Genomic DNA, 71,666 nt, shown 5'->3' on the forward strand with positions numbered 1-71,666 from the left:
TGCTTTGATTCTTATTTTATCATTATTTTATAATTAAAAATAAAAATAAATGTGAAGTGAAAGCAAATATTATTTTATTTAGTGAGCTTGGATAGAAGAAAATTGCATATCCATTTTATCGTTGTTTTATATTCTTTGTATATTGTTTATACAATGACATGAATTGATAGTCATCACATTTAATGACCTTTGAAAATATCCAAGAGTATGTCAGTTAAGTAAGAGTTAAGTTTGGTTTCAATAAGTTAAGATTAAACCAGTGTCAAAGTGTTTGTATTTGGGAAGTCACAGTTTGGTACACTGCGGGATGAAAGGCAGGGACCATGGTGGGGTCTAAGGAAGTTTTACCAAGTAGGTGAATATCTGGATAGTTCAGAATAGCGCCCTGGACTAGGATATTCATAGGCCAAACTTGGGACTATCCGATACCTGCTCGGCATCGCCAAGGTTAGGTAGTGAGTATATATCTCTTTTGTGAACCGATGAATGGCTAATATTCTCGAGAAAGAAATAATTATGATTGTACCAATGTTTTATGAGAAATACTCAACTACCTAATCACTTCCCAAAGTAACTTTTGATGTTCAGATTGGATCATCAGAAGTGAAATATGGATCCATATGTCTGGTAAAACAAGATTAAGTTTTGTGGTTGTAGGTCCAAATCTAGGCCCCCGGTGTCTGCATTGTTTGTTGAGTTTATTAAGATTGATATTTAAGGCTTATAAAGACCTCACTCCTTTCATATTTTTCTTTCATATGTACCTGTTGCATGAGCAGAAGAGGAACCTGCTCAGTGAGAGTTGTTCGGGATATTATTGGTGGATCCTCTGAAGATTGACTCATGGATAATTTCTATTAATATCTTTAGGAGATGTTAAAAATATAGAAAATCTTCTATTCTGATGTAGGACTCTTAATATTAACAAATATATATTTTTGTAATATTTCATGAACAATTACATAGATGCAAACTACATATATGAATATGAAGTTATGTTATTATTAATGTTCTCTCAAGGATAATCGTAAAAAAAAAAAATTGATTCCATATCTTTTTATCAAATAATAATTATTTAGTATAGTAGTCGGGGCGTCACACTAACTTGACACATGACATTTTTTTTGTAAATTAAAAAAATAAAAAACCAACATAGGATACACATCTAACATTGCGTACTAACAAAAAGAGTCTGATTGCATCAAATTTCTTAAAATTAAAAACAATTTGAGACCTATTAAAATAAATGGACCTATTTGAAATTTTCCTACAAAAATAATATAATAACGAAAAACATCATTTATCCTTTTATTTATAAGTATGTCAAATATACTAAAATAAAAAATAATATTTTCATTTATATACAAATTTGTATATATATAAAAACAAAATTTAGAGGAGTGACAACTAAAATCTCCGATGATTAGAGATTGAATTAATTTTTTTTATACAAATTTTGCATTTTCTATATAATTATGATAATAACCATGTAAATATTAACATAAGCTAAACTTTTACCCATATTTTATACATGTTATAATGATTTAAAGTTTTAATGTCATCTCTGATTCATATTGATTATAAAAATTTCTATCTATAATACTAATACCTCTTATAATATGATGTAATTCTGAATTATCTATTCGTGTAGTTAATACTGAATTTTTTTATCAAGTATAAATAAAGTTTGTCATAATTAAAAATAAATCTCTTATTAGAGTTTCACACGTTTAAAAAGTATTCTCAAATTCAACTAATCACATGCCTTATACTTATATATATATATATATATATATATATATATATATATTTATATTTATATAATATTTTTTTATAAAGATTAGTGTCATTTTTAAATATACCATTCAATACAAGTTTTTATTTTCTCTTATTTTGTCTTACTACACAATCATAAGAAAACGATTTCTTTTACTTTTTTTTAAATTTTTAATATGCTTTGTGCATGTGAACCTATAAATTCTCACCATAACGAGACCTAACTTTAAATATACAGTGCATAAACCAACAACAATAGAAATAAAAGAATCGGAATTGTGTCGTCATCTAAGATCTGTCCTTTACTCTCTGATGTAAAAAAAAAAGTATATATGATGTAAAAAATGAATTATTCCGAACACTGAATATAAATATAAAATACCACTATTTTAGTTGTTAATTGAAATATTGAAATATATCATAAATACAGTTAAAGAATTGTATTTAGAATTTAAGTATCAAACTAACTTCTCTGTCAAGAATAATTACAAAAGATAAAAACATTAAACCATTAACTAATGCTAATAACATGGGTAGGAAAAGAGTAAGAACAAATTTAAGTTTGAGAAAGAAAAATTGAGTTAAACGAAAGAAATAAAATACATATTTAAAAGATAAAACAAAAGAGTCGGGTAAACCGAAAATATATCGTAAATATTTATTTGAGTTCTTAAAAGTTTTATAATACTAATTGGGATGTAAATTTATAAAATTTTAATAATCATAATAAAACATGAAATATTATAAGTTATATAATTACACTCTAAAATATTATGAGTATTGTTGAAAATTTATAAGGACTGTGAAAATATAAGTGATATGATAGATATAAAAAATATGTTACATGACAAACTTGTTATTTTATTCATATATTCTCTCTCAATATATAAAAATAACAGAATATAAAATATAAGTAATTGATCGGTACGAAATTATCAACACAATGTTATCTTTAAATTATTAAAAAATATTATCAAGGTGATACTAATGTGAATGAGTTGAAAAATTCTCTTTATCTATATTGATTTAACTCAAGTTAAGATACGGTATTTACCCTTAGTAATATCTTACAAAATGGTTGAATGAATAAATCGAAAATAGTCGTCAAATAACTTTATGTGTTTTTTTTTTAAAATAAAATTATAAAACTATTAATTTGAGAAATTTTCCTTTCCAAATATAGAATCCAGACTTAAATGAGTACGAATTTAAATAAATGTGTGGTTAAAAAACTAAAAACTAAATAAAGATAAAAATTAATTTAAGATATTTGAGAAATATTTTTATTAGATTAATTCTTAAACTATTAATTGAAAAAAGATTTGAAAATTAATAAGAAATAGATTTTTTTTTTCATTACTCCACTCCACGTGAGAAAACGATGTCCGAAGTTTTGAAAATACCGAAATTGTCCTCCGTAGATGTTGAGCAAAGGGTTTTGTTTGTTCTCTCATCGGATAAAATAAACCACTGACCCATCGATTCAAAATCGCACGGAATTTGATAACAAGAAAAATTCAAATTCACCCATCTCAACACAACGTAACACTTGTTCATCGATTCAATTCCATTCAATCCAATTCTCCTTCTTCTTTGTTATTGTTCCAGTTCTTGAACTGACCCAGCTCAACTTCTCACCTAATTCTTGGAATTCCGAAAAAGCCCTTTTTCTAGTCACCAAATGTTCCACCCTTTTTCCTCCGTTTAGCCGTCACCAGCACCCACCACCCGCCGCCGATCTCAGCCAAAGATGATCGTGCGCACCTACGGACGCCGCAACAGACCCCTCTCGGGAACGTGCTCGGGATCCTCCTCGCTCAACGACGACGTTTCGGAGCCCTTCTCGCAGGAGACCGGCGACCCTCTCTGCGCCTTCGCTTTCTCTTCGCAGGACTCCTCGTCGCAGCATTGGCCCCTCTTCGATTCGGAGATCGACGATTTGTGCCCGGAGAGGGAGTCCAAGCGGGCGCGGCGAGGGGCGGAAAAACGCTCGGCGGGGGCTGAGGGGATTCCGGCGACGTCCACGCTCATGGAGGCGCAGGAGTTCGGTGAGATGATGGAGCACGTCGACGAGGTCAATTTCGCCCTCGATGGCCTCCGCAAGGGACAACCTCTGCGGATCAGAAGGTCGAGTTTGGTTTCGCTGTTGACAATTTGCTCCACTACGCACCAGAGAAGGCTTCTCAGGACTCAAGGGTGTGTCAATTTCTCTCCAACTTTATTCTTTCTTGCGAATCTGAAATGGGTCTTTTTGCCTTGCACTTGTTCTTAGAGTGTGTGTGTTTATTCAATTTATTAATTTTTCTCTCTCTCTCTCTCTTTTTTTTTTAAAGTTTTGTTGGTTTTGTTTTAAAATTTTAAATTTGGAACGGGAGGAGTGAGGGGCTGGTTTTAGGTTCGTGGATGTGTGGGGTTTTTGAATTTGTTGGCGCTTCGAATGTTGGGGACGAGTCAGGAGCTGTAAATTTTGTGTGGATTTGACTAATTATTGCTTATTTACTTCTACCTGAGATGAAGAATTGAAAGGGTTGATGTTTTTTTTCAGTTTTTGCTTTTGGTATTAACATTGCTGTTAAGGTAGATTTGATCGTGAGATCTTTGGCTACTCTTTAAGTGGGAATGCGAGTTGAAGGGAGATTAGATATTTTACCATTTTCAAGGATTGCGCTTGTTTATTTCACTTAATGGACTGTGTTGCCGTTTATTTGTTTACGAGGTAATCCTGGGCCCCTTTTAGCTTGTGATATTAATCACGGCCCGATGTATTGATCCTCCTTTGCCAGTGCTTTCTTCTGTGGTCGAACCCAACCCAACCCGGATGTGCTGAACCCTAAGTTTACTTCTCACTCTGGCCACCCGATGTGGGTGCCTTTCTTGGTATTTGATACAGTAATAGTAGTGCTGTAGAATCCTCCATATCAAGGTTAATGAGATTCTAAAGATTCATAATATTGTTGTTATAATTGCCTCAATTGCTATGTAATTGTCAGTGAGTGAGGCAGAGTAGTATTTTCTCGAAAAATATTCTCAATCAGGTCCTCGAAAATTTTAGTTGTCGAATCAGTTCATCAAAATGTTATTTTTTTTTTTGTCAAAACTTAGTTTCTCAAAAATGTCTTTTTTTTTTTGGTAATCGCTCAGTCCTTTGAAGATTTATTCCTATCATGTGTCACAACTTTTGTCTTCCACAGTGATGAACACGTGCTGACATTTTAGATCTTTGAAATATAATTTTTAAATGACTAATTTGGTTCCAAAACCTTTGGAGGACTAATGGGGTGTTTGGTGACTAACTGAAATGCTCTTTGTATGTCCATAAATGTTCATTTAGACGGAACTTCAAACTGAGTGCATGGATTGAACTCACTTTTATATTAGAAATATACTTCCTGTATGAATGTTTAGCTGATGAACCCTGATTTTTATGCTTTATAGGATGGCAAAGACAATAACCAATGCCATTTTGGGTCTCAGTCTTGATGATTCTCCCAGCAATCTTGCAGCTGCAACCCTTTTGTACATTTTGACCAGTGATGTAAGTCTTCTTTTGTCTATGGAAATGCAGATATTGGATTTTGAGTAATGAAAGAAGCTATGAGTGATACGAGCATTACTGTTGCTTATTTTACTCAATACCTTTTTGTTTCAGGGCCAAGATGATCACCTCCTTGAATCACCTGGTTGTATTCAATTTCTAATCAAGTTTTTAAGACCAATTGTCACCACAGCCATTAAAGACAAAACACCAAAATTTGGCTATAAACTTTTATCATTGCGTCAGAATGATGACATGCTAAAAAATACAACGGGAAGATTGGATTCTAGTTCTTCTGAAGTTTTTTCCAGAGTACAAGAAATTCTAGTAAATTGCAAACAGCTAAAAGCATGTCAGATTGACAATGGGGTGGAGAGACCGGAATTATGCCCGAAGTGGTTAGCATTGCTGACAATGGAGAAGGCTTGTTTGTCTGCAATTTCTCTTGATGGTATGTAAAGAACATTCGTGTCCACAGTTTGTATTATTGGCTGAAGTTCTTTTCATTCTATTATGATATTAGGTTCTTTTCAATTTCAATGCCATTATTTTATGCACAAAAATAATTATAGATAATGAAATTTGTTTATGTATACGGGTATTTAGTGTTTAGGATGCATTGATATCTACTTTATATACCTGTCTTGTTCATTTTATTTCTTCCCAATTTCTGAAGGTGCATGCATTGATATCTACTTTATATACCTACCTGTCTTGTTCATTTTATTTCTTCCCAGTTTCTGAAGGTGCCATCCTGATTCTGAAATACACGATAAAATTAATTAGTTCTCAGCACAGTGGTGCTTAACTTGATGGAATTTGGTTTTTTATATACACATTCTAGGATGGTGATATATTCTCATTTGCATTTTAGTGGTATTTGTCTTATGTGGATTTCTATCCCAATTTTTTCAAGATTTTACAGTTTTCACTTGTAAATTATGATTTATGCGGTATTCTTTCTCTACAAGTTATAATTCCTGTAAGCAGTTTATGCGGCCTCTAGTTGATCAAGAGCTCACTTCAATCAGCTTTGTAATGCTCCTGTGGTCCTGTTGAGTGTGGGTGTGTGCATATATATATATTCTTTTGTGGAACCTTTATATTGAAACATATTCTGAGTATTTTTATATATTTTTTATATTCAGAAACCTCAGGCGCTGTACGGAAGACTGGTGGAAATTTCAAGGAAAAATTAAGGGAGCATGGAGGACTGGATGCGGTCTTTGAAGTCACCATGGATTGTCATTCAGATTTGGAGGTGTGAGCTTGTATGTTAGTTCATATACATGCTTTACCATATTTTTAGTAGACATGACTTTGACTAAAAGAAACTGACAGAGTCAGTCAAACAGTATTTTCTTGATCTTATATGAGATATTTATTTTGCTGTTAATAACCGTTTCATTTATTAGCCTCTTTGGAAAGCTCTCTAAATCACATTTTTTTGGTAAAACATATTGTATAGCAATAGGAGTATTTTGGTAACATTTTAGAAGTCCAATTAATTCTGCTGTGAATGAAATTGGTTTTGACGAAAAGAAATTATTTACTTTTCTGTTAAATAGGTTCTTGTTGTGGGATTCAATTATGGAGCGATTTCATATTTTTATATAAAAACATCATTTGCTCTAAATTCACTTAGAAAATATTCTTAAACATTTTTTTTTAACCTTAATGCTTTCGAAAATCAATTCTTTAAACATTACTTCTAACTGAATTATAATCAAATGCACCTATATTTGCTTCCCCAAAGAATTATGGTAGCAATTACATGAAAACTCTGGATTTCTCTTTCAGAACTGGATGAAGGATAGTTCTCTTTCTACCAAAGGTTCAAGAAATGACAAACGTATCAAGAGCCTAACCTTACTTCTCAAGTGCTTGAAGATAATGGAAAATGCTACTTTCCTAAGCAATGACAATCAGGTTGACATGTGTTATTTGCGTGTTTAATTAAAAACATGTTTGTTTATTTTTTTATCGATATCTACATTGTGTTATTATGCATGGCTTGTTGCATTCCTAGTTCAGTGAACATGTTAGTTTATCAATAATTTAATCTTAACATTCTCTTTCGCTGTAGAGTCATTTGCTTGAAATGAAAAGAAAATTGAGTCCTCGGGGTCCCCCAATTTCTTTTACTGAGCTGATCATAGCTGTCATAAAGGTCCTCTCAGGTAATGATCATTCAAATGGGTAACCTGATGCTTTTTCTACCTGTTCCTTATTAGTTATTTTATTTTCAGCAATCGTGTTGGTTTGCTTTGATTATGGTGGTTCTAAGTTTTTCCTCTCTCTCCCTCTCATCCCTGCCAAAAATCTTCTTACATGTAGATCTATGTTTACGGCGGTGTGCCTCTGCTACATCCAATGATAACAAGTCCGACGACCTGTTCTCTATGGCCAGTCATTGTTCTGAATTGGATCAGCTCAGAGACTATAAAGGTACTAGATTGTTATTATTTGGTTGGAGTTTTAAGCAGAAATTAGCCAAACCATTTAATAACCTTTGTTCATGCTCTTATCCTTTAGGATCTATTTCTTGAACTGTTCCCCCCTTTTAGGAGAAAACTATTGTCTCTTGTTCTGTTTTTTTTATGAAGTTCCGGGTATTGATAGGCCTCCATTATTGAGGCATGACATTTGGAAAGGGGCAGGAAATAGAAAGTTAACACAATCTGACATGGATGAAGAGGACATGATAGTAAATAAATGGATTATTAATGTTAAATATGGAGCATAACTGAATGCTGAGATTACAAGGAATAATGTGAGGTCGAAAATCTGTTGGGGAGAATGAGAATTTGAAAGGGAATAATATAAATAAAACATAAAAGGGAAGGTCACTGCGTAGTAGACATGGATCGAGGGGAAAAAGGGGAATGGACCATATCTAGAGGTTCTGCGTATTTCCATTACTCTAGATTAATCTTTTTTTTAACAGTTTCTTTTCTTGAATCATAAGAGGCTATTCTCCATTGTTTTGTAGTTTAGTTTCTATCAGTAAGAAATGTGATTTGCTTTATTATTGAGCTTTGCAGAGTTACTATAAGGATTTAACATATAAGATCTCATCTCATCAAACCTTTGATTAATTTTTTTTTTTTGTCTTTATATGATAGGAAATTATTGCTTTAATTCAAAAGAGAATTGAGCATCAGAGTAGGGGTTGCTAGTTTTTTAGCTTTCTTACTACGCTTATAGTCCACTCTTCTAGTTGAATTTGAACTTTAGACTCATATGGCAAAATGTTTAAGTTGACGCCTTGATCTATACTGATGATCATGTGTGGACTTTGACGCAGAATTTGCTCTGTCTATACTCCTGCACTCCTTTCTCATATTATGAATTTTTTCATTAGGCAAACTTTATGAGAAAATGTAGTTTTGTTCAGGATGTAGTAAATCTGTAGAATGACCTTCATGGTTGTGCCTTATCTTTTATTGTTCTGTACCTCCGTGAGATAAAATAATTTGATTCCCATTCTAACTACTGGAAGACACATTGGCTTTGATTTACTAGCGTAGAAATAAGTTAGTCTTCTGATTTTCTAAATGCTTCTTCATTTGAATTTTGCAGAGAATGAGACTTTGTCACGCGGTTCCAATAGAGAGTATCATGGAGCAGAGAGAGGCTCTTATGTTAAGAGTTCTAATGCCTCTCAGATCAGCCGAATATTGACATGTAACCGGTTGGAAAGTTCGCTATCCATTTCTGAAACTCCTAGCACTTCAACTACTGATACTTATTCGCTAAAGATGAGGGTCAGTTCTTCCACGTCTGGGTCTTGTAGTGGTGCATCAAAGAGTTCGTACTGTAAAACGTCCATGATTCAAAATAATTCCAGGAAGAATGTTCGCTTTATGGAATCTACCCCAGTTGTAATATTGGATGATAGCCAAGATCCCTTTGCATTTGATGAGGATGACATTGCACCTTCTAAGTGGGATCTGTTATCAGGAAAACAAAAAAAGTCACATTCTAAAAAGCATGTGGTAGCAAGCAAAGAGTTCGAAATTGAATGTCAATCTCACACAGCTGTTAGCCAACAAGAATTAAGTAATGGAGACGTCAATTGTTCCAGCTCTGATGTTGGTGATGAAAAAGATTCCAGCCTTCTAACTGACTGCCTTCTTACTGCTGTAAAGGTATTCTTATCTGATCTTGTTTTGTTCTTTGTATCTTTTAGACAAACACATCATGTTTTAGTAATTGAGTGAAAGTAGAGAACTTGCTTGCCTGTCAAACCATTTGACAGTTATTCTTTTTAGTGGATAGTTACAATCCTGAGTTTTCTATGTCACTATTATACACTAATCGTTTGGAGAAATGTCTGCTGGATATAATTGTTGTTTTGTTTATAGATAATGTAGGACCTATCTATAGAACTAGGATATAGCGTGTCCCTCTGCCCTCTTTTGTTATTCATGTTTTTTCTCATGCCAAAGTTAGTTACAATTTATTCACTAACTAATGTCGTCTCATTCTAGGTGCTCATGAATTTGACCAATGACAATCCTGTTGGTTGCCACCAAATTGCTACCTATGGAGGACTGGAGACTATGTCTATGTTAATTGCCTATCATTTCCCTTCTTTCAGCTCGCCTTTGTCCTTTGATCAGATAAAAGAAAATGCCGCCAGAAATACCAAAGATCATCAATCTGATAGGCATCTGACTGATCACGAGTTAGATTTCCTTGTTGCTATTCTGGGCCTGCTTGTAAATCTTGTTGAGAAGGATGGTCATAACAGGTAATTTGAAAACCTTCCCAGATGGCTGTTCGTAATGAACTAATACAGCTACATGAATAACAGATTCACCTGTTTTCTTCTTTGAGTGTTTTTGTCCTTGTGTATTTTTATTTCGAACAATTGAAGGGATCCATTCACTCCAAAAAAGAGTCTTGGGCACCTTGTTTCACTTAGTAACCTTTTATACGATTTGAATTAAACAAACGGCATTGATGAATCGTGTGATAATGGGTGAATTTGTTTATGCCTATTTATTCTTAAAAAAGTTTTTTTTTTTAATAAAATAAGCAGATTTATGCTTTTTTACGTGTTTGTCTAATCTGCTTATTTAGGAAGTGTCTTCCTGCATTTTTTTAGAAGCATATCATATCTACTTATTAAACAAGTGATTTTTTTTTACAAATTGCATATTTAAAAAATAGTACGATAATGTGTGAATTTATTTTATTGTAGAAGTGTTTATTTTAATAAAATAATCAGATTTATGCTTTTTTATGTGTTTGTCTATATCTGCTTATTTGAAAATTAAGCGTCTTCCTGCTTTACTTTTAAAGAAGCATATCATATTTATTAAATTGGTGATTTTGTTTTTATAATTTGCTTACTTCAGAAATATTTGCTTTAAATTGAACCAAACTAACCCAACATATTACTGATCATATATACCAAATTTTAAATAAATTAAGCATATGTAACAAAAGTACACTGACCATAAGAGTGAAGTGTTCACTAGTTTTTTAATTATGTGATTTTTTGTAAACTCAATTAAATTAATATTTCTAATTCAATGGTTGGACTAATTAGGTTTGATGTTCATATATATATATATATATATATATATGTATGTGTGTATGTATGTATGTATATGTTTGTTTATGAATGATCGACATGCTAACTTTAACTTGAATTATATGTAATTTACAACATGCTAGTGGCTTTATGCAGATCAAGGCTTGCAGCAGCCAGTGTTCTGCTACCTTCCTCGGCAGGCTTGTGTCAGGAGGTTCGGAGGGATGTTATTCAGTTATTGTGCTCCATTTTCTTGGCTAACCTGGGTGAAAGTGAAGGAGATGGGGAAGATAAGCATTTACAACTGGTGGGTAGCATGTTCAATATTTTCTGAAGAATTCTTGGGATAGTTATTGTACTTGTTGCATTTTTGTTCTGTATGTTTTGGTAAATGCTTATTATGAGGAGCTCGGAATATCATGGAAATTACAAATGGTGTATCCTCTAACTGGGGAGTCTATTACTAATCTTCTCAACTTGTTTACTGTATCATGTGTGATGGTTCAGCATTATCAGGTGATAAAAAACTTTTTGTTTACCATCAAGCTGAAATAGTTACAAAAAATACCATCAAGCAGCGGGTAAAGAAAATTGGGTGCTGGAATCATGCTTCACTTGATTGTTGTCTGATGTGGATAATGCAATGTGGTGCTTATGGAAAACAACTAGGAATTAGTTTCACACTTCCTAGATATTCAAATGTTCATCTGGGAATTGATATCAAGCTTCCTAGATATTGAAATGTTCATCTGATGAATATTATAAGCACTTGAAAAAGTTGGCGTGTCTTAGTTTTGTAATGTATAGCGGTGGAGGATACATGAATATTGTTTGCTATCTTGAATAATCTTATGTTTCATGCAGAACGATGAGGCAGCTGTTCTACAAAGTGAAAAAGAAGCCGAGAAAATGATTGTGGAAGCTTATTCTGCGCTGCTTTTGGCATTTCTTTCCACTGAAAGGTTGTTTTCTTATAAATTCTCAATTGTTTTGTTGCATATCTGAAGGCCTATAATTTACTTACCTTTTTTTTTGTTATACAGTAAGAGCATCCGTGCAGCAATTGCTGACAATCTTCCAGACCACAACTTAGCAAGTCTTGTACCGGTGTTGGACAGATTTGTGGTATGTAGCTCTTGAATAATTGTTTTGCACCACGGGGATGAAAATATGAAACTTGCTAGACATATTATTTGTTAGAAACAATTTTTTTGGAATATATGGTAACTGGTGTTCACCTTAATCATTTTGTTATTCATGTGCCTTACTATCTATATCTCTTCTTTGCCTTTTAAAGTTACGATTAAATATGTTTTTAATCTGTCAAGATTAAATATGTTTTTAATCCGTAAACTTTGACGGAAAATTAAAATTTGATCCAATTCAAAATTTTGATACATTTTTGGTCTCCAAATTTTTAAAATGAGTGAATATAGTCCTTTTAACCTAATTGCGTTATTTTTTTTTTGGACATGTCACATGTGTGTTTCATTCTAGCATGTGAGTTTCTTACACTGTTTGATATATTTCCATTTCAATATTAGTTGGGAAATGAATGTGTTTGACATGAAACAAAATTTAATGTAATTGAGTTAAAATGATTACATTCATTTTTAAAGTTTGAAACCAAAATGTATCAAAGTTTCAAACAAAGAAGAATTTCAATTTCGTGTCAAAGTTCAGGAATTAAAAATATATTTAACCCTTAAATGAAAAGTATTATACACTGACTGCATTTTGCCTTCATCTGCAGGAATTCCATCTATCTCTGAACATGATTTCGCCAGAGACTCATAAAACTGTTAGCGAGGTCATTGAATCGTGTAGAATTCGATGAAAGCTCAATGGGAAAACACTGTACAGCCACAGCTTAATTTAGGGTTTGTTGTTATTCCGGAGGAAATGGGACTCCATTACACCGAGTCTGACGAACTTTTATTCTCGTTTCACATCGCTTATACCCTATTTTTATATCACCATGCTGGTGATGATGCTGAGTTGCTTGTATACAAAAGTCAATAGTGAGATCCGTACCTAGCATAGTTTGTGTGTAATCAATAGTGGTAATTTTTTTCTCAATATTCTTGTTTATTCATTCATTTTCTTGTATCGGAAGCTTATACCTGTCGTTTCAATCACCCCACCTCCTTTGTTTCTTCATCTTTTCTTCAACTTGATGCAAGCAGCAGCTTAGTCAGTCCCGTGTAATTTTAATGCTAGTGGAGCTTTGTGCATTACTGACATGCCTCGTTCAAGACTTTCTCTATTTAATAATGAGATGAATCATTCCTCCACAATTTGAAGCTTGAAAAGGGCACAATTGGGCTTCAATTCCTCCACCACAATCAATTTATCATGGTTAGATATTTTAATGACTCAAATTTATTAACCATTTACGTGAGAAAATTATAGAGTCTTTTGAATAAATTGCTTAAATATTTAATGTTTTTTTTTGGATAAATTAAAAGCTCCTTATGCATAAAAACATAAACATAAATGAACTAATATTATTTAATATGTTAAAAGTAATGGCTTTTATGGAAAAGGAATATCTAAATATACTGTTGTATTAGAATCACTTGTCACTTAATCATATTTATACATATAATTAACTAAGCATATTATTTAACAACTTTATGATAATATTAACCATGATATGATATTACTATTAATAACGTAAGTAACAGTAATAATTTATATATTTATTTTTAGTAACTAAAAGCAATGGACTTTCTGTTTCTGGTTATGGCGACAAACAACACTCACTTGAAAGTACAAGTTCCACTGAACCAAGGATCTTTTCACTACACATAACCTACCGTGTTTGATATCATGGTCTCCATTTAATCGCTCCTTATTTTAAGTTTCAATTTGATGGATATCCCACGTCCACGTCGTCCACTCTAAGCCTAAATTATAATATAAATAAAGGTGGGTATAATTTTTATTTTATAACTAAATTTTGTTTAATTAAGTTAAACATAAATTTAACTTTTAAGATGGTATACAAATGGCTTAAAGTTTCTCTTAATGAAGTTTATTAAAATTATTGTATCCATGTTGTCTGATTCTTGATAGATTTTAAATATTTGATCACAGATTTGAGGGCTTTTTTGTATTTTTGGGTTTTTTTGACTGATTATTTTTAAAAATGGGTCGTTTGAATTTTTTTTTGAAAAACATGGTTAAGTCGTTATGGGAGAGGACCACATTGAAAGTGAAGTCCCTCAGGCCGGTTCCAACTTTTTTTTCTTCTTAAAAACAAAGTTGTCATGCGGAAGCGTGATTTATGAAATCTGAGGATGAAGTAGTCGTTAGAAATGCCAGTTTCACTTCATTATATTTCTGATCTTAAAATTATGACTCTTGTGTAGGTTACACTCCCACACTGTGATTGAACCATTCATAATAGCCACACATAAACAGTTGATCATTCTTCATCCCATATACAAGCTCTTAAAGCCACACTTCACTATGCATATTAATGCTGGAGGGGTGTTAGAGAAAACAGTTTTCCTTGGCAGATTTTTCATAGAAATGTCAGCTGTTATATACAAAAGTTGGATTTTTCCCGAGCAGGCACTACCTACTGATTTGCTTAAGAGGTGGTGATAACAGAACATTGTTTTTACTCCTTATCATTGTATTGGTTAAAATTTAACAGAAACTTACAAATTGAGAGTGAGCTTTTATTAAGTAAGAAATGAAACCAGACAATTTTGTTATTTCTAATGAATTTCTGGTGTTAGCAATCTATATATAATAACATAACATGCTACCATTGTATTTGGATTGAATATCAGGGAAATGGCAGTTCCAGATTCTAGTTATCTTCATGGACTTAAGCTTGTGATAAAGGACTACCCATATGCTATGGATAGGTTAGAAATTTGGGAAGCAATTGAAACTTGGGTGACTGAATATCGTAACTTATATTACACGTCGAGTGAAATGGTTAAGGAAAATGACTTAAAAAGTGAAACCAGCATTCTCAGGGACGACTTCATCCTCGTATTTCTAGAAACTGTCTTTTCGCCTGACGACTTTATTTTTTTTAAAAAAAAATTGAAACCGGCAGGGGAAGGACAACTTCACCTTTCCCGTAACGACTTAACCCTGTTTTCCAAAAAAAAAGTTCAAAGGATCCATTTTTACAAATAACTGTCAAACAAACTCAGAAATACAAAAAAAGCCCAGATTTGAGATGTAATATGTTGAATATCCCACTATAAAGAAGGTTAAATTAGGTATTTTTAATTATGTTTTTATTATAAATTTTTGTTATATCATATATTCAAAATATTTTTGCATTTTTGTCTAGATATTCTATTGTTTGATTTTACTGTTATTGAATAATGTGGCATTACTTGAATCATCTATTCAATCACCTAACGCTTTGCATCTTTCTTCTTCAGTCTCCTCCACCAGTGAGTTAAACGAACGAATTAAAATTAATTCACGAGAAAAAGAACGAATTGATAGAACAGTTGATATGAAAACAAAATGACAAAACTACCATACACATTACTTTTCAAAATTTTAACTATTAAATTTTGATAATTTTTTTTACAACATAAAGTATTATCTTTTAATTAATTTTAAAATATTAAGAATGAGAAAATAAAAAAAAATAAAAAAACCGTTTAAAAAATAACATATAAAATTGTAAGAGAAAATTATTCGTAATAATAGTCAAAAAATTATTTTTCAAAACTAAATTGAAGTACGTAAATGGAAAGTCTTGTATTAGAGATAAAATCAATTTAATATATATATGGGTTAACTTATATAAAAAATAAAAAAGATATTTGAACATTTCCTTTAAAACCGGATAATTTTATCTTCAAAACCAAGTTCCAATCCACAGAAAACTTGTATTTTCCAATTTCCAAATGCTTTTCTTCACCATCTTTCTTCTCTTCCTTTCCGTTGTTTTCATCATCATCAAACTGTGTTCCAATGAAGCAAACACCAAAAACTCACCCCCTTCACCTCCAAGGTTACCTCTACTGGGCAATCTCCACCAACTTGGTTTGTTCCCACACCGCACACTCCAAACTTTGGCTCAAAACTATGGATCTCTCATGCTACTCCACTTGGGGAAGGTACCAGTGCTTGTGATCTCATCTGCTGATGCAGCACGTGAGGTGATGAAAACTCATGACCTGCTCTTCTCAGACAGACCACAACGTAAGATGCACGATGTACTCTTGTACGGTTCCAAAGATCTTGCAAGTTCCACGTACGGAGAATACTGGCGGCAGATAAGGAGTGTGAGCGTTTTGCACCTTCTGAGTACCAAAAGGGTTCAGTCCTTTCGCCGTGTGAGGGAGGAGGAAACTGCCAGAATGACGGAAAACATTAGGCAGTGTTGCCGTGATTCGTTGCCGGTGAATTTAACTGACATTTGTGCTTCGGTTACGAACGATGTGGCGTGTAGAGTGGCTCTCGGAAGGAGGTACCGTGGAACAGAAGGGAGGGGGTTTCAGAAGCTGTTGTTGGAGTTTGGGGACTTGTTGGGTGCAGTGTCTATAGGGGACTATGTTCCTTGGCTTCATTGGGTGAGCCACGTTAGTGGTTTGTTTCAGAGAGCCAATAAAGTTGCCACGTTAGTGGTTTGTTTCAGAGAGCCAATAAAGTTGCCAAACATTTGGACCAGTTTATAGATGAAGTGATCGAGGAGCATATTATTAGGAATGGAAGATATGGGGTTGTTGATTCTGGGGACCACGATGATTTTGTGGATGTTTTGCTTTCGATGGAAAAGAATAACGCTAACACCACCGATTCCCTGATTGATAGAACTGCAATAAAGGCTTTGATACTGGTATGTAAGAACACCATATCGTTTTCTTTTTCTATTGGATTCTCTTTCAATTTCAATTTCAATTTCTGATCACTGATATTTTCATTGAGAGAGTTTATTATGTGTGGATTAAGGTGATGTATTATTGGGAACTACAAGTTGTTTTGCAATTTTGTTTTCTTTTGCACAGGACATGTTTGTTGCTGGTACTGACACAACTTACACATCCCTGGAGTGGACAATGTCAGAACTGTTAAAGCACTCAAGTGTGATGCAAAAATTGCAAGAGGAGGTGAGAAGTGTGGTGGGTAACAGGACTCATGTGACTGAGGATGATTTGGGTGAAATGAAGTACTTGAAGGCTGTGATCAAAGAGAGTCTTCGGCTTCATCCACCAATTCCATTAACAGTCCCTAGGAGATGCATGGAAGATGTGAAAGTGAAAGGGTATGAGATTGGAGCTGGCACTCAGGTGTTGGTGAATGCATGGGCCATTGCAAGAGACTCTTCATGTTGGGACCAGCCTCTTGAGTTTAAACCGGAAAGGTTTCTAAGCAGTTCCATAGACTTCAAAGGACATGATTTTGAGCTTATTCCATTTGGGGCAGGAAGAAGGGGTTGCCCTGGAATATCATTTGCCACAAAAATTGTTGAGATAGTAATAGCAAACCTTGTCCACCAGTTTGATTGGTCATTGCCTGGTGGGGCAAGTGGGGAGGACTTGGATATGTCTGAAATTCCTGGCCTTGCTGTTCATAGAAAATTTCCTCCTCTGGCTGTAGCCACTGCATATGAGAGAAATTAGTATACAAGGACCAGAGAAGGAAGTTGTGATAAAAGGAATCAAGTAAAACACACGGCACTTTCATGTTGTGAATGGATTTGTGTGTCTTTAATGTCATTTTCAGTAGTGACTTTAATGTATATTATGCTTTGTTCAGTTCTGGTAGTTTATGGATATAATCTACAAACAATTGGTTGACATTAGAGTTTTGATCTATTGGAAAAAGATGAAGTTCTGTATGTCACTTATAGATAAAATTGTGGAGTTAAATTATATCTGAATTCATTTTTCAATTAAATCAGAATTCATTAAAAAGGAGTCACTAAATATTATTTTATATGCACTAAACATATGTGTAGATTATGAGACAGTGAATTGAAAAACAAAATCCCACAGCATAAGAAGGAACGGAACAAAAGATTCACTTACGTATTTTTTTAGGTTAATTAAACTTTAACAGGATTGTACGATACCTAATTTATTCAAAATTCATTAAGAGTATTTTTGAATAAAATATTTTAAGAGGAAAAATCATTCTTTCAAGGAATTTTAAATTTTTTATGAAAAAGAAAATGTTTAGATAAGGAATTTTGAGAGAAATTAAAATTCTAAAATTTCATTAGAATTGTTCTTTGTGATCAAAGACCCTGTCCACACCTAACTTGTTGTCTAAGATGTTCCCTTCCTATTTCTCTTAGGTCTAACTTGAGGTGGGGTACTCCCTTTATATACCTTTTCACATGGGCTGTTACATGAACGAGCTTAATTTACACATGCACCATCTAATTTTAGGAATGTATAATGCGTGTACATTGCAATAAATTTTGTATCGTAAAGTTGGATTGATATATTATTAACCTTAAATACAAGTTGTGACAATGTTGGTTAATCCATCATGGTATGATCTCTACTCACCATGAACCTAGTTATATGTTGGTATGAACTATCATATACAATACAAGAGCAATTAGATTACTTAAATTAAAAAAAAAAAATCAAACTTCATTTAAAAAGTAAAAATTTAAAATTATTCACATTTTTATATTCATATTTTGATATTTGTAGTTTGGGTTGGCCTAAGTACGAGTTGATTTAACTTGACTTGGATCTGGTACATTCCGACTTTACATGATGTAAGATCGGTCCAACTTAATTTGATATGATCCCGATATGATATCTTAGTCTATTTAAACTTGACCAAACCCGACTTGATTTGTTTGAGTCTCATTCAGATCCAAGTTGACTAAGATCTAATTTGAGTTGGACCTAACCAAATTTGAATCAACATAGGCCTATCCAAATCATCTAAACATGATTTTGTCCCAACTTAGCTTGAATGAATCAAAGTGAATTCAGATTAACTTGGACTTGGATTGACTAAGCTAGATCTAGGTCAAGACTGACTTGGCTTGACCAAGTGTTGGTTGGGCTACACTTGACTTGATCTTGATTAAAATAGAACCTACTTGGGCTTAGCCCAACTCGGTTGAATATGAATTACGACTGGTCCTAACTCGATCGAATGCAAGATGTCCCAATTTAGTTCAATTTGAGTCTAAACTAACATGATTCAACTAAGACCAACTCAACTTGATATGGATTTGTTCGATTAAATTGGCTCGACCTAGGTACAAGCCAACTCAAGTCGTTAGGGATTCAATCCTAAATGATTCAAGTTATGTCTAAACTGAATCGACTTAATCTAAGCTTAAATCGATTTAACTTGCCTTTTATACAGGTTGACTTAGACCGACTTTAAATGAATTTGACCTGATACTATCTTACTTGAATCTGGTTCAATTTACTATTTTATAATTTTAAAATAATTTCATTTAACGTAAATAAGATTTTTTTTACTTTACTTTTTGTTCTGAATTTTATTATGTAAAAAGCAAATATTTGTACAAGTTGGTGTCTTTTTTTTTTCTTTTTGTAAACTGAGTATCGTTAATGAAAAAAAAAATGAAAAAACAAATAATTGTTAGAATAATTTTATAAAAACATATAAAAATAACTATTAATTATAAAAAAATAATAATTATATTATAAAACATAAAATAGGAATAATAATCATGAATATAAAAGAAAAATTCTCATATTATATATATATATATATATATATATTTTGTTTGTTTATATTTAATCCTATTTAACAATTTTATTATCTCATGTGAATATTGTATAATTAATTATATTATTAGTGTATTTACCTTTATTACTATTAATATTAAAAAATAAAACGCTATTATTAAAAACCACGTTATTGTGAAAAAAAGACCATTAACATAATTTTGTAATTATTTAAAAGCCCGTGATTGTGAAAACAAAAACCATTTATATAATTTTGTAAGCTCATGTAAAACTATTTATTTATAAAATTAAAATTTTAATATATTAATTTTAGGGGTTACACATATTTTTAATTCCTAAATTTAGAAATATGAAACTAACATTTGAAGTGTCAACATTTAAATTAAAATACGTAAAATGATAAAAACAGTTCGCATTAATTTAAAGATATTAATTTTTTTAAATTGAATTAAAATAATTAAACTAATTTTAAAATTTAAATTTAACCCGTCAGAAAATAAGAACATATTTCATCTTTATTTTATTATTATAATTTATTTCTTTTTTATTATTATTTCAATTCCTAGTATTTATAAGATCAAAAGGTGAATTTATCCCTTGAATCCAGCACAGTGTTCACTTTCACTTCTCAGAAGAGTGATGGATCGAATCCAGCACACGTCCGTGAAGGTTGGTGATGGTCTCAATCTCCACGTCGCAGAAATAGGAAGCGGTAAGAAGCAATCCAAAGCCGCCGTTTTCTTCAGCTTGTGCATTTTTTTTTCGTTCTTGATTTGGACTGTGTTGGTGTTTTCAGGTGGAAACGCCGTCGTATTCTTGCACGGTTTCCCTGAGATATGGTACTCGTGGCGACATCAGATGATAGCTCTTGCCGATGCTGGATTCAGAGCCATCGCCTTCGATTACAGAGGCTATGGTCTCTCCGATCCTCCATCCCAACCCGAGAAGGCCACCTGGTCCGATATTCTCAACGACCTCCTTCATATTCTTCAAGCTCTTCATCTTCCAAAGGTACTCTCTCTCTCTTTCTCAAATGTCTTTATTCTGCTAATTGTTTCGTTGATTTCTTTTAATTTGTTTTATACCTGTGGACTTTTAGATTTTGCATTTGTTTCAAATTTCAACTGCTTACTCGCCATGCACTAAAGACAAATGCTAGGAACTGATTATCCGGTGACACACTTCTTCTAGGTAGCTGAGATTTTTCAGAAATTAAGAAATTCTGAGTCTTATATCCTGTTTGATAATTTTTTTTTTTAATTTTAAACTAATAAAGTATTTATTAAAGAATGTGTTGGTAATACTTCTCGTACTCTAATTATCGTTTGTTATCTTGCCTTAAACAATTCACAAATGGGCCTGGACCTACTAGGACTTATTTTGCATCGGATTCACGAGAATTCTATGACCAAACCAATGAAAAAATTCGGTATTGAGCGAGGATTTCGGAAATCTTTTTACTTTATATATCCGCTACCGCATTGATTTTTTTTCTTCTTTTTCGAATATAATTATATTATGTATGAGATTGTTAAAGTTAGAATTTAACTCAAACTGTGAATGCAACCCAACCACATTTTATTACTTGAGTAAGATCGAGTCGGTTGATGAGGTACTATTGTAGGCATGAAGGGATGCCTCCATGTAAGATGACTGAAATGATCATATATGGTTAATCTGTTGCTTAATTGATTCCCCTCCTCAATGAAATCTAGGTGTTTATTGTTGGAAAAGATTTTGGAGCTCCTCTTGCATATCTATTTACCATTCTACACCCTGAAAGGGTCTTGGGAGTTGTTACATTGGGAGTTCCGTTTGTTCCACCAGGACCCTCTCTCTTTCACAAAGTCTTTCCTGAAGGCTTCTACATTTTGAGATGGCAGGTAATTTTAAAGGCAAAAAACTTAGATGAACGTGCACTTCCATAAATGTTCTTGGTACTGTTTTTTTAGATGAAATTTCACAATAGTAATTGAAAACCTCTAGTGCAGTCTTTCGTTATACGGATTATCATGACAAGCTTTCAATGCTAATTGGGAAACAACAACACATTGTGCTATTTAAATTGCTTAGCTCTTAGCATGATGACCTGTAATATCACCATAACTTTGATTCTGTCTATATCAGGAACCTGGAAGGGCAGAAGCTGATTTTGGACGCTTTGATGCAAAGACTGTTGTGCGAAATGTTTACATCCTTTTCTCAAGAAGTGAAATGCCAATAGCTAATGAAAACCAGGAGATCATGGATTTGGTGGAACCTGATACTCCTCTTCCCGCTTGGTTCACGGAGGAAGATCTTGAAACATACGGAGCGTTGTATCAGAAATCTGGATTCCAAACTGCATTGCAGATTCCATATAGGTGCTAGCTTTTGTTCTTTGTTGCTTTTTTGGTAACTGGGTTTTCTTGCTAGCACAAAACAATGAAAGCCACTCCTGGACTCAATTGTTTTTATCTGGTGAAATTCGTGTTAATGGTGTGTTTGCATTGCAGGTCATTAGGTGAGGTGTTTAACTTACCAGATCCTGTGGTTAAAGTTCCAGCATTTCTGATAATGGGTGGCAAGGATTATAGTCTGAAGTTTCCAGGGAGAGAGGATTTAACACAGGGTGAAAAAGCAAAAGAGTACGTTCCCAATTTGGAGGTTACATTTATCCCCGAGGGAACTCATTTCGTTCAAGAACAGTTTCCCTCACAGGTGAATAAACTTATCCTCGACTTCTTTGGCAAACACACCTGATATTAGACTTAAGCGTGGAAATAGCCACGAATGGTCTATGTTATGTGAAGTATGGGATGAAGCTAAAAGATCTGGAGTTTTTTAAAATGTTCCAGTATGAGTTTTATGATAAAAATAAATGATGGAAGCAAAGAAATGTACAGTGACATTTATTTCTTTTGGAAGCAAAGAAAAAAGGATACATTTTATTGAAAAGATTCATGAAATTCGTCGATTCATTCCTTAAGTTGGTTATCATTTGCATTGACATGGTCGAAACCTTTGTTCATATTTAGTTTCAAATTTGATAAACCATCTTCCATATACGTTACATTCTTGCTTTCATAGCTTCCATCCCACGCATTCTAAGTTGGACGTCCTGCACACCCCTCCAAATTTGTGAAAGAATTTATGCTTGTGACCGTATGAGACCTTCATGCATAGGATAGGACCTTCATCCTCAAGTTGTGGTCCATCATCATCATCATGCACCCATCCATGTTTCCGGCACCGTTGACGAAATATTGAGTTTTTTCAATGGTTTTGTAGAAAAATGGTGTGTCGATATAGTCGTATCGTATGTGCCTTGAAAGAAATATCAACTCCACAATATTTCATGATGTCGGTGATTAGAATGGCGTAAGGAAGTGACACCCTACCCTGCATTTAAGCATATGTTGCATGATACGATGCGCCTAATTAATGAAAATGTTATTTTTGATTGCCCGTACCATAAAAATATTCTCTTGCATTACTTTTGCCAAATTGGTTGGCCGCAGAGTCAAGATATGCACCAACACATAATGCAAAATTCTGTCATTTATATTCAAAGCACCAACTGTCTTCACATTTTAACCATGCATCTCTGGTTTGATCATGGAGGTCATCCTTGACATTTCAAATGTGTTATGCTTAACCAATCATCATGTTTGATTTTGATTTTTTTTTCTTATTTACCTCACTATAGAGATAGTCATTTTCAGTGACCCTTAGGTTTGAATAAAAAACTTGGAATTGACAAATCGACAAAGACCACAAAACCTTGAAAAAGGTGATGATGAAAGTAAAGACTGACTTTTGCAAAAGAGGGAAAACTCATTATTTTTTTTATCGTGTCTAATCTAAAATTGCCTCCACTAGGGGTTTGTTTCTCGGATGACCTTCAACATTTGTGGTCAGAGCTTTTTCTTTATCCCTTCTTTGTCTTCTAATTGATGAAGATGAAGACATTATTACAGAACTATAAACATGAAAAAAATAACAATTATTATTGTAAAATAACAATATTCAAATAATTTTAATTAAATACAAATATATTAAATTGTAACAATCAAGACTTTCAATCACCTTCAATCATCATGTTATATAACTTATTCCACCGATGTCTTGGTGGCATGCCCATAAGATGTTTAGCCTGAGATAGGTTACCACATAAGAAGTGAAGTCGTTACCTTAGAACATGATTTCACTCTTTACAGACAGAAATCGTGGATGATTTTATTTTTTTCGTAAAAAGAAAAGGGTGTGGAGGATGACTTTATATGTAATGTTGTTCTCCACCCTCATGACTTGACTTTGTTTGGTAAAAAAAAATTCAACGAATATTATTTTACAAATTTAAAATCAAAATGACCATGAAATGAAAAAAAAAAAAAACCATGTTCATAGTTATTAACATATAGTATGTTCGCAGCTACTAACATGTTCCAGATGTAAATATCGTTTTCATTGTATTGAAAAGTAGAAGTGCAAGGTTAATAAATAAAATTGGACTAAAATTAAAAAAAAACTAATTTCAATTTTTATTACAAAAACTAATTTCAATTCTTACTATAAATTGTGAGAATAAAAACATATTTAATCATCTCATATAACTATTATATAATTAATTATATTATTATTTTTGCTAAAAAATAGACTATAATTATTTAAAAACATGTGATTGTGAAAAAAAAGACTATTTATATAATTTTGAAAGATCATGTAAAACTATTTATTTATAAAACTAAAATTTTAATATATTAATTTTAGGATTACACATATTTTAATTTTTAAATTTGAAAAATAAAACTTATATCAAATATTTAAGATTGATATCTAAATTGAAACATGTCCTTCAAACATCAATTTAAAAACATTAAAAATGTTTAATAAAATTGAATTAAAATGATTAAATTTAAATTTAAAATCTGAAGAAAATTAAATTTAAAGAGAATAAAAACATTTTTAATTATAATTTTATAATCATAATTTATGGTTTTCTGTTATTATTTTAATTCCTACTATTTAAAGGACTGAAAGGTGGATTTATCCGTTGAAGTAAACTAGCGGTAACAATGACATTCACTTTCACTTTTGAGTGATGGATCGAATCCAGCACAAGTTCGTGAAGGTTGGTGATGCTCTCAATCTCCACGTCGCAGAAATCGGAAGCGGTAAAAGTAATCCAACGCCGTCGTTTCCACCTTGAGCATTTTGCTTCCGTTGTTGATTTGGTCTGTCTTGGTGTTTTCAGGTGGAAACGCCGTCGTATTCTTGCACGGTTTCCCTGAGATATGGTACTCGTGGCGGCACCAGATGATAGCCCTTGCCGATGCTGGAGTCAGAGCCATCGCCTTCGATTACAGAGGCTATGGTCTCTCCGATCCTCCACCTCAACCCGAGAAGGCCACCTGGTCCGATATTCTCAGCGACCTCCTTCATATTCTTCAAGCTCTTCATCTTCCAAAGGTACTCTCTCTCTCAAATGTCTTTACTCTGTTAATTTTTCGTTGATTTTGTTTAATTTGTTTTTTTTATCTGTGGACTTTTAGATTTTACATTTGCTCCAAATTTCAACTGCTTACTCACCATGCACTTAAGACCAATGCTAGGTATTCATTATCCGGTGACACACTTCCTCTAGGTAGTTGAGATTTTTCATATATTAAGAAATTTTGTGAGTCTTATATCCTGTTTAATAAACTTCTTTTTATAATTTTTAACTAATAAAGCATTTATTAAAGAATGTATTAGTAGTACTTCTCGTACTCTAATAATCCATTGTTATCTTGCCTTAAACAATTCATAAACGGGTGGCCTCTAGACTTCCTAGGACTTATTTTTCATCTGATTCACTAGAATTCTAAGACCAAACCAACGAAAAAAAATTCGGTGTTGTGCGAGGATTTGGAGAATTATTTTACTTTATATATCCTCTACCGCATTGATATTTTTTTCTTCTTTTTAGAATATAATTAGATTATGTATGAGATTGTTAAAGTTAGAATTTAACTCAAACTGTGAATTCAACCCAACCATATTTTATTACTTGAGTAAGATGGAGTGGGTTGTGAGGTACTATATAGGCAGGAAGGGATGCCTCCATGTAAGATGACTGAAATGATTGTTTGTTCAACTGTTGCCTAATTGTTTAACATCCTTACTGCACTTTAGGTGTTTCTTGTCGGGAAAGATTTTGGAGCTCGTCCTGCATATCTATTTTCCATTCTGCACCCTGAAAGGGTCCTGGGCGTTGTCACGTTGGGAGTTCCATATGTCCCGCCCGGCTCCTCTGTGTATCACAAATTCCTTCCGGAAGGCTTCTACATTTTGAGATGGCAGGTAATTTTAAAGGAAAAAACTTAGATGCACATGCACTTCCATAAATGTTCTTGGTATTGTTTTTTAGATGAAATTTCAACTTAGTAATTGTAAACCTTTAGTGCAGTCTTTCGCTATACTGATTATCATGAGAAGCTTCCAATTCTAATTGGAAAACAACATTATTTTGTACAATTTAAATTGCTTAGCTCTTAGCATGATGACCTGTAATATCACCATAACTTTGATTTTGGCTATATCAGGAACCTGGAAGGGCAGAAGCTGATTTTGGACGCTTTGATGCAAAGACTGTTGTGCGAAATGTTTACATCCTTTTCTCAAGAAGTGAAATACCAATAGCCAATGAAAACCAAGAGATCATGGATTTGGTGGAACCTGATACTCCTCTTCCCGCTTGGATCACGGAGGAAGATCTTGAAACATACGGAGCCTTGTATGAGAAATCTGGATTCCAAACTGCATTGCAGATTCCATATAGGTGCTAGCTTTTGTTCTTTGTTGCCTTTTTTGTGAACTCGGTTTTCTTGTTGGCACAAAAATAATGAAAGCCACTACTGGACACCTTTTTTTTTTTATCTGGTGAAATTCGTGTTAATGGTGTTGTTTTGCATTGCAGGTCATTAGGTGATGTGTTTAACTTACCAGATCCTGTGGTTAAAGTTCCAGCCTTTCTGATAATGGGTGGCAAGGATTATGTTCTGAAGTTTCCAGGGATAGAGGATTTAACAAAAGGTGAAAAAGCAAAAGAGCACGTTCCCAATTTGGAAGTTACATTTATCCCCGAGGGAACTCATTTCGTTCAAGAACAGTTTCCCTCGCAGGTGAATAAACTTATCCTTGACTTCTTTGCCAAACACACCTGATATTAGACTTAAGCGTGGAAATAGCCACGAATTGTCAATGTTATGTGAAGTATGGGATGAAGCTAAATGATTGGAGTTTTCTAAAATGTTCCCGTATGAGTATTGTGATAAATAAATGATGGAAGCAAAGAAATGCAAAGTGACATATTTATTTCTTTTGGAGTTAAATATGTTTTTGGTCCTTCAATTTATATTGTTGACGTTGGTTTTAACTCGATGTGAATTGAGTGGAAATCTAAGATACTTATATTTGGTGTCTATTTTTGTGCCCTTTCTCACCATTTTTAGCTGTCAGATTTTAGACTACTATAGTCTTTTTGCTGCTCATTATCCAATTTAGTTGCTGACATTTCAATGCCATCATACCTTTTTGTGAATACCTATTTTGCAGGATGTCATCTTCTTCAGCTCCTAAGCGCCACAAGGCAACTGCTGGCTAATCCTCCCGAGGCCAAAAGAGGAAGGAGAAATTCTATTCTCATCGCTTCCTCACCAAGGAGCATGAGGAAAATTACGCCTTGGTTCAAAACCAAAGGCTCTTGATGGAGAAACCCCAAGGCCTATTACTTGGAGAAGTGCTCGAATTCTTAGAAGAATTCTTCCGCATAGGGTGGAATAACTTGGGATTGTATCCAGCTCCGACAAACATAGCTATAGTGAAGGAGTTCTATGCTAATGCAAAGCAAATCCATGAGGAAGATCCCTTCCTTAGCTATGTTAGAGGAAGACGCGTACCTTTTGATGTTGAAACTATCAACACATTCTTGGGAACATACTGGCAATTGGGCAACACACCTTGCCAATATGCCCAATTAGTCAATGCTGGTGTTGACTACACAGAGATTGAGCGGACTTTATGCATACCAGAGGGAATATTTGAGTTGAACAAGAACCAACAGCGCATCAAAATCCTACGATCAAATCTCACTTCAAGGAGTAAGATGTGGCTGACCCTTATACACACCAATATGATCCCATGCTAACACGTCTCAGACATCACCATGAGCCGGTTCATTCTCCTTTATGCGATTTTCACTGGCAGATCATTGAATGTTGCAGACCTATTGCAAATGAAATCCACTAGTGTGTCATGCTGCCAAACCTAAAGCTCATCTTGGGCACCCCTCTTTGATCACTCATGTGTGCGAGTTAGCTGGGGTTGACACCTCCATTCCACCTTTTGAGAGGCCCCGTGCACCAATCGACAAGGGTTACTACATGCAGCATTGCTTGCCAGTCGAAGGGGGAGGACCCGCTGCACCATCATCACCACCACCATTACATCCTGGCCAGCAACCAGCTCCCCTTCCCCTTTATTCATGGCAAATGGCTGGGAGTGGTACACACGGAGATGATCCGCAATGTGTCTTTAGCCATGCCTGAGTTGCATCTTTTATTTGTTCAGGAAGTCGAGACTAGAGTCGCATGGCCTAGGGACCAGGCCAACCCTTCTAGAGAATGGCATAGAGGATAATGAATCGGCTCATGGTGATGTCTGAGACGTGTTAGCATGGGGTCATATTGGCGTGTATAAGGGTCAACCACATCTTACTCCTTGAAGTGAGATTTGATCGTAGGATTTTGATAGGCTGTTGGTTCTTGTTCAACTCAAATGTTCCCCCTGGTATGCATAAAGTTCGCTCAATCTCTGTGTAGTCAACACCAGCATTGACTAATTGGGCATATTAGCAAGGTGTGTTTCCCAATTGCCAGTATGTTTCCAAGAATGTGTTGATAGTTTCAACATCAAAAGGGACGCGTCTTCCTCTAACATAGCTAAGGAATGGATCTTCATCATGGATTTGCTTTGCATTAGCATAGAACTCCTTCACTATAGCTATGTTTGTCGGAGCTGGATACAATCCCAAGTTATTCCACCCTCTGCGGAAGAATTCTTCTAAGAATTCGAGCACTTCTCCAAGTAATAGGCCTTGGGGTTTCTCCATCGAGAGCCTTTGGTTTTGAACTAAGGCGTAATTTTCCTCATGCTCCTTGGTGAGGAAGCGATGGGAATAGAATTTCTCCTTCCTCTTTTGGCCTCGGGAGGATTAGCCAGCAGTTGCCTTGTGGCGCTTAGGAGCTGAAGAAGATGACATCCTGCAAAATAGGTATTCACAAAAAGGTATGATGGCATTGAAATGTCAACAACTAAATTGGACAATGAGTATAGTCTAAAATCTGACAGCTAAAAATGGTGAGAAAGGGCACAAAAATAGACACTAAACATAAGCATCTTAGATTTCCATTCACTTCACATTGAGTCAAAACCAACATCAACAAATAATTGACCATGGACTCAGGATATATGATGCTTCCACGAACCTACCCGCTCGTAGTCCTGCCTTTACGAACCTCTCCGCTCGTAGTTTAACTCTACGGACCTCTCCGCCCGTAGTCCAACAGACGTGATCCACCAGTTACGAACGTACCAGCTCACAACATCTCTCAAGTGTGAGCACGGAACATACGAACCTCCTCGCTCGTATCCCCACACGAGAGTATCAGGATATGAACCTCCTCGCTAATATCATCACGTATTTACCACCATCCATGAACCTACCCGCTCATGGCACAACTAGGGATGTCAAAAATATCCGTACCCGTGGGTATCCGTAGATAAAACCCGCAATGGGTAGGAAATGAATATTAAAAATGGATACCCGCTACCTGTGGGTACGAGTATTTTTGATACCCGCATGTTAACGCGGTGGGTATGGGTATCATAGTATCCGTACCTGTGGATACCCGTACCCGCTAAACTTTAATTCACAAAAAATACCCTTATATATATATATATATATATTAGTAAAAAACATTCTGATCTAATATTTTCTAAGTTGCACATCTTATCTTTTTTTGTCTTCATTCTTCCAACTTCAAGGGTCCATTGTCTTCTTTCAAGTACACCCCTTGACATTTTTCTCTTTCCCTTCTTTAAAATTGGGCATATACACCAAACCCTATATAGACAGTGACGTTTATGGTATGCTTGTTGTCAAATGATGGAATCAAAATAAGAATACTTGGCATGTGGCAATTGGAGTTTATTATTTGATTATTTTTCAGGAATCAATCGGAGAGAGTGAGCTTGTTGATCAAAATACTAATTAAAGAATTTTCATTACGTTGAATGCATTTTATATTTATTTTTATAATTATTTGGACTTGTTGTTTGAAATTTATTTAAAATTTATGAGAGTGATGTATTTTATTTTATTTGAATTTATGATTAAATATTTATTTTATAAATAATTTTGTAAATATCCGCAGGTATACCCGCGGATATGAAAAAAAATAGACGGGTACCCGCATAACGGATATCCGACGGATATGGGTACGGGGGAGCTACTACCCGGACCCTACCCGCTCCGTTGACATCCCTAGGCACAACATCTCCTGATTCAAGTCTTACATCACAACATCAAAACGAAATTAAGAAAAGCACACTGCACTATACAAGGTACATACTCAAGTTGGTCTTAGGGATTCCAATGCTTCCACGAACCTGTCTGCTCGTGGTCCAACTCTACGAACCTCCCCGCTTGTAGTCCAACTCTACGAACCTCCTCGTCCGTGATCCAACAATTACGAACTTTCTTGCTCGCAGCAACGCTCAAGTGTGAGCACGGAACATACGAACCTCTCTGCTCGTATTCTCATACAAGAGCATCATAATATGAACCTCCCGACTTATATTATCATGTGTTCATCACCAGTGATGAACCTACTCGCTCATGACAATATCAAGCATCTCCTTGACCAGGACGAATACAACAAGTCATGCAAAATGTATCACAACGCACCCGACCACTGCACCATTGCCTGGCGCTGCCTAAGCATCGCGAGGCAAAATGACAATGCTGACCGCTTGGTTGTTCCACATCATTATCGGACGCCACAACTCACAGGACTTCCTTGTTTCCTACTATTGCCTGATGATCCACTTTGCACCACCCAGCGCTACACCAGTAGTGGGATACTACTTGTTTTAGGTACTCTAATTCAGTTCCTAGCAATCACCCATTCAATTGTCAAACATCCAGAAATCAAAATACACATTCATATACTCCAAATTACAACATCACAACACATATGCATCTTTCAATTATATACTCACATCTTAAATCAATGCCAACATTCAATTTGAACCCAAGAGTAAACCATGCTACTATGAAATTATGAAATAATAAGACAATATGCACATAACTCATACACCACATATGACACAATAAAATATATGTACTTATTCTGCATACCCCCGCAATCCCATTACATTTAAAGCATGATTATCATATTCCCATACTTGGCCAAAACCCATTGTGATCATGCAACACTTGGTCATAGTGATATCATCAAGTGACCTTTTTCACAAACTTATAACATCATACATTCGAGCTAACATGTGTAGATTTATATATTCAACATGGCTAAGCAAGTACTACCAAACATACTCACCAATCAAGGCCACATCAACACTTAAGCACACTTAAGCATCCATTGCTAATCATACTCTTAAGGAATTCAAACTATCAATCATCAGTAACATATATCTCTAACTACAAACATCCAATTCAAATCTCCATCGTTCAAAGTAAAAAACAACATGTTAGGAATCACATTTCAAAATTTCATCTAAATCGGACAGTTAACGAACCTGAAAATGCAGTTTTAAGAAAATTGCGCAAATAAAAAAAACGTAGTAGCCCAGCGACTAGATCTTGCCGCCCAACAAAAAAAGACCAGACTTAGCGCCTGACAGTAGGAAACCACCGCCCGGAGGTCCCTGCTTTGCGAAAAACACGAGAAACGTTTTTTTCACAGAAAAACCCTATTCCACACATTCATGCATTGCCTAGCGGTAGTTCATCACCGCCAAGCAGTTCCCATCAGGAACCCATAAATGCACATCAAAAGGTATGTGTCGCCTGGCGGCTTCGAAGGCCCGCCTGGCAGTTTTTGAAAAATTTCCAGAAACTCAACCCAATTCCAGAAAACACGAGAATCAAGCAATCATACATCACATCATATACATGTTTACGCAATTAAATTAGAAAAACGAGAGGTAGAGCTCCCCTAACCTTAATTCTTTGCTTAAAATTTATGAGTCTAGAGTTCCTCCTTGATCAACAATGACTGCCCCTTTTGCTCCTCACACGAACCACACTCACTCTCTCACTTTGAAAACAATGACAACTCTCAATTTCCTCTCCTTACCTTGCTCAACAGTGACAAACTCAAAAACCTTCCTTCTCACCATCAATTGGTCTTTTAATTGTGTCTTAATGGTAGGTTAATGTTTCAAAACGAATTTCATTTAATCAAGATGTTAATTGACATTCAAAGTACATTTGTGGTTGTTTTTCCACCCCCTTGGCTGCCGCTTTATCAGTTAGGATTTCTGCCCTTGACATTGATGCCAAAGAGAATTTTGGGAAAAAGAAAGTTTAATTTGGGTCTACCAAGGTTCAACCACACAATTGTCAAAATAATGCACAATCAACCAACTAATTCATGTTTTGTGATATTTCCTATAAATCTAGGATTTTATTATCACTCATCATGATCAATTATATTATTAAAATAATGCATAGTTAAAATAACGCACAATTCGGCATACATAAGACTTAACCCAAGTCCTCTCAGAACAACCATGTACTCTCAACCATTTGAGCTAGTACATTTTTACATTATAACAATTAACATTTAATGCCATAAAGACTCTCACTACATGCATTTATTAGTTATTTATTTATTTAATTAATTAAATTTTGCGAGCCTTACATTTACCTTGCGAGAAACATATTTAAATACCTATTTTCGACATGTCAACGTCGTCATCGCATGGCGCCATCTCAGCACCTACCGCCAGGTGCTATCAATAAAACTGCGAAACAGATAACTCTAGAGAGTCAACGCCTGACGACACTCCTCGACCTCCAGGCACTTTGATGATCTGCAGTAAATTTTTATTTTTGACTTTGCAGCGATGGGCACGATTCCTTGGCACCTGACGTGGGTATTTGGCTCAAAATCAAACTTTTGTTGTCCAAAACATGCTCTCTTAAGTTCTTGCTTATTTTCCTCCACCATAATTGTTTCCTATTAACTTGTTTAACACACTCAAAATAGATATTAGAGGTAAAACAAGTATGAAATAATTAAAACACAAAGTAATACAAAACACACTAAACATGAAAATATAACAAGATAAAAGCTACACGAAAGAATTGATTTATTAATAACAATAAACACACAAAAATAAGTAAAAATGGACGTGGAGGGGTCACACAACTTCCATTGTAATTGATTACAAAGTCGATGTAATCAGTCATAAAATTGTATGCCATACATATGAGATTTTTTAATTGATTATCATACAGTTACGATATATTTTGGCATTATGAATTTAATAATAAAGTGGTACCAAATGTGATTAATGTTTTATAAATGACTAAAATTGTAATTGATTAGATATTGATTGATTCATTTATTTAAGTGATAAATATAAATAATTTACATATATGTAATTTGTTATGGTGATTAACTCTTACCGTTTGTGAACATAAAAAAACATGAAACTAATTAATAGAATGATAATTGTGAACATGGTTTAAATTAATGTGCAAAAAAAAGTAAAACTAAAGGGTCTAAATAAGCGTGTAGAAAAAGTAAAATTAAAAGGTCAAATAAGCATATACATATTCTAAATTTAAGATGAGCTAAAGTGATGGCGGAATTGACCCATGTCTACGAAAGGTTGAGCAACCTAAACATCTAGATTTTTAGATTGCCAAATTGGGTATCAATAAAATTGCGAAGATCTCGGATCTCGTGCATAATATATGTTAGAAAAGCAATGGTGAAGACGATGTGTGTTCATCATGAATAAGCTGAGGGTGATCGTTTATGAACACAATGACCATCAATGTTTTTATCAAAACCAAAAGAATTAATAACTTTAGAACCGATTTTGAAAGTTCTTTTATTCTTTACAAAAGGTTTATCAAACTGATCCATGAAGGCGATAATTAGGTTAGGATATTGTAAGGGTGCATTGTCTCGTAAGACCTTTTCATGTAATTTCAAATAAGATAAGCCGAATTGATCTCCTTTCCACTTAAGAGTGCCTATATGAAAATAATGCTTTCTTTAGTGACTTGTGGAATGTTAATGCCACAGACAACTAAATGCGACAAATGATATAATGTATTATATAATTTTCATAGACCTAATAAGTATTATATATATATATATATATATATATATATATATATATATATATATATATATATATATATATATATAACTTTTTCATTTATTTTTATTTTTATTAATTTTTTTAACAAATTATATTAAAGTAAATTAGAATTTAAAAATATAAGAAATATATAGTAAAAGAAATAAACAAAAATAATTAAAATTAAATATTTAAATTTTAAATAGAATTAAAATAAAATAGAAAATAATACATATATTAATTAAATAAATAAAATAATTATAAAAATACTTAGAAATTAAATAAAATTAAAAAATAACTTAAATTAAAATAATAAAATATTAAATTATATATATATATATATATATATATATATATATATATATATATATATATATATATTGGAAGTCGACATATATTTTGGAAGTTTTCGGTGATATTTATATTTTGAAAATCCACTTCTAGTAATATATTCTGAAAATCGATTTTTAATAATATATTTTGATACTTAAAAGTATTTTTCACTGAAGTCGATATCTAAAATTAGTTTTAGAGGTGTGGTTTGCGTAAATAATTAAAAGATATTTTTGAGATTTGAAAAACATCTAGGATTGCAGAAGAAATTTTGGAAGTGTAGGAGAAACCCTGGGACAATTTAAGAACTGTTTACCTTTAAAAACCGAAAGCCCAATTACAAACTAAAAAATTAGTTAGCAGCTAAAATTGTTAAGACAGTTTATTAAATTATAGTTTTTGAAAATTATTTATTCGATCAAATGATAAATATAAAAAACATAAAAAAAAGCATGTTAATTTGATATTTTTATGCAAACTTTAATTAATGGTAAAAAAAATATATTTTGGATCTTCATAATTTCTTTTTTCAATTTTTGTTTACAACTTAGTCATTTTTCATATTGCGCAAACTACTATTTTTATCAAATTATATTTTAAAATACTTTTAAATAACTTTGAAAAACAATATATCATGTTGTAAAGTGCACATCATATTCTAATTATTTTACTTTATTTAATGATTAAAAATACTGTAATATACTTTTTTATTCTATATGAATATATAATTTTCAAGGAATAAAGTTAAAATAATAAAATGAATACTATAAAATTATAATTAAAATATATAGTGGAAAAGTATCAAAAAATTAACCATTATCCATTACTTTTACGCAAAAAATGTTATATAAAAAGTATATTTAATGAAATTTTAAAACCATAGATATTTTGAAATAATTTTTTATTAATTTTTTTTTTGTTCAATTAGTACTTAAAATTGGCGTGCTAATGAATTGTGTGAAATATGAGGTGAACTTTTAGGTTGGTTTGACACCGTTAAATTGCATAATAATATTGTTAGTGTTATGCGGGTTCATTGGATAAAAAATACCAAAAACAAATTTGACAAAGAGGCATGAGAGACTTACTAGCTAGGCGAGCAGACCCTCACTGACCGAATGTTAAATTTGATCTCAGCTGAGAGTCAAGAGAAGGAGGATTCGTTAAGCAAGTTTGTTTTCATTAGACAAATTATTCTGAATTTGGTTCAAGTATTGGACTCGTTAGGTGAGACATCCAATCGTTGAATGAGTAGACCCCTAGGGGCTACTCACTGAGCGAGTGTATATGCTCGCGAAGCGAGTTTATATATTCCAGGTGTATGTTATTTGAGAAGAAGATTATGTGATGGAAGGAAATGATTCGAGGATGGTGTTACAAATCAATTAAATGTGATATATTGAATGAATATTGTAATTTAGTTGTATGGTCATATTATTCCTAAGAATAAAATGTATGGCATGTAAGTCTAGTGTTATGCATTCGCTAGATACACTCATTTAGAAGTTATCTTTATACTATACTATACTCTTATACTCATGAAGAGGAGAGAGTCGAGGTGCTGAAGAGGGAAAGAGATTCTTAAAGTTAGTCTTAGAGTCGAGGAGTCAATTTCTTTTAGATTATAAGTGAACTCACCTTGTCATTTGATAGGAGGAGTTATTATGATTGGATATTGTATCACTTGAAGAATTTCATTTTTACATGATAAGACAAAGCTTCTATAGTCTGAATATGTACATAAATCTAGATAGTTAAGTTTAGGTTGTATAAATGTGTAAATGAATGAGAATTGTTTGGTGATATGTGAATTGTTGATTTACCAGTTTGATTGTCATAGATATTTATATAATTATTGTATATGTATGTCTTAGTTTTCATTATCTTATACCCTCATTTGTTTATTAATTGTTTGTATCTCTTTTGCATTGATATTTTTATGACTTGAAGAGACTAGGTTGTAGATGACGATAGTACTAGCTAATAGATTAAGGGTTGTCTTTGAGGTTTATATATATATATATATATATATATATATATATATATATATATATATATATATATATATATATTAATTAGGGTGTAGTTTGATTAATCTTGTATTAGAAAGATTTTAGTAAACATTGTATTTTGAAAGACTTTAGTTGGTGAAAGAATTATAACTACACTATAATTGTATATGCTTATATATGTGTTTTATTCATATTATCAAATTTGTTTAAGACTTAACTTTGTTTAATACTAATAATCTAAGATAATGGAAATATTATATTTTATTGGATTATTACAGAAAAAATAACTAAATTAAGTTTTAAAACTCTTATAAATTGAAGTGTTTTTAATTGATTCTTTAAAGTATTATTTTAATAAATATTTAAAATTTTCTTAATTTTTCAATTAGGTTACTCTAAATTAAGGTGACAGACTGTTTGATTTGTAAAAAAAAAAAGGAACTTGTAACTTCAAGTACAACACGTATAAATAAGAAAATAAGTTTATTTATCAAACAAAATCACATAAAAAATAATTTAAGAAAATATTTTTTCAATATATTATATTTAAAAAAATATAAATATATAATATTATTGTAATTTATATTAACTTTTTAATTTATTTTTATAAGCATTAATTAATTAAAAATTTAGAAATGGAGTGAGAGAGATTGAGCCATTCAGTTCATTTTTTTAAAACTAAAATAAAAAAAAATAGATTAAGAAATTAACTTTCTCAAATATAACTACAATGAAACTTAAATTATTAATATTTAAAAATATATATATATATATATATATATATAATATTTTAATTTATCTTATGATAAACATTAATTAATTAATTAAAAACATAAAAGATATTTAAATATTTAAGTGTACTTTTAATAAATATATATTAAAATAAAATAATAAATGGGTCAACGCCCCTGGTGCTAAAGAGGGCCAATATATATGTAAGTTGAAGTTACATAAAAACTAATTTCATTCCTTATTTTTTTCTGAAGTGTGGATGGCTAAAGTGTCATAGAAAAGCTCCCTCATACACCATTCATGAAGAAAGTCCTGCACTTTTGGCTAAGTGTGCTTGGTAAGGAAATCCAGAATAAGTCGATTCACCTGCTCAGGAAACTGTTCTTGAACAAAATGAGTTCCCTCTGCTATAAATGTAACTTCCAAATTGGGAGCATGCTCTCTTGCTTTTTCACCCTTTGTTAATAAATCCTCAATCCCAGGAAACTTCAGAAAATAATCCTTGCCACCCATTATCAAAAGTGCCGGAACTCTAACCACGTTATCTGGTAAGTTGAACACTTCATCAAATGACCTACAAATGCAAACAAAAACCAACACATCAATGACAACAATGCAGCATTGCTTGTACTTTTGTGGTGAGAAATAGCATCTCAAAAGAACAAATGTTAGTACCTATATGGAACCTGCAATGCATTTTGGAATCCAGATTTCTCATACAAGGCACCGTATGTTGCAAGATCTTCCTCAGTGAACCAAGAGGGAAGAGGAGTGTCAGGTTCCACCAGATCCATGATCTCCTGCTTTTCATTAGCTATTGGTATTTCACTTCTGGAGAAGAGGATGTAAATGTTACGCACAACAGTTTTTGTATCAAAGCGTCCAAAATCAGCTTCTGCCCTCCCAGGTTCCTGATATAGATAGAATCAAAGTTATGGTGGTAAATGTGATCATGCTAAGACTTCAGTGGTTACTGTTGCTTTTCAATGATAATCAGAATATTGAAAGTTTGCATTAGGTCGTTTCGTAAGTTATTTACAAAAGAGAGTAAGAAAAAGATATACATTTAAGGAAGTGCATTTTTAAGAGTACCTTCCATCTCAAAATGTAGAAGCCTTCGGGAAGGAGTTTGTGAAAGAGAGAGGGTCCTGGAGGAATAAATGGAACTCCCAATGTAACAACTCCCAAGACCCTTTCAGGGTGTAGAATGGAAAATAGATGTGCAGGACGAGCTCCAAAATCTTTTCCAACAAGAAACACCTGAAGTTCATTCAGGGGAATCAATTAGGCATATATCATCATTTCAGTCACATTTTACACCTAGGCTAGGCATCCCTTCATGCACAACACCTCTCACACTAACTCCTATTCATGGCAAAAACTCTGCAATGGGTTACAATTTGCTTTAATTAGCCTGATTAAGTTAAATCTTCTTTTAATCAGCAATCATCAAGTGTGTAAGTATACCATAGAGAATAATTTTGACTTTTTGAAACATGATATTATTTTTCCGGAAAATTATTTACTATAAAGTTTTGTTGATAAATTTTTTATAACGCGCACACATAACATCATATTAATGGACGAGAAAAAAAAGATTTGATTTGATTTAAAAAAAAAAGAAAAAAATTTTAGAGAGACTTCAATAATAAATCTTTAACCGGTGAAACAAAAAATTATAATAGATTTTTTAAGTTGATTACGTGCATAAAGTGGAACACATTTTAGAGAGAGAGTACCTTTGGAATATGAAAAGCTTGAAGAATATGAAGGAGGTCGTTGAGAATATCGGACCAGGTGGCCTTCTCGGGTTGGGATGGAGGATCGGAGAGACCATAGCCTCTGTAATCGAAGGCGATGGCTCTGAATCCAGCATCGGCAAGAGCTATCATCTGGTGCCGCCACGAGTACCATATCTCAGGGAAACCGTGCAAGAATACGACGGCGTTTCCACCTGAAAACACCAACACAGTCCAAATCAAGAACGAAAAAAGAAATGCACAAGCTGAAGAAAACGACGGCGTTGGATTGATTCTTACCGCTTCCGATTTCTGCGACGTGGAGATTGAGACCATCACCAACCTTCACAAACTTGTGCTGGATTCGATCCATCGGTGAAAGCGGAGAGAAACTCGAGTCTTGTCAGAAAGAGGGTCTCTTGCACGTTTAACATGAAATATTTATATAGGTGAATGGAATCTGGTCTTATTCACGTACCAATACTAAAGAAGTAAAGTGTTTTAAATGCTTTGGTATTAGTGTTTAAATTTTATTTTAAGGATATTGAGAAAATTAAATTCTTTGAATGAAGCTGAGCCCTGGTAATAATTCATTTTCAAAAATAGATGAAAATGCAAAATCCTGTCACATCTTATGCATTGTACAAACTAATCAAACTCTTGTAATTTTGGTAACCATGTATGCGTGAAATGATGGTCTTTCCGAAAATTCTCGTGAAATGATGGTCTTTCCGAAAATTCTTTTTCTCTTTTTTTAGATTTAAAATAATTTAACAATAATTTAATAACCAAAATGCAATATTATAAAATACTATAACAACGTAAACACAGGTGTGAAAGTTGATTTCACAGTTGTTAAAATAATATAACAAAGATTAATAAAAAATATATAATTAATTTTTTTTTAAATTATTAAATATAAAATTAAAAAAATAAAATAATTATATAAAAAAAAGTTTTAAAATAACGATTAAGATAAAAAAATTTAAAATAACAGTATAAATTATTAATTAAATAATTAAATTTTAAAATAATAACTAAGAATAAAATTATAATAAAAAATATGGATAAAAAAGATATATTTTTATATATTGTTATATATATATATATAATCAAATTTCTTGTTCTTATTTGATAGAATTGAATAATTCTAATTCATAGCAATCGAATATGGAACACCTAAAAGTTAAATGTGTAAGTATTATTTATACACTATGTAAGTAAAGATCACTGTTGATTCAATATTATTTCTATACTTCTTAATTATTTCCTAGGTTACACTAAGTACATAATACTTGGTCAAGTTCATTTATTATACTATAAACATACTAAAATAAATTAGATGTATTTACATGGAAATCAATTTACATATGTCAAATAAAAGTAATTTAAGAGAAGTTATAATTAATATGAAATTTTTTAATCTTGAATCTATCCGATAAATATAGAAGAATAAAATATCCAGACTCAAAAGATGACGTTTATATTCAAAATTCGGATAAGAAAGTTCTTTTTTATAATTAATGCGAAGAATTTTTGTAAGATTTTTCTTTTGTAATCTCTTAAAAGTAGGGATGTCAAATAAATGTTATTTTATGAGTATTATTTGAGTATGTTCATATTTTGATATAGAATTCTCAATTAGTTAAACATGAATGTATATGGTAATAATCAAAATTTTCAATTGGATATGATAATAAAAATGTGTATGTACATATTTGATACCAATAAGTCATTAGTAATTTCATATAAGAGATTACAATATCATTTATAGTCCAAAATATTAAGGGAATAGACTTATATGTCTTCTTTTTTGTATGTTACTAAACTTTTTTATTTATTTATATTCAATGTGAGACTCAAATTCACTTAGATTCCTAATACTTCATCTAAAATCTTTTTTTCTCGTATAAGATATCATCCATAAAATCTATTGTGGGAGAGTCATTTCCTCAACTGATGTTAGAAAAAGTATATATCAAATCTTTGAAGTAAGTAGAAAGAGGTGCAATCTTTACAATTTTCCAAGGAAATTGAGTGCAACAAATGATTATAACGAAGAAGAATAAAATTATACAATAATCTTTTGAACGAAAAGTATTATACAATATATTTCTTTATCAATTTACAATGTAATAACGTAATGTACTTAGTGTACTATCTTCGATGTTTATTTAAGTTTTGTAAAAACTAATCTATTATCTCCGTAAGCGCTTTTTTTAAGAAACTTGGCGTTATATTCATTTATCTAGATGTTGCACTACTAGAAATTTTCATATTACATGAGATTTTTCTTACAAATTTGTTAAAAGAATTTGTAAGAAAAGACTTTTTTCTGTCAGTTTTTTTAATAATTTTAATTGACAGATAATTCCTTCGCGGGTAATCATTTCTTACAAAATTATAAAATTTGCAAGTATTTCTTACAAAATTTGTTGCGAAAAGTGTGTTATACAAAATATTTTGCAAGAAAATTGATAGCAATTTCTTGCAAAAAAATTTTTACAACAAAATTTGCAAGTATTTCTTACAAAAAGATTTTCAAAACAAAATTGGTAGGAAATATGAATTTTTTAATAGTGTTGTATTTGTAACCATTTTTTTCTTTTTTATTTATCGATTATAAGTATAAAATTTGAAGATGTTATTGTGTAAATAATATTTAGGATAATTGATTGGAGAAAATGTTGGGTGTTAGGATACATGTCTGTTGCTTATATATTGTCATCTATTTTTTATTTTTTGTTTCAATCTCTTTCTGGGTCAAATAATATTTATCCATGAATATTTAACTAGAATAGATTTCCAACTTTGTTAACACTTCAGGAAATATGATAATAATGAATTATTACTGATATATACACACACACATATATATATATATATATATATATATATATATATATATATATATATATATATATATATATATATATATATATATGAGTGAGTTTAAGAGTGAAGATTAATTAATTATTTCAAATTTTCAGAGTGAGGAAGTTTAATTATAAGATATGATAATGAATTTGTTTTCATAAAAGAGAATAATGTATTAATAATTATCTTTTGCTATCGGAAATTGTGATTCTTAAATTTATTGCTATTAACTGTCAACTAATAATGACGTTAAGAATAACCTTCAACTTTTTTCCATATAAAATTAAATTCTTATCTTAAACAACAACTCTATTTAAAACGGTAATTAATAATTATCTACAGCTAATGGAGAAATCAGAAAACGACAAGAGCACTAACCATTCACACGTAAAAGGTAAGAAAAATGTTGACCATGCTCGTTACCTTCTAATTCTCAAACTCAAACTCATACTGAACGTAGCAAGAATTTGAAACGGTGAAAACCACAGAGAAACGAAGCGTTTTTCTCTTCTCTTCTTTTCTTCTTTTCTACTCATTCTCACTCTCTCCTTCTGCAAGGTATGCATTACCATTCCTTCATTTCTCGTGAATTTCACCACCTTTTTCATTAATTACTACAAGCATCTCATTTTCATTTTTGGCTGCATGCAACAGGTACGTGATTGTGATGGGTGATTCACCACCCCAGAAGCATAGAATTCTGATGGTATCCGATTTTTACTATCCCAACTTTGGTGGTGTCGAGAACCACGTTTATTACCTCTCTCAATGCTTGCTCAAGTTAGGCCACAAGGTCAGCGTCTTAGATTTTTCCCAATTTATCTTAGTTTTGGGAGTTGATCCTCAGAACCCAAATTATTAGACTTCTTCATTTCAATTTTTTTTATCAGCAAAAAATCAATAAATAATAAAATAGAACAATTGGGTTTGCTCTAACCTTGTAAAAAAGGTTGTACATTTTGTTATATTATTTGTACTTCGTCTATTGCTGTGCTATCAGGTTTGGTAGTACTCAAGATTTAGTTATAATTATAGCTTCTTATTCTTCTTTAGTACAAAGGAAGATCAATGTAGTAAATGCAAATTGTACACGGAGTGGTTTAGCATTACTTTTGTAGCATTACTGTTGATTTTTTTGACTATTCAGGTGGTGGTGGTGACTCATGCTTATGGAAATCGTTCTGGGGTTAGATATATGACTGGTGGTTTGAAAGTTTACTATGTTCCGTGGAGACCGTTCTTTAATCAGAGTACATTTCCAACCTTGTATGGGTTGTTACCAATTATAAGAACAATTCTCATTCGAGAAAGAATTACTGTAGTACATGGGCATCAAACTTTCTCAACACTTTGCCATGATGCCCTTTTGAATTCGAGGATCATGGGATACAGGGTTGTGTTCACAGATCATTCACTTCATGGTTTTGGGGATGTTGGTAGCATTCATATGAACAAGGTGATGCAGTTTACCTTGGCAGATGTGAGCCAAGCAATCTGTGTCTCCCACACAAGCAAGGAAAACACAGTGTTGAGGTCAGGTTTGGCACCAGAAAAGGTTTTTGTTATTCCTAATGCTGTTGACACTGCCATGTTCAAGCCAGCATTGGAACGCCCTAGTGGATCGGAAATTGTTATTGTTGTTGTCAGTCGATTGGTTTACCGGAAAGGAGCAGACTTGCTTGTTGAAGTCATTCCAGAAGTGTGCCGGTTGCATCCTAATGTGAGTTGTTGGAATTTGAAATCACTGTTAGTTTTGTCTTGCATAATGAGATTAATGAAATTGGATTCTGTCTAATATAATGCTTATGGTATTAATTTAAGACTCCTGTGGTTATGTATCCCTTTCCATTCTGCTGCTTGTAGATAACAAAAGCTGAAAATTTGTGTTACTTAACAAAATTTCAATGGTGCTTCTTCTGGTGCTCTGTTAAGTTTTTGTTTTGAGAAACATCTAATGACTGTTTTTCAAAAGTGCATTGCTGTTAAGTACAATAAGCACGTATAGATGTCCACCTTTTCAAGAATTCTAACTTCATAGTTTTCTATGACACTTTAGTTTTACAATAACTTGTACCAATAACTTATTTGTTTGCTTGACCTTGGCAAAAAAGTTATATGGTGATCTTACTGTATATACAAGTATGCATAACAAAGATAAGTGCATTCTTAAATCATTTATGTTAACCTTAGCATCTTGGTAGAACCTAATGAAATCTGATGTTTCATGTGTATGTGATCACTGTGATGTGAATTTTTTACCATTGACAGAGCAACCCCTCTCTATATTGCATCTGTCTCAACCATTCATATGATTTATGGTCTCTCTGCATCTTTTGCATGTATCGTTACTATTTTATTTATTTCCTCATGTAGGAGCCACGGTAAATTATGCACCAAAAGAAATATGTTTGTCCAGAGTACATTATATATTTTATAGCCTTTTTACTGAATACTTTCGAAGGCATAATTTATATATCTATTTGAAGGTTCGATTCATTATCGGTGGTGATGGACCTAAGCGTGTGCGGTTGGAAGAGATGAGAGAAAAACATTCTCTTTTTGATAGAGTTGATTTATTGGGAGCTGTACCACATACACAAGTTCGATCTGTTCTAATATCTGGACATATCTTCTTAACCTGGTTCAGTTTCTTCCTAAACTTTTTACTCTTTCTTGGTGATGTGTTAATAATTCTGTCATAATTTGTAGCAGTAGGTCAGATCTTTTACATTTATTTTCGCTATTGTTGTTCGCTGGCAAATATTAACTACCACAGGATGCTACTAGTGTTGGAAGGACAGGGAGTAAAATATAATTTTGATAAATAAGAGGGACAAAGCCATTGTAAAGTGTCTGAAGCTTAAATATTAAATTTGCTAACTTAGTTTAATGCGTATCAACCTTCTAGAATTTCCTTTTGTGGTCATCTGTCTTACTTATCAGCTATTATAGATTTGGATAACATCTTTAAGAGAAAAATGGAAAATCTTCTGAGATTTGAGGAATTTATTTTATACATCATTGAGAGAGTTATTTTTAAACCAGAGGATTGGTTAGTGACATGCCACTGACCCCCCAAAGTATTCATTTAATTAACTGTCAGAACAGAAGTATTTTTTGGCTCTATACTAGCCTATACAATGATACAGAGGCTAAAAATAAGGGTGAACCTTGAACTAAGGGATTTGACAGTTGATCCTAGCAGTCAAAGTTCATATTTTCTTGCGATTCTAAAGATACTAACACTCCCCTCAACTTGTTGCATAGATGTCTTTTAATGGCCAACTTGTCAAGAGAGTCAGAGTTCTTTGCTGAAACGTATCTTCCAACATATCTACGGACTTGACAAAATGAAATCCAATAAACATCTCTTTGAGATTCTTCTTTATGAAATACCTGTGTATCTCCGCATGCTTTGTTCAATAGTATTGGACAGAGATTTGTGAGAGATGACATTGCAACTTTTTGTCACAAAAACAGGTTCATCTCCATTGGGACCAAAGCTCATCTCCATTAGTAACCTTCTAAGCCATAATACAAATACTTCATTCAATCCTTTTGCCATGCCCCTAAATTCAGGTTCAATGATAGCCAAAGCCACTACCTTTTGCTTTTTCTTTTTACTTCTCCAAGTAGCTAAATTTCATCCCACAAATGAAGTACCCAGATGTGGATTTCCTGTCAAGAATATTCCCTGCCTAATCTGCATCAATGTATCCTTCAACGTTCAAGTGATTGCTTCTTGTACCATAATTCTTGGATATCTGTTTGGTCTGCGTTCCTTTAATATAATCCAAACATACATCCCAGTTATCAAAATCCAATTGAGGTAAAATGTCATTTTTCATTAACCTCATTATTCTTTTCTTGGATATGTGACCTAATCTTTGATGTCACAAATAAGCAGAATTATTATCAAGCACATTCCTCTTACTACCAAGTACGTATTCAACATTAAACAATGATTCAATGAACTTAACATCAAGATTGAAACAATATAAACCATTTATTGAAGTACAAGATTCATAACAATAAATGTCTTTAAATAAAGAGAAAACATTGTTTCCAATCTTAACATAAAATCCTAATTCATCCAACTTTGCAACAAGAAGTAAATTTTCTAGCACATTCAAGTACATAAAGACATCCTTTTGAAAATATATGAAGTCCACTATCCAAGATATATCAAGTCCCTTTAAAAATATATCAAGTCCACTATCCAAGATTAAACAATGTCCCATAAAGAGAAACTTTTCATTTCCTCTTATGGTTTTTGATTTAAAGGAAAAATGGTAAAATGGACACATCAAGAAGAATTGCCCTAAAAGAAATAATTTGAAAAGAAAGGTATATTTTATATATTTGTAAATTTCAAATCAAATCTATATGACGTTTGGTATCCAAGATTTTGATTGTTGGGAAGCTGATGAAATTCCCCATCAATGAGGAGTCCGTTGTGTTGATCAACCATCCTTTCGTACAGCCTTCTCAGTTCATCATTTCTTAAACGTCGGATCAGTTGTTAACAATTCAGGATATGATCTGTCAATATATTCCAGTTTGTTCTTGCTTGAGATGTGTGTCTCAGCCACCTGGGACCATAGTTGAATTCAACCCATCCAACATGGTGCAGATGGGTACAGTAGACGAATTAGATATCGGGCATTGTGATGTAGCCTGAGTTTTGTACAAAACCTCTGTCATTTTGGTCGTAAGATTTGTCAAAATGGAATCAGCGTAAGTGTTCTTCTGGCTCCATTGTCTATGAGGGATCACTCATCTATTCCAAATTGTTTGGGTCTGAAGATCATGGTAGGGTACCATTTCAGTAAAGAGAGGTATCTTTATTCTGTTTTACTTGGTCATTTATAAGTAGGAGAAATTTTAGTCTCTATACCAGCCTATACAACAATAAAACGATACGCATGGCTAAAAAGAATGTTGACCCTTGAGCTAAGGTTTTTGATAGCTGATCTTAGCAATTAATGTTACTATTTCCTAGCAATTCTAATGACTCACTGACTCTAACCGTTGGGAAGAATCTCAAATTCAACCCTCTTGTTTATATGTGTGACATGACAGACGCTAGTGATCTAAGGAGTACGTGCGCGGGTTGATAGTAGTATTACATCTTTAGGAGAAGGGGTAATTTTAATTAGATCCAATTCAATCTAGGGGTTCTAAGAACCCATAGAATGGGGACACTAGTTCACCCAAAATGATTAATGCTACATTATTTCTACCTTTTGTTTATGTACACTTGGTTGGCTTACATCTCATAAAGTCAATGTGAAACTTGCACATGCTGATCCATGACATATGAATTGCATAAAAAATCAAGATCAATCCAAGCTATGCAGTATTTCATTCTTCCAATATGAAATTATTGATTTTAACTCGGTATTGAGGACATGAACTTTATCGGTTTGCACATGCTATGTTTTCTGGGCTTTAAATTCTTGTTTTGAGTTCTTCTGTTCTTTCCAATATTATTTCTTTTATATCTGTTGTCTTATCTGAGCTTTGCATTGTTATAGTTCCTTGACAGAAGCTTTTTGCATGGCGATATTAGAGGCTGCTAGTTGTGGATTGTTAACAGTGAGCACCCGAGTTGGAGGTGTTCCTGAGGTAGGTATCTGGCATCTTCTTTTTGCACCTGTTTGGTTTTAGTATAAATGTTTTCAATATAGTTTCTTTTTGATTAACTGTTATGAACTTCCATTTCTAACCAGATCCACATACATGGCTGTTGAGACAATTGTGGAATCCTATAATCAGTGTTTGATATATATTAACTCCCTTGTTGTAGGTTTTACCCGATGACATGGTTGTGTTGGCAGAACCTGATCCAGGTGATATAGTGCAAGCAATCCAAACAGCAATATCTATGCTTCCCAAAATTGATCCACAAGTCATGCACAATCGAGTGAGTTTTTAGTTTAAATAGCCTCATTCTGTTGCTTTCAGTGTGTAAACTATTTACCCTTCAATTCATTCATTTCTTTTCTGTAGATGAGGCAACTCTACAACTGGCATGATGTTGCCAAGCGGACAGAAATTGTATATGATCGTGCTTCAAAATGTCCCAATCAAAGTCTATTAGAATGTCTCTCACGGTAGTACTTTCCTGGTTCTATTTGATTATATCAGCAACACATAATTGTACAAAAAAGTCCACTGATCATTCTGTTTCAATCATGTGATTCGCTAATTACTTGAGCATTATCTAATCTGCTTGTAACGTATGTGAGAGTCAAAGCACTGTACTTTGGGATCTTCATTTAACTAAACTACAGCTTTGACAATTCTTTTGTTAACCTAAGTGGTTCATGTGTAAAATAAATACCTAAATTAGGAGTAGGATCAAAAGAATCTGAGTATTTATATATTCTATGATCTGTTGAAATGGTTTCATCTTAATGTGAGAGCATTTTTCCAGACCTTACAAATATCAGTGCTAGTTCTTCTATTGCTGATTGTCTCTTTTGTGTTAGATACTTGTCTTGTGGAGCTTGGGCAGGCAAGCTCTTTTGCTTGGTTATGATATTGAGTTTTTTACTTTGGCATCTACTGGAACTATGGCAAGTAAGTTATTGTGTTGGATATGTTACACATTTTCTTCTTATTCATGTTTGAGAGATATGACATGTTTGTATTCCATTATTAGCCTGCAGATGATATTGAGGAGGTGCCAGATGTTATACTTTCAGAGAACTGTGATGAAGAGATGTTACAGAAATCCTAACTATTGAAGTGCAAAATATTAATGATGGTATTTCATTAGCTTCCCGAGTCACGAAATAGGTGTAATACACATGTACCTGTGATTAGAGCCTAACATAACAACTGAGGTAGCCCAGAAAGAAAAATTGTGAACTCACTTCAACCATTCAGTAAGTGTAGGAACTTTCTGAGAAGTAGAATGTAGACAGATCCTTGTACTGTTTTATAAAATCTGCAAGGAATCTCATCAGAAAAAGAAGAATTGTTGTTGCAAAATATTGTTAAGAACTTCGCATCAATGCTTCATCTTAGATTATGAACCTCTAAAAACTGCAGAGGATCCTAGTGGAGGGTGTTTGACAATTTATTGTTAATAGAATGCAAATAACAACAGAATGCATGTTATTTTTGCCAAAAAAAAATATGCAGGGTTGTTAATTGATTCTCATTCATTCAAAGAATAGTGAAATACTATATTTTGTGAGAAAAGCAAACTTTGAAAATTTCACTTTTCTCATTATACATTTTCTTACATTTATTCTTTTTTGCAAGTAACATGACTTTTCTAATAATAATTTTAGTAAAAAAGTACATGTTTACTCAACATTCTTTACATATATGTCAAAAAGTGAAAGGGAGAGTTCTACTTTGTCTGTTATTGTTCCTATGCTAATGGACACTTGGCACTGTGCTGCATATTGGAAAATTGTTGACATTGTTTTCTGAATGAAAGAAGAATGCAGGTGTGAAATGTTTTCTTCATCCTTGTTTGAACTGATAACAACTTAAGTAGTCAACAATTTAATCTTTTTAAGTTGATTACCTGTTCTTAACTTCATATCTTTCCAGAGACTCTTATGATTATCTATATACTTCATTTATATATATATATATATATATTGTATTTTGTTTTGCTTAGTGTATCCTGTCAACATTTTATTCCTAAAGATTTAAATTATATCTGTAAGTAAATTTTTTTTTTCCCAATATCCACAACCATTAACAATGAGGATTGAACTTTGTTGGTTTACAGTTTTTTCAGTCTTATTCGTCCTTAGTATCTTTATATTTACTATCCAACTTTTTAATTTCTATTATTTGAAATAGCTATCACAAAAATTGAAAGTGTTTTTATTATATAATTATAATCAAGGTTTAACAAAAATTAAATATTTTATAAGTACTTTTTTTATACATATTTTAGTATTTTACCTTTTATTTTGTTGAAATTTTACAAGTATTCCTATAGTACAATTATAATATTATAGAAGTTAGAAACTAAAAGTGTTTTCATTGTATAATTATAATACTATTTTTTTAAAATTAAAATATTTTATAACTACTTTTTGTATACATATTTTAATTATAGGTTTACTTTTTATTTTGATGTAAACTTACATTACCAGTGTTCCATTATAATATTATAAAAATTAAGAAAATATTATTTTCACAATTACTATTTATCTATATAATTTTTCATAACTAAAATAAATTATAGTAACATTTTTTAATTAATTTTATTATAATAATTAATTTTGAAATATATTTGTGTTGTTTATTACTATACAGAAGTAAGATATAATTATTTTACGCTACGTTAATTTAAGTATGTATTTAAAAGTACTCAATTTTATTAGAATAAATAATTTCATCATGACACTTCCGCACTTATAAGAATATGGGTTAAGTATTTTTTTAATCTTTTGATATTCTAAATTGAAACATATCTTTGAAATTTTGATATATTTGATTTTTAAATTTTAAAATTGAATAAATATAGTCTTTCTAATCAAATTAAGTCAACTTTTTTTATATGTTGAACGCGTTTCATGTTAGTATTTGAGTTGTTTACACTATTTGACATATTCACGATTCAATATTAACTCGGAAATACGTTTGAAACTTAAAAAAAAAAATTAACATAATGAGTTTAATAAGACTATATTCATTCATTTCTGAAATTTAAGGACCAAAATGTATCGAAATTTCAAAGAGAGATAAATTCAAAATTTGGGTCAAAGTCATACCTAACCCTAAATATTAATTTAAGAAACAAAAGATTTATCAAACATTCTTCTATAATATTGTGTCATTCTTAAGAATCTTTTACACAATAAATATTTATTAAATTAAAGGACAATATAGAAAAATGTGAGATGATAATAAGAATAATAAAGAATTGAATGGGAAAAAAAATTGAAACTTTGGCTTCCAAAAAGAAAAAAAAAATATTAACTTTGACATCAAAAGAAAAAAAAATTGAAACTTTGACGCCTAAAAGAAAAAAATTGAAACTCAATGCTGCAACTTCTACGTGAGTTACCATGCTCCACGAACCACCATGTCAGTCCCACATTCCACATAATGAAAAATAACATCGACGAAGTTAAAATATTAAAAAAATTAAAAATGAAAAATACTTAACTTTCACTTTTTTTTCAAAAGAAGTGTACGACGATGATTAAGATGAAAGGTATGGAGAACATGAAATGGAAAACACGAAAGGAAGAAGAAGGATAGAAAATAGAATCTACTGACTTACACAAATTACTTATCCACAGGTACTAAACCATGGGTACAATATCTTCAACATTAAAAAAGTAAAAAAAAAAAACATTTCACTAAAAGAAGAAGGACCACATAAGAAGTAAAAAAAAAATGATATATAAAGACACATGTTCAACAGAAAAAAAAAAAGTAAAAAAAGAATTGAATCTTCGACGAAGAAGAGAAAGGATACATGAAGAAGAACATTGCATGGAGGAGAAGAAGTAATAATAAATAAATTTAGACCTACGTCAAAAAGAAAAAAAAAATGCATGAAAAATAGAATCACAACTAAGCTTCAGATAACGTTCAAAATAACAGTTTGGAATTTGTCAACCAAAATACAATCAACAATAAAAAATCAAAAAATCTCAATTGATCAGATGTCAACCATAATGTCTATTACATTAATTTCATTATCATAACATTGTTTTAGAGATATAATAGATATTCTGAAAGACTTGTTTGTAACGTCTCATTTAATTATTAAGTAAAATTAAAGGAAACGTTACATAATAATAATACTTTAGCGTAGTCCTAGGGTCTTTAACACAACCCCTACAATCTGGACACACCACAATGCCGACGGGAAACCAGATACAAGTCTAACAAAAGAGAATAGAGTAGCAACCGTAAAACAATACATGGGCCATAGCCCTAACGAAAACCATGAAGAAAATAAAAATCCAGCCCCGATGGCTAAGCAGCGGAATCGCCATTTCCTTGCTGACCACGAGAACCTCGCCTATCTGCTCCCATCAATTAAATTGATGATCATCGCAAGAAAGAAGAGCCACATACAAGACAACCATACAATAAACAGGGTAAGCTAGAGCCAACAACATTTTCATCATACAGTCAAACATAATTTCACCATCCAATATCCATAAAACAACCAAGCATGTTATGACTTTTAAATCAATACACTACGACTCGACTCGACTCATCCGGATACGTATAACTTGGTCGGATTCAACGGATGCTTGCACTTGTGGTGGATACCTCTACTCACCCCCGAGCTGCTCACCCTCGAGCTATGTGTTACAAGTAATACAATGAATCAATTTCCCTCACCACAAGATTAGTCCTTAATGAATTTCAGGCCTCCTGCTACTCTCTCCACAGGAGTCAATCCGCTCTAGGTGAGACTAACTGACCCCTTAGAGCGTCAGGATGCAACCTTACCTTGAATCCTTACCTAGTTATACAGATGAGGCACTACCATGGACACCCACTAACAGGGGCCATGGAATTACGTCCCGACCACTGAAGCGCGACCCTGAAAGTCTCACCTAGAGACCCCACGGTATTACGCACTGACACAGACAAAACATGGTCACACAGTCAAATAGTATTTGTCATGCAAGGATATATTCATTATGTCAACCTTTAAAATCTCAATACCTTTCATGTTTCCAATTCCAACTCGATCAAACTCATCATAACCCATCCATGCACATAGGATTTCCACTCATCTCGTTATCATGCCTCTTTAATAATAACCACCTCATTTATTTCACATGTCAAGTCCATACCAAACCCATCATCTACCATTCATGAATCATGCCAAACATACATAATATTCCATTATATACATGTTTCTCATCATAACATTCATTTCCAAACCAATACTAATCATCCAAGAACAAACAAGCATCCAAACAACACACTGCCTCGCCCAGCCCCTCGCTCAGGCTGAAGGGTCTTGCTCATGCGAGACGAGCTCGTTCAGGCGAGCCCCCTTCGCCTAGGCGAGGGCTCGAAAGAGCATCCAGAAACCAACGCGGGATCTCGCTTAGGCGAGACCCCTCTCGCCTAGGCGAGATGTTCGCTCGCTCAAAAATTTAAGCGGGTCGTCTGGGCGACCTTTCGCTCAAACTGGTTTGGGCGAATCCCTGTTTGTCTCGCCTAGGCGAGACTGGCTCACTTGGGCGAGATTAACAGGTCTCGCCATTGTTTCACCTGCAGCAGCTATATGTTCCAAACCAACCAAACATACAAGGTATTCTCACGCATCAAAACGAAGGATTAATCCATACAATCAACAACCAACTCAAGGACAGGCCAAAACAACTCAAAACTGGAAACCCTAACTTCCCGTACCTGGAAAAAGGGTTAACAGAACTTCGACATGGGACCTCGGAGCACAGCAGCTCGAGTGATGGACTTGCAAAACTGGCGGAACAACGGAACAGTGGAAAAAACAGGATTAGTTCGAAATCTAAACAGTGAAATACGAAGAACAACTTTAGGAAGTAAATACAATAGATTTTGAATCACTTACGTGGAGTAGAAATCACTACTTGAGCTTTTGGGCGGGCTGGTTCAAGGCGGGAAACAAACCCTAGCAGAGCTCTAGCGATACAATGGAGAGGAAAACGGCTGCGAATCTGAGAATGAAGAAAGTGTGAGCGTTAGGGCAGCTTGGATTCAGCTTTAACCTTTGAACCAACTCTTAGGCCCATCAGATTTGGGACAACCCTTTATATAAGACAGAAAAAAAAGAATAGGACCTTACACTTTTCTTTCTCAATTCATGGTATAAAATAAAACATAGTTAATGTTATTATAATATTTTATATTTAATTTGAAACAAAAATAATATTTTAATTATACAGAAAAATTCAAATATATTTTACTTAGATATGTAAGGAAATCAACTATATTTCAATGACGAAAAATTCTCTTAGATAACAAGATAAAAGTAAGTTTGAAGATACAAATTGTTTAACTAGTTTAATATTACAAAATTCATCAATATTCTGTATGTACCATTCTTTTTATTTATGACAATATTAATTTCACTTCATTAATATGACACACATTTTTAATATTTTATTTATTATTTATTGTTTTACATATAAATGTTTCTCCTTCAATTTTAAATGTTCAAATATATGATACTATATTTTAAAATTTATGTAATTATTAATTTTTTAATATTAGATATTAAGAAAATATTTTTCATTTATTTTTATATTAAATTTTTAATAAAATCATGTTTTTATTTAAAATTTGTATAAAAAAATATTTAACTAATTTTTAAAATATTTAAAACAGACACAAATATATATATATATATATATATATATATTAACCTATTATAAATGAATTTTTACTGTAAATGTTCAATATATTTTTTGTTTTTAAATTATTATAAAAAGTTATATTTCATCTTTAAACTAAATTATAAAAGTTTATTGTTTACTGTTGGAAACAAATATAAAACAGCTTTTCATACGGCATATCAGGTTTATGTGACAAAAGAAATTGTACGTTAAATTAAAACATAACTACACCGTTTATCGAGATAGTAATTTACATAATTTAAAACAAGACACAATTTTTTATTCTTTTTAATTTAAATTATTCCGTTCAAAATACTATTTCAACTAAATATTATTTCAACTTACTATCTTCAATTATATCTGGAATATTTTCCTTTAAAACTATATTTTATAGTACATAATTTTGATTATATAATTCAAAATTAGACTCTTAATTACATAATTTACATCATTTGAATATGATCGTCATATTTTATCTGATGTACAGAGAAGAAGGGATAGAAATAGAAGAAAGATCTGCTGCTTTGATATAATTTAATATTATTATTTTGTTAGAATACCTATCTAATATCTATTATGAGTCACAAGAGCTTACTTGCTCAGGTCAAGAAATAGTACCATTTGAGAAAAGGATCAGAATTTTGGTAGTGAGATTGTGAAAAGAAAATCAAAGACTGATTTTGAAACCAAAAACCCTAAACAACACAGGCAAGCCCCTTCTCTTAGCTAGTGCCGCCTCTGTCCGTCATCGCTGAAGGAACTCCGGTGGTCGAGGCGGTCGAAGAAGGTGTTGCTTCCTCCACAGGGTCTGACTTCCCCTCCTTTGCTCCCTCCGGCATCTTCAATAGGTATGTCAATGTCTTTTTCAAACTGCACTTCACTGTTCAAATTTTATTTTTTCTTGTACAGATCAAGTTATAAGGGTTGGTTCGTGGTATGATCAATGTTTTTTTGCAAAGTACAGTTTTTTTTTGTGTCTATAACAAAGTGGGGTTGTTTTCTCTAATCTATCAACTGGATTCTTCCATTCTCTTTTTTCCATGCAATTAATATGTTTACTCACTCCTTGCTGAATCTGTGATCACACAGACGAACATTCCAACTATACTGAATACTTCCAACTATACTGAATACTTCCAACTAAATTGAATACTTCGATTACAATAGTCAATAATTCACAATATATGGCTACTCTCAACTTTTAGATAAGATTTTTCCTGTATTTCTTTAGCAGTCAGTTTCTTCGACCGGAGATCTATCAATTATTTTTTATACCAATATTTTGTTGTTCTTGAATATTGTTTAATGAAAGTCTTATGATTTGGCATATTTTGGTTATGGATTTTAGTTATGGTTTCTGTTGTTATAAGCTTGTTTGCATTGTTCTAACAATAACCCTTTGTCACAATTCTTGTACTGCATTCTTGGCCTAAAAGATGACATCTTGCATACCTAGATTGCCTAACTTCTCTTTATGAGAAGTCTTGTAATAATAATGTGAAAATGACCAGTCACTTTCCTATCTGAACCATATGTCAGTCCATATCCAAACTCAACTTCCTTATATAGAATATCCATTTGGATGCATTATAGTTTGTTGTACAGAGGAATGCTTGCTGCACAGTGGACCATAAGTTAAAGTTCATTTTGAAACTACAAGATTTGGGGAGAGGCTCATTGTAAGAGAAGTTTGAACCACCAACATTTGTGAATTTCAATAAATTTCAACCAATAATTGAGTATGCTCAAAAGATTGTGTTGCGTTAAGTTGTTTTTTCATTATTTATGATTCAATAATAAATCTTAGTTGAATTGGTTCTGTTTGGGTCAAAGATCCAAGTAGAAAGAGTCTGAACTGATTAAAATTGATTAGTTTGAATAAAAAAATGTTATTGAACCAATCCGGATTGACCTGTGTCCACTTCTATGTGGGGGATCCATTGTAGTTGAGTCGAGATACAGTTGATGTAACAGAGAAATTATATTTTGAATCGTGAATTGTAACGCAAACATTAAAAGAATGGAACATTTATACTTACATATAAGGCATTGACATGCAAAGATACAAATTTAGACTTTACTTATGGTCTATTTGGTGGAAGACTTTCACAATAGTTCGAAGTAATATCAAACTCCCTTTTTATGTACCCACTTTTTAAAGCAAGAGTTCGGTAGAAAAATAATTTAGCAACAGTATGTGTGAAGCAAGGGAAGGGAGTAACCTTGCTGGAGTAGAGGGGACATAACCAACATTTATTGTTTATATAGTAGACACGAGGGTAAAGACAGATAAGTGGGTGAGTGCCGAACAGGGAGATAAGAGATTATGGATGAGAGGCTAGAAGTTAGAAAAAGGAAAAATAATGATTGGACATGGCTGGAAAGAAAAGACCAACCATCTTGTCTCTCTTCCCGATCAAATTCGAACAAAAAATAAAGCAGATTAGGGTTTTTCTCAAACTAGGTTGCATGACCCTAGCCGTTTTGGAGTGTGACCCATGCACAATTCCACCCATGTACATTGAATCAAACCAGAATCACAATTCATGCGATTCTGAAAGAGATTAGAAAATGACAGATAAGTGGGTGAGGGCCGTAGGTGGACAAAAGAAATTATGGCTGAGAGGCTAGAAGATAGAAAAAGGAAAAATAATGATTGAACATGACTGGAAAGAAAAGAACAATCATCTTGTCTCTCTTCCTGATCAAATTCGAACAAAAAATAATTAGGGTTTTTCAAATTGGTTTGCGTGACCCTGGTCGTTTTGGAGTGTGACCCATGCATAATTCCACCCACGTGCATTGAATCAATCCAGAATTATGATTCATGCGATTCTGAAAGAGATTCAAACAGTACAAGATTGATTTGGGAGAAAAAATTAGTGTTGCAGCAATTCATATCGGGTGGGGGTAGAGAATTGTATCGTATTGTCTAATACAGTCAATCTTTACCCAAAATCTACTACCCTTTGTACAATATCCAAAAAGTATTGGTGTGGCTTACATAATTCCCTCAATAACCCTATGTAGCAAATACTCAAGTTTCTGCACATGTACCAAGCACCGGTTGTAGTAATAATGAGAAGAGATCAAACTGCATAAATGTAGTAATAATGCACTATTCAAACCTGTGTAAAGAAGTTTGTGTGATAATGTAAAAGAGATCATAAGTACTACCTTATATGGCTTAAAATCATTTATGCACCAAATTAATTGTTTTCATTTAATGTATGGTATTCTCATCTGCAACTGCCTTTTTGGATTCTTTTGTATGCATGCAGGGTAATATTTAAGTTGAAGCTGGGTCAATTATGGCCGATTTGGAGAATTTGCTTTTGGAGGCTGCAGGGAGAACTGGCACATCTGGGAGAAATCGCCATTCTCTTCCGCCTTCAAGGAGACGACATGATGGTGCTTATTCAGATGGTGGGAGTGATTCTAGGGATGACGATTCAGATGATGAGCTCAATTATGCAAGCAGAAAGCCATCTGGATCGCAAGTTCCTCTAAAGAAAAGGTTAGATCCATCAGAAAGAGATGATGATTTAGGCAGTCAGGAAGAAGCAGATGATGATGATGATGGTCGCAGTGATCATGATGGCGACAGCAGTGATGAATCAAATATTGGTGACGATCTCTACAAGGATGAGGATGACAGGCGAAAGCTTTCTGAGATGACTGAACTTCAAAGAGAGATGATTTTGTCAGATAGAGCTACAAAAAAGGATGATAAAAACTTATTGGGGAAAATAGCATCTAAGCGTGAGAAAGGAAAGGTATCAGTGCCCAGAAAACAGTCTCCACCTATGTCGTCATCACGTATGCGTGCATCAGCCAGATCTGCTGACAGGTCAGCTAAGAATGATGCGCTAAATGAATTGCGTGCTAAGCGATTGAAGCAACAAGATCCAGAAGCTCATCGCAAACTGAGAGAGGCATCAAGAAATGCAGGGCCCAGGCATTTTTCTCCTCCAAAGCGCAAACCGTTCACATCAACAAGTCTCAGTAGTTCAAGTCATAGTGAGAGTGAAAGTAGGTCCCACAGTGATGATGAAGGGTCAACTGGGGATGGAGGAATTGGTGACAGTGATGATGATAGGGCATTAGCTGGGTCTGAAGGTCCTTCATTTCAGGATATAAAGGAAATAACTATCCGCAGATCAAAACTTGCCAAATGGTTTATGGAGCCTTTCTTTGAGGAGTTAATAGTTGGTTGCTTTGTAAGAGTAGGAATTGGTAGATCAAAAACTGGACCTATCTACCGACTCTGCATGGTGAAAAATGTTGATGCATCAGAACCTGATCGACAGTATAGATTGGAAAATAAAACTACATACAAGTATTTGAATGTTGTTTGGGGGAATGAAAGTTCTGCTGCTAGGTGGCAAATGGCTATGGTTAGTGACTCTGTACCACTTGAAGAGGAGTTCAAACAGTGGGTTAAGGAAGTAGATCGTAGTGGTGGCCGGATGCCCACTAAACAAGATGTGTTAGAAAAAAAACAAGCTATTCAAAAGGCCATCACATTTGTCTACTCAGCGGCTACTGTGAAGCAGATGTTACAAGAAAAAAAGTCTGCCTCAACAAGGCCACTAAATGTTGCTGCTGAGAAGGATCGGCTGAGGAGGGAATTGGAAATAGCACAAAGTAAGCATGATGAGGCAGAAGTGGAGAGGATCAGGGCAAGACTGCAAGAATTAGAGGCATCCAGACAAGCAAAGCAGAAGGATGCCAAGGCATTGAAGCTGGCTGAGATGAATAGAAAAAACAGGTTTGAGAACTTCAAGAATGCCTCTGAATTGAAGCCTGTGAATACTGGTTTGAAAGCTGGGGAGGCAGGTTATGATCCATTTTCAAGGAGATGGACTAGATCAAGGAATTATTATGCTGGTCAAAAGGCTGCAGCTGGAAATAATAGTGTCAATGGCATAGTGGTCGGACCAGGCACAAATTCAACAGGAGTGCCAGTTACAGCGGAGGCTGGCATGGTGGCTACTGCTGCCGCCTTGGAAGCTGCTGCTGATGCTGGGAAGTTAGTAGATACAAGTGCTCCTGTGGATCAAGGGACAGAGTCAAATATGCTGCACAATTTTGAGCTGCCAATTTCGTTGGCATTACTTCAAAAATATGGTGGGGCCCAAGGAGCTCAGGCGGGATTTATGGCAAGAAAACAAAGGATAGAAGCAACAGTTGGATTTAGAGTATTGGAAAATGATGGCAGGAGGCATTCCCTGACGCTGACTGTCAGTGATTACAAAAGAAGAAGAGGGCTTCTTTGAAATTTTTTGCTGCTCTTGCAGAGTTGAGGTAAGTTTAAGCTTATATGGACTGAAGATGGTTTGTGTCGACTGTGTAATGTATATGTATGTTGAATAAGTGGTCATGTTTCCATATGTTTGTATTTCTTAGTGATCAAATATTAAACAGCAGATATCTGATTAATGGTGGTGAAGAATGTGTGTGATTTAACAATGGTATTTAAGCCAGGTCGTTGGAACTTAAGAGAGAGATTAACGCCCAGTCTGATATCATGGTGAAGTGTTATCTCTCGTTTTGAGCTGAGACCATTATTGTCTAGAAGAACTTTGGTTTGTTTCACTTTCAATTTCGTGTGTGCCGAGCCTTATGACTCATTTTCCTGTGCTCTCGTTTTCCAGTAAGGGAAGCTTCTCTTAAGATTATTGTAGTTCTCTCGGCAACATTAGAAATACCTTTTTGTATTGATGATGACATATACAAAGTACAAATTATATTGTAAGTTACATTAGCCACCTTTGGGGTTTTGTAAGTTATACCAATATCAACCTTCTGTTTTTTGTATTCCCTCACTTCTTTCACTGTTGATATTCTTTTACATCATATTAACTTCGTTGTGTTTGAAAAACAATAGAGCACATAGGGAAGATTTATGTATGTGTTACATAAAACGTGTGAGGGGAAGATTAGTGTAATTATAACACATTTCAAAGTGATTAATGCAATTTACTCTGAATTATATAAAAACAGCAATGGTTAATTTCAAATTAATGGCATATGATATGATCCTTTCGGAAGATATAGGAACCTAGTTATTTGTGTTATTTGTCTGCGATGGCGAACCAGAGAGAAATGTTTTGTAGGACATCGATTTTCCATTTAATTAGTGCTTTGTGGAAAATTGGAAGTGACAAATAAAGGTTGAAGGAGGCAAGATTTGGAAACAGTACCTTTTTACCGGGCGATTGATTTTTTGAAGAGTTAAAGCTATTCTTAAATTGATAGTTAAGGGGTTTTCTTTTTCTCGGTTTTTTCTTCCCAAAATGTAATTGATGAGAAAAGGCAAAAAAAAACTTGAAATGATGTGTTTTGATTAAATTTTTTATAAATAATATTTTTTATTAGTTAATTAAATAGTTTATGGAGCCGTGTAGCTAGCGAAAGCAAATGGCTGTAGGTTATCATTTATAGAGATATATTTTTTTGTCCATATTTTAATATTTTAATTTTAACTTTAATTATTATTTTTCAAATTAATTATTTTGTAAATAATTTATTATTACTTGTTATTATAATTTTTTTTTTTGTTTTTAACTGTTATTCTCAAAATTTATTTTGGATACATATTTTATTTTTCAAATTTTATATTTAATAATTATTTTAAAAATTAGTTATATATTTTGTATTTATTTTAACTCAAATTTTTGTAAAAATTAAATTTTTGTTCAAATCTCTATAAAAATTAAGAAAATGCGGATAGTCTCGATTAATAAATGCGAGACGGGTCTGTCTGATTCTCATTTTGTGGGTCATATGTGGGTTGGGTTTAAACGTTTGAATTGACCCGCATTTTAAGTTAGTGTTTTTGTTTGAAATTGATTTCAGTGCAAATCATTGAAGAATTCAATTCGATGCATTTGGCGATTCATTGACACAAGCTCGATGGTTTTATTCGAATAATTCCAATTGTTTGAAGACGCACTGAAATCCGGTCAGTGGCTTACGTGTTCAGAATCTGAGAGCATCTCTTATTCTTCAATTTAGTTTCCTTTGATAATTTGAATTCCTTTGGATCTGAATCTTGAGGTGCAAATAGCAATACAGGCAGCAGAATCATATTTTCTGAGAGATCGTGCTTAGAGTTACAGGTCTTTTTACAAATTGGGGATAGATTTATCTCAAAATTACGTAAATGGATAAATTTAAAAATATTGCCCAAATAAGGTAAATCGTACATGGTGAGAATGATTTCAATAGGAAAAGTTATGCTCAATCTACATTAATTTTGATCCACAGTGAAAAAGATACAAAAGTCGTGTTCATAGAAAAAGATTTTCAATTTTACATTTTTCAAATGTGAAGTTGTACACCACAAGAATGATTCAAGTGAGAAAGAAGTTGTGCTCGATTGTTTGTTTCTCCCTTTTCTCCAGCCATTACCATGTCCCTGTGGTTTCCAATTAACTTGTTCAGATTGTTTCCAGCCACTCTGATTTTGTTGTTTCCAGCCACTCTGATTTTGTTGTTTCCAACCACTTTGTTTGTCAGCAACACTAACAATAGTCTTGCTTTCACTGTTATAGTCAAGATTGCCAGTAATCTGTCTTTCTTGTTATATTATAAGAGAAAAGACAGATTGATCTTAGGAAGGGGCTCCATCAACAATATTTGAGTCCTCACATAATTGTAGGTATCATTTAATCCTTTGGAGAAGCAAATCACATATTCTATTTTCCTGTACTTCACAGAAATTCAGGAAAGATCACATTTTCATTGAATATCGCAACTGCAGTATGGTATGGATCTCAAAGACTCCAATTCTTCCCATAAAATCTTCAAATTTTTGAAAAACTGAGTTATGTTCCTTTTGACGAAGAGAGTGGATTTCTTACAGCAAATCTGAAATATTGAAATAATCTTTTTTGGAAAATCTCTCTTTTAATTTATCGCAAAGATCCTTGGCACTCTTTACGTAAACACACTTTCAGCTATGTGTGGAAATAGAATCTTGCTGATCCAAGATAGAATCATGATGTTTGCTCTTTCTCATGCATTGTACATGGGATTCTCTCTTTTAGAAACCTTGATACTGCCATCCACGAACTTGATCTTGTTTTTAGAGACAAGACCATGTTTCAGACCACGTTTCCAACCTCGTTCCAAGTAGAGTAGTTTGTCTCATTGAGGGTCTGGCTAACAAGAACAAGATCAGGGTTTTCTCCTGGATGTAGGTAGTAGGGACTGCAGGGGTTGAGAATCTGATCTGCTACCTTTTTCTGTGCATAATCTTGGTCTTTGTCATTGCAGTCTGCCATTGTTCAAGAAAGCAACAAGATTGGAAGAAGGGAGAAGAAAAACAGCTGAAGCAGGGCAGGTTATAAACCTGCTTTGATGCCATATTGGGTTTGGCGGAGGCTCGAGCCTGTTGGAAAAAAACTCACACACACTAGAAGAATATGCAATATAATTCATTGTGGTGTTTTTCATTGATGGAGAATGCGCTATTATATAGCCAATTACAAACCAAATAATAACAAATCAAACTAAATCTTATATACTCTAACTAACTAAAATAATAACTAACTTAAATCTAATTAACCAAATATAAAATACCCTATTACTTTGCTAAATAAAAACAACTCTATAATCTAAAATATAATCTAAATATCATCTAACAGAATTAAAGATTATTTAACAAGATTAAAGATTATCCAACAAAACTCCCCCATAATCTTAAATCTTTTTCTTCTCTCGTCCCAAACAATCTTCTATCTCCATAGCCGACTTGCTTTTCTCTTTGACCGACTTGATCTTCTCTTTATCCGACTTGATCTTCTCTTTGACCGACTTCATCTTAACCTTGACTGACTTACCCTTTGTTGGGTTCTTTGTGATCTCTGTGGCCGACTTGCCATTAACCGGAATCCTCTGAATAGACCGAACTCTCTTTAAGAGATCGGAAAATTTCCACGCCTTCTTCACACCAAACTTATCATCCATTCCAAGTCGCCACTTCTCATCTTGCACCTCCAGTACAACTCTCAGATCCTTCTCGACACGCAACTGCTCTTGCAAACCTAACACTTCTTGTTCGTCTTCTTCAAGATCCGAGTTGTCCACACTCCACGACCTATCCGAGCTATCTGCACGTCTTGACCACCTCTCCATGCTACTGGACTGATTTATGACATTCAACCTTCTTGCCGACTTCTCCACTTGTTTGTGCTCATCCCTCGAGCTACATCCCATCATCAACAACACTGCTTCTTCTTTAACTTCTTCGGCAAGATTAGTTGTCTCTTCTATTTCTGATCGCACTACTTTAATTTTCTTACTAGTATCTTTCTCCACCATGTCGTTTTGAACAGATCCCATGTTGCCTTCACTGTCCACATGTTTCAAACACCTTTTTTGCAGGATACTCAACTCCAATTTGTACATCCGATTTTTCTCCTTTTTTACCCGTGCTGCTAGCCGACCGTGCTTGTCCTTCAAGTACAATACCTGGTTCTTTATCATAATCGAGTTTCCTTTCTCCACTATCTGACCTATGCTCAAAATATTACTCTTCAGCTCAGGAACATAGTAGACATCCCTGATTTCTCCAACCCGTCCATCCTTCTGCATGTGCCGGATTGTTCCACGCCCTTTTATCACCATCTTGGAATCATCTCCACATGACACTAATCCGGCCTCTACCTTGGTGAGTTCGCTGAAGAAACTCTCATCTCCACACATGTGATTGCTCGCTCCAGTGTCCAGATACCAAACCGAGTTTAAACAACCCGGACTAAGCTCGTCACCTAATCTCCTTTCCTTCACATGGCTTGAACTCCACTCAGCTTCCGATTTACCGCTCTTGAGTTCGTCATCTGAGTTTTGCATCATCATTAAAATCCCTATCTCTTCCTCGTCGTCTTCCTCTGTGAGAAGATTTTTCTCCTTTTTTTCCGATTGACAATATTTTGCTATATGACCAATCTTGCCACAGTTGTAGCAATATGCCAATCTGCATTCTCTTGCGTAATGGTCGTACTTGCCACACCTAAAGCATTCCACTTCTGACTTAGACCAATCTCCTTGGCCCCTTTCTTGACCACGACCATGCCAATTCTTTTGCCTAGTCTGATCTGTGCTCTCTTCAACATTATCTCGGTCACATCCACCTCGACCTTGTCTACCTCGACCTTGGCCACCTCGTCGTCTTCCACCTCGTCCTCTGCCTCCAGGACCTCGGCTCTGAGTATTTCGAGTTTCATCCAAATCAAGTTGCGCTTTTAGTGCTTGATCACGCGGTTCGTGCTTCTTCCCTCTCCTTTGTTCATGGGCCTCCAATGACCCGGCAAGTTCTTCCACAGAGAGAACTGACAGGTTCTTCGACTCCTCGATGGCGCATACAATGCTCTCGAAATCATCTGTCAGTGATCTCAAGATTTTCTCCACAACCCGGCTTGCCAGCATTGGCTCTCCATTCCTGCCGAGTTGGTTGGCCACCTTCTCTACCCGAGTTATGTACTCGGCTACCTGCTCTTTATCTTCCATCTTCAGCCCTTCAAACTCTCCTCTAAGAGCTTGAAGCCGGACTTGTCTGACCCGATCGTTCCCTCTGTATGCAACCTCCAGAATATCCCATGCTTCCTTTGAAGATGCAACGTTTGCAATCTTCTCAAAGCCTGACTCGTCCACAGCGTTGTACAAAAAATACAAAGCCGACTTGTCTTTCACTCGCGTCTTCTTCAACGCAGCAATCTGGGCCACTGTCTGATTTGCATCCTCCGCGGGTTCTTCGTATCTGCTCTCCACTATATCCCAAATGTCTTGGGATCCCAGAAGGGTCTTCATCTGCAGACACCAATTATCATAATTGGTTTTCTTCGTCAATTGCGGCACCGTCATACCGTTCACAACCTTTGCCATCTCTCCTATATTTTTTTTTCTCCCAAAGCACTCAAGCGCACACTTGTTTTCACTCACTCTCTCTCTCTCTCTCTCTTCACTCGGTACTCAGAGCTTTTATGCTCTGATACCACTTTGTTGGAAAAAAACTCACACACACTAGAAGAATATGCAATATAACTCATTGTGGTGTTTTTCATTGATGGAGAATGCGTTATTATATAGCCAATTACAAACCAAATAATAACAAATCAAACTAAATCTTATATACTCTAACTAACTAAAATAATAACTAACTTAAATCTAATTAACTAAATATAAAATACCCTATTACTTTGTTAAATAAAAACAACTCTATAATCTAAAATATAATCTAAATATCATCTAACAGAATTAAAGATTATCTAACAAGATTAAAGATTATCCAACAGAGCCAAACCCTAGAAGCTTGGGAGCTTCCATGATTCAGATGAAGCAGAGAAAGAAGAAGAGCACTGTAGCAGAGAGGAGAAAAGCCAGAAACGAAAGGAGGCAAGAGGAAACAGGTAAGATCTGAAAATCTTTCATCATAGACTTGAAAACAGAGTGAAAAACTCTTTTTACAAGAGAAGGGGAACCTATCTTAAACAGGTTTCGATCCTAACAGTAGGTAACCACATGCGGTTACCTTATCAAACCCTAAAACTACTCTAACAGTTAGTTTGTCCAAAATTATGTTTTTAATTATATATATATATATATATATATATATATATATATATATATATATATACACACACACACTAATTTTAGTATATGGAAAAGTATATTTCACTATTTATTTTTCTTATTTTCATCTCTTTGAAGTGTTTATGTGAAAGTTTATCCGTTATAGTGCAGACTAAGAAGCTATAGGTTGATTACCATCATAGATGTTTGTCAAATATCATATCTGTTTAATTTTGGAAACTAGAATTCCTTGAGGTTTTTCATTCTAAGCTGTTTATTAGTGTTTTGGAAATTATACAGATGGTTTTGTCAGAACTATATTTCGATTAATAGAAGAGTGAAGCATTCTAATGGTTTCAATTGCAATGGTGTTAATACACAAATGATGGTAATGCCCATTTAGTGCTGCCATTCTCTTAAATTTGAGGTTGTTGACCAAGTTGAAATTCAGGACCGGGAAGAGCCAGATGATATTAGCTTGGATGAAGAAATCTGAATAAATGTTCGAGAAATTTAGTTTTCGCAATATTATATGCTCAGAGGTATTGTGTCAATTGTTTATTTGTGCCTTGCATCTTCATATATTTCTTGATGAACTGCTTACTTGGATGCAACCAGTATATTGATAAGAAGCACCAGTCTATTCAAAGTGAGCAACTACCAATAAGAAAGCAGACTCTGATTCTGAAGAAGAAGGAAGAGATCGTGAGCAAAGCGAGAGGCATCTCAAACAAGAAGAGAAGGTATAGTGATTTGTGGCATATTCATTTATTTGTTTTGTTTGTTGAATTTGACCATTATATTCCTCTCCACAATTTGCTAAAAGTTTAATTTTTGTGTTAAGCTTCAATGCCAGATGAAGATTACTGAACTGAAACAGATTTGCTCCTGACCTGATGTTGTTGAGGTTGGAATACTCTGTTTAGTATGCTTGGTTTCGAACATTTGTGCCTTGACTCCTAACTTTCTACTTTGGCCCTATGCCATTATGCAAACGCTTGTAACTATTCTTTTCAATGTTAAGGTGTGGGATGCCACTGCAGCAGATCCAAAGTTACTGGTGTTCTTGAAATATTTTCCAAATACTCTACCTGTACGTAGGCATTGCTGCCAAAAGACAAAATTTTGGCTGGTGAGTCAACAATTTATGGTTTATAGGTTAAAGATGCATACACACGATGGTTGTGGTGGACATCTGGGATATTGGGATAGAGTGAGAAAGATAAATAGATAATGTTGATGACATTTCTGCTATATGCATGTATGTGATGCTTGCAGGGGAGTGGTTGTGCCAATCACCATGTAGGTGTTTGCAATTAGCATCCTTGATTCAAATTTCGTTGATTTCTATTTTAAGCCTTTGTATGGATCACTTCATTTGTTGGTGTGGATTTGAGAGAAAAGGTTGAGTTTGGTTGACATAATTTATGATAATTTGGGGGGATTTGAGTGGAAAGGTTGAGTTTGGTTGACATATTGGTCCCCCAGGGTTGAGTTTCCTCACAAAGATGGTCAGAAAAAAGGGGAAAGTCATGTTGGCTGTGTAAAACTGTCACCATTACTTCACGTGGGCTTGGGCAGAAGAGAGGGGTCATTGGCATTTTTGTACCATGAGAATCCAGTGCAATTAAATACTGTGCATGTATATAACAGCCATATTATCATATGCACTCAAGCCTTTGTTTAGATGGTGTGATGGTAAGTGAGGGAGTGAGAAAATACAAAAGAAGAGAAATGAAAGGAGGGTGAGATTGTTTGGATTAAAAGAATTAGAGTGGAAAGAGAAAATAAATGAATGGCAAATTTTTGTTTGTTTGAGAAGATGAGAAAAGAAAGAAGGGTTGGAATTGTTATGTAATGGCTTTTATACTCCTGATTCATATAGGGATCTAACGTAATCAAATATGCGTGGTCATAATTGATTGTGGGCTTGTATTTACAAGAACGATTCTTACTCAAGGGTGCGAAATTGATTATGGACAAACCATAACTGATTATGCAATGTTGATCAATGTACAAATAATTTACTTCTCGGATGCCATTTTGAATATTAAAATATTATATGAACCAGGAGTATAAAAGTCATTACATAACAATTCCAATCCTTCTTTCTTTTCTCATCTTCTCAAACAAACAAAAATTTGCCATTCATTTATTTTCTCTTTCCACTCTAATTCTTTTAATCCAAACAATCTCACCCTCCTTTCATTTCTCTTCTTTTGTATTTTCTCACTCCCTCACTTACCATCACACCATCTAAACAAAGGCTTGAGTGCATATGATAATATGGCTGTTATATACATGCACAGTATTTAATTGCACTGGATTCTCATGGTACAGAATCCTGATGCTCTCAGCCAACTGTCATTGCACTGCATCAGGCCATCCGGGTGCTATAGGCCAAAATTGTGAAAAATGGCATCCAAAGTAGGCAAATTGCACTGCACTCCGTTGACTGTTTTTCTGTAGTGTTTGTGCATGCTTGGTAGTGGGTAAGAGAAGAGAGATGACCCAATTCACAACACTTATTCTAAATGACACTGTACCTACTTCAGTAACTTTTGTTTTATAGAGTTCCACAACAAATCGTGTTTGCATTGTCAGATGCTTCCAATTTGCTTAGTGTTAATGATCGATTACAAAGAACATTTTATTTATTCAAAATTTTTGTCCATTTTAGTACTGCTCTATATCTGCAATTTGTTTATATTGGAAAGTTGATGTGTCATTAGTTTTCTGACTGATGTTTCACATGGTTTTCTTACACTCGCTTTGTTGGTTTTTGCTGTTTCTTTCAACTGAACTGGATATAACGTGAACTTTGTCTTTGCAACGTACGTGTTTCTGTCTTTTTAAACATTTAAGTAATTTTACTAAATTACTGTACTCCTTACTTATCTGTCAGGTTTTCTTCTTTTTTCTCATGCACGCTTATATGGAGAAAGAAGAGATTAAAATGTTGAAACAAAAGCAAAGAGAATGCATGCAACCAAAAATGCAGAAAATGGATATTTAATTATCAGGTTTTATTATATACTTACTGTTAGAATCTTGTAGATATGTTAAAGTCAATCTAGTAACTCTTGGTATTAGGATCAATGAGTTTGATTCTATATTTATGTTATAAGCTAAAATAGATAGGGTAACTGAATATTTTGTAATCATGGTTTCTCTCCTATAGGCTCTAAACACACAAAATTCATCATATGCCTTCTTGGTTTCTCTGTTTTCAACATTTTAAAAGCCTAATAGAAAGGAATCTTAATCTCAATATACACTTCTTCTAAAGCTCCATAGAGAAAGACATTCTTCAAGTCTAACTAATGCAAGTCCCATTCAAAATTAGTAGCTAGTTCAAGAATAATTCGAACTGTATTCATCTTTGCTACATCAAAAAAAGTCTCCTCATAGCCAATTTCATAAGTTTGAGTGTACCCTTTGCAACCAATCTAGCTTTATACTTGTCACTGACCTATCTACCTTATGCTTAAGTGTAAATATCCATCTGCACACCCTAGGATCTTTTTGTCTCTTGGTTTGTCAATAATCTCTCATGTTGAGTTTCTTTCTAATGCATCAATCTCCTTTCTCATGGTTTGAGCCCAATGTTCACTTCTCATAACTTCTTGGATTGAGGTAGGTATTTCTATGGCAACAATAAAGCTTCAATATCTATTAGAAAGATTGTCACTGACATATTGAGAACTAGGATATTTAACATGCTATATTTTTTGTCCTTCTCAATACAATGAGTAAATTCTTAATAACACTTATCTCCTCTCCTCACTCTAACCTTCAAGGCTCTCCACTTCCGAGTTAGACAACTCTTCTTGCTTTGGAGTCAAAGTGGTTGTCTTTGATATTTTGTGACATAATTTGTCTTTTTCCTCGTTGTGGGCTGGTGCGATCCCTTTTGTGGTGGTTTCATCACTTGGATCTTAAGCATCCTACAAAAATAAATATGGTAATGACAGTAAGGAGAGATCTTTTTCTTCAAGTTCTTTCTCCTCTGAAGCATAGGACTTACAAAAAAGGACTTTATTTCATGAAAAGTGACATCCATGGTGATAAAGATACGACAACTCTCAAAATGATAACATTTTTATCATTTTTTATTACGAGGATTACCAATAAATACACATTTAAAAGCTCTAGTATTTAATTTTCTACGATTAGGAGTATGAGAGTGAACATAACTAGAACATCCAAAACACGACAAGGTAGATTTGACACTAAGGGAGTAAAGGGAACACATAAGATAGGTAACCTATTGATAATGTATGTGGCAGTTAATTCTTGGTGTTTACTTTTCATAATGTATGTCCATGTGATATGGATACAATCATCATTAGAAGTAACAAAACATTTTGTTCCAAAAATAAATTCTAAAACAGGTTTTCAAACATTAGAGTGTGTTGAGAATAAAGAAAATAGGGATTTGAGATTAATCTCCCTTGTGTATAAACCACACATAGGGTAATCTATTTATAGTAGAGAGAGATACAATTAAAAAGAGTAACTGAAAATAAATAGAGTAAATAGAAGATATTGTTTGATATTGTGATTAACAATATCTAACAATATCTTAATAATATCAAACAATATCTAACACTCCCCCTCAAGCTGGAGCATACAAATCGTATGTGCTAAGCTTGTTACAAATATAATCAATTCTAGACCCCCGTAAAGACTTAGTAAATATATCTGCTAACTGATCACTTGAGTTAACAAACTCAATCTTGATGTCTCCAGACATGACCTTTTCCCAAATGAAATGACAATCAATCTCAATGTGTTTGGTCCTCTCATGAAAGACAATATTAGAGCTAATATGAAGAGCAACCTGATTGTCACACACAAGTGTCATTTGAGTAACATATCCAAATTGTAACTCTTTAAGCAATTGTTTGAGCCAAACAAGTTCACAGGCAGCTGAGGCCATAGTTCTATATTCTGCTTCTACACTGGATCTTGCTACAACACTCTGTTTCTTACTTTTCTACGAGATCAAGTTACCACCAATGGAGACACAATACCCAGATGTAGATCTTTATCAGAAGGAGATCCTGTCCGATCAGCATCTGAATAGCAAACAACTCTTGTATGGTTATTAGAACCATATAACAATCCTTTTCCAGGAGATCTTTTAATATACTTCAAGATACGAATGACTGCATTCCAATGATCTTCACATGAGGAATTAAGAAATTGGCTTACCACAAAAAACGGTAAGATAATTCAATTTTTGAACCAATCTTCTATACTGCTCAGGATCAGATATAGGCTCCCCCTGATTTGGTAAAAGTTTAGTATTGAGATCCATGGGTGTATCAACAAACTTTGAACTCACCAACCCAATTTCCTCCAGAATATCCATGACATACTTTCTTTGAGATATAACAATACCATCATTGGACTGTGCCACCTTAATACCCAAGAAATATCTAAGTTTGCCAAGATCTTTGGTCTGAAAATGGTGATAGAGATGTTGTTTCAACTGAGAGATGTCATGGTTGTTACTCTCTGTAAGAACGATGCCATCAACATATACTATCAAGTAAACATATCCAACACTCGAGTGTTGATAAAAGACAGAATGATCTGCTTCACACCGAGTCATACCAAATTGCTGAACAACATTGCTAAACTTTCCAAACCAGGCCCTAGGAGATTTTTTTAGGCCATAAAGTGATTTGCGAAGACGACATACCATCCCAGAAGACTCCCCCTGAGCAACAAACCCAGGAGGTTGCTCCATATAGATTTCTTCTTGCAAGTCACCATTAAGGAAAGCATTTTTAACATCCAGTTGATAAAGAGACCATTGTTGAAGAGCAACCATGACGATAAATAAACGAACAGAAGCCATCTTTGCCACGGGAGAAAAAGTATTGCCATAATCCAACCCAAAAATTTGAGTATAACCTTTGGCCACAAGACGAGCTTTGAGGCGATCAATAGTACCATCAGATCCAACTTTGATAGCAAACACCCACCTGCAACCAACAACAGATTTTCCAGATGGTAACGGGACCAGTTCCCAAGTTCCACTGTTATGAAGAGCACTTAGTTCATCTGTCATGGCCTGACACCA

At 33.6% G+C, this 71,666-nt stretch overlaps 7 protein-coding genes across 8 annotated transcripts; 6 read left to right on the forward strand and 1 right to left on the reverse strand.

The window, feature by feature from the left end:
• Positions 1-3,225: 3,225 nt before the first annotated feature.
• LOC114177977 lies at positions 3,226-13,097 on the forward strand. Of its 2 annotated transcripts, none has more exons than XM_028063609.1 (13): positions 3,226-3,972; positions 5,212-5,311; positions 5,426-5,762; positions 6,460-6,572; positions 7,112-7,240; positions 7,398-7,491; positions 7,649-7,759; positions 8,894-9,462; positions 9,805-10,067; positions 11,013-11,163; positions 11,721-11,818; positions 11,900-11,981; positions 12,610-13,097. In XM_028063609.1, exons 1-13 carry the CDS (start codon positions 3,527-3,529, stop codon positions 12,691-12,693), a joined length of 2,577 nt encoding a protein of 858 aa, XP_027919410.1. In that variant the 5' UTR covers positions 3,226-3,526; the 3' UTR covers positions 12,694-13,097. The 2 variants fall into 2 exon arrangements, with proteins under 2 accessions (XP_027919410.1, XP_027919411.1); XM_028063610.1 differs by lacking the exon at positions 3,226-3,972 and adding an exon at positions 4,471-4,699.
• Positions 13,098-15,698: 2,601 nt separating this feature from the next.
• On the forward strand, positions 15,699-17,616 carry LOC114176814 (cytochrome P450 71A4-like). Its single transcript, XM_028061980.1, has 3 exons — positions 15,699-16,437; positions 16,470-16,683; positions 16,853-17,616. Exons 1-3 carry the CDS (start codon positions 15,749-15,751, stop codon positions 17,465-17,467), a joined length of 1,518 nt encoding a protein of 505 aa, XP_027917781.1. The 5' UTR covers positions 15,699-15,748; the 3' UTR covers positions 17,468-17,616.
• Positions 17,617-20,132: 2,516 nt separating this feature from the next.
• LOC114176221 (epoxide hydrolase A-like) lies at positions 20,133-22,505 on the forward strand. The gene is made up of 5 exons (XM_028061180.1): positions 20,133-20,249; positions 20,334-20,548; positions 21,253-21,420; positions 21,665-21,900; positions 22,033-22,505. The coding sequence occupies exons 1-5, from the start codon at positions 20,177-20,179 to the stop codon at positions 22,277-22,279; spliced, it is 939 nt and encodes a 312-aa protein (XP_027916981.1). The 5' UTR covers positions 20,133-20,176; the 3' UTR covers positions 22,280-22,505.
• A 2,060-nt stretch (positions 22,506-24,565) lies between these two features.
• LOC114175792 (epoxide hydrolase A-like) lies at positions 24,566-26,892 on the forward strand. Its single transcript, XM_028060596.1, has 5 exons — positions 24,566-24,693; positions 24,774-24,988; positions 25,694-25,861; positions 26,104-26,339; positions 26,478-26,892. The coding sequence occupies exons 1-5, from the start codon at positions 24,621-24,623 to the stop codon at positions 26,722-26,724; spliced, it is 939 nt and encodes a 312-aa protein (XP_027916397.1). The 5' UTR covers positions 24,566-24,620; the 3' UTR covers positions 26,725-26,892.
• Positions 26,893-37,148: 10,256 nt separating this feature from the next.
• LOC114175933 (epoxide hydrolase A-like) lies at positions 37,149-39,276 on the reverse strand. The gene is made up of 5 exons (XM_028060784.1): positions 39,078-39,276; positions 38,778-38,992; positions 38,131-38,298; positions 37,714-37,949; positions 37,149-37,612 (listed from the first exon to the last, which is right to left on the reverse strand). The coding sequence occupies exons 1-5, from the start codon at positions 39,148-39,150 to the stop codon at positions 37,363-37,365; spliced, it is 942 nt and encodes a 313-aa protein (XP_027916585.1). The 5' UTR covers positions 39,151-39,276; the 3' UTR covers positions 37,149-37,362.
• Positions 39,277-42,104: 2,828 nt separating this feature from the next.
• LOC114177563 (phosphatidylinositol N-acetylglucosaminyltransferase subunit A-like) lies at positions 42,105-48,828 on the forward strand. Its single transcript, XM_028062957.1, has 9 exons — positions 42,105-42,212; positions 42,309-42,447; positions 42,802-43,374; positions 44,141-44,295; positions 47,192-47,282; positions 47,464-47,580; positions 47,667-47,770; positions 48,149-48,239; positions 48,322-48,828. Exons 2-9 carry the CDS (start codon positions 42,322-42,324, stop codon positions 48,397-48,399), a joined length of 1,335 nt encoding a protein of 444 aa, XP_027918758.1. The 5' UTR covers positions 42,105-42,212; positions 42,309-42,321; the 3' UTR covers positions 48,400-48,828.
• Positions 48,829-54,540: 5,712 nt separating this feature from the next.
• On the forward strand, positions 54,541-59,816 carry LOC114177746 (protein RTF1 homolog). The gene is made up of 2 exons (XM_028063252.1): positions 54,541-54,840; positions 57,274-59,816. The coding sequence occupies exon 2, from the start codon at positions 57,304-57,306 to the stop codon at positions 59,269-59,271; it is 1,968 nt and encodes a 655-aa protein (XP_027919053.1). The 5' UTR covers positions 54,541-54,840; positions 57,274-57,303; the 3' UTR covers positions 59,272-59,816.
• Positions 59,817-71,666: the final 11,850 nt, after the last annotated feature.

The sequence above is a fragment of the Vigna unguiculata genome, chromosome 3 (genome assembly GCF_004118075.2).
Source record: "Vigna unguiculata cultivar IT97K-499-35 chromosome 3, ASM411807v1, whole genome shotgun sequence".
NCBI classification, from domain to species: domain Eukaryota; kingdom Viridiplantae; phylum Streptophyta; class Magnoliopsida; order Fabales; family Fabaceae; genus Vigna; species Vigna unguiculata.

Coding starts and splice junctions, on each gene's coding strand:
- LOC114176221 (XM_028061180.1), top strand. CDS start 20,177: ATGGATCGAATCCAGCACACGTCCGTGAAGGTTGGTGATGGTCTCAAT. Junction 20,549..21,252: donor AAGCTCTTCATCTTCCAAAG/GTACTCTCTCTC, acceptor AATGAAATCTAG/GTGTTTATTGTTGGAAAAGA. Junction 21,901..22,032: donor GCATTGCAGATTCCATATAG/GTGCTAGCTTTT, acceptor TTTGCATTGCAG/GTCATTAGGTGAGGTGTTTA.
- LOC114177746 (XM_028063252.1), top strand. CDS start 57,304: ATGGCCGATTTGGAGAATTTGCTTTTGGAGGCTGCAGGGAGAACTGGC.
- LOC114175792 (XM_028060596.1), top strand. CDS start 24,621: ATGGATCGAATCCAGCACAAGTTCGTGAAGGTTGGTGATGCTCTCAAT. Junction 24,694..24,773: donor CGTCGCAGAAATCGGAAGCG/GTAAAAGTAATC, acceptor TGGTGTTTTCAG/GTGGAAACGCCGTCGTATTC. Junction 26,340..26,477: donor GCATTGCAGATTCCATATAG/GTGCTAGCTTTT, acceptor TTTGCATTGCAG/GTCATTAGGTGATGTGTTTA.
- LOC114177563 (XM_028062957.1), top strand. CDS start 42,322: ATGGGTGATTCACCACCCCAGAAGCATAGAATTCTGATGGTATCCGAT. Junction 47,283..47,463: donor GAGTTGGAGGTGTTCCTGAG/GTAGGTATCTGG, acceptor CCCTTGTTGTAG/GTTTTACCCGATGACATGGT. Junction 47,581..47,666: donor CACAAGTCATGCACAATCGA/GTGAGTTTTTAG, acceptor TCTTTTCTGTAG/ATGAGGCAACTCTACAACTG.
- LOC114177977 (XM_028063609.1), top strand. CDS start 3,527: ATGATCGTGCGCACCTACGGACGCCGCAACAGACCCCTCTCGGGAACG. Junction 5,312..5,425: donor TGTACATTTTGACCAGTGAT/GTAAGTCTTCTT, acceptor TTTTTGTTTCAG/GGCCAAGATGATCACCTCCT. Junction 5,763..6,459: donor GTCTGCAATTTCTCTTGATG/GTATGTAAAGAA, acceptor TTTTATATTCAG/AAACCTCAGGCGCTGTACGG.
- LOC114175933 (XM_028060784.1), bottom strand. CDS start 39,150: ATGGATCGAATCCAGCACAAGTTTGTGAAGGTTGGTGATGGTCTCAAT. Junction 38,299..38,777: donor AAGCTTTTCATATTCCAAAG/GTACTCTCTCTC, acceptor AATGAACTTCAG/GTGTTTCTTGTTGGAAAAGA. Junction 37,613..37,713: donor GCATTGCAGGTTCCATATAG/GTACTAACATTT, acceptor TTGCATTTGTAG/GTCATTTGATGAAGTGTTCA.
- LOC114176814 (XM_028061980.1), top strand. CDS start 15,749: ATGCTTTTCTTCACCATCTTTCTTCTCTTCCTTTCCGTTGTTTTCATC. Junction 16,438..16,469: donor GTGAGCCACGTTAGTGGTTT/GTTTCAGAGAGC, acceptor TTGCCACGTTAG/TGGTTTGTTTCAGAGAGCCA. Junction 16,684..16,852: donor CAATAAAGGCTTTGATACTG/GTATGTAAGAAC, acceptor TCTTTTGCACAG/GACATGTTTGTTGCTGGTAC.